We start from the raw sequence: 63,093 nt of genomic DNA, 5'->3' as shown, positions 1-63,093 counted from the left end.
TATAAGACACACCCCACCCCTAATTGGGGTGTGTGTCTTATAGTCCGAATGTAGCTTACCTGGCTCGCTGTGTGGGAGCGGGGAGCAGTGGTGGAGCAGGGTTTGTTTTCCCTATCTTCCTCCTCTAAAACCTAGGTGCGTCTTATGGTCCGGTGTGTCTTATGGTCCGAAAAATACGGTATTATCCCATTTTACAGATGAGAAAAGGTAGATTTGAGAGGTTAAGTAACTTGCCCAAGATCACACAGCCAGTGAATGGCACAGTAGGGATTCAAGCCAGTTCTCGCCACTGCCCTCTGCAGCCTCCTCCATTAACGCTGTCTGTCCCAGTCCCTTAAAAGCCAGGACATATTGCCCCACAGATGGCTTATTAGTTACAAGGAGAAAACGGTAGCTACGCAGCGAGTGGAGAAACCTGACCACACGTTGACCAGGTGATCAGAATGCACATAAGCGGATGGACGTCATCCAGTATCACAATGCCTTCTGGCCGGGGCTAAGTAACCTAAACCTCGTCATGAGCAAACCGAGGAGCCCGCACTGAGGAATGTTCTCTATGATAACTGGTTTCCGTCATAAAAAACCAAAGGCAAAAGAACTGTTCTGGGGTACAGAAAACAAGAATGACATCCACCCGTTGTGTGTGGTGCTGGATTTGATTCTGCACTGGAATCTGGGAAATGCTTTGAGGTTCTATAGGGCCAGCTGACCACCTCGGAAGATGGAGTGTAGAATAGAAAAATTACTGTAACAGCGTGAAACTGCTTGAATTTGGTAACTGCACTGTGGCGATATAAGAGAATACCCTGCTCTTCAGAAATAGGCACTGAGGTAGTAAGAGATAAGGGGGCGTGGATGTCTCAAGCTACTCTCAAGTGGTTCAGAAAAAATAAATATTGCTGCAATTTTCCGCACAGCACCCAGCAGAGAGCTCAGCTTATAGCAGAGAGTGGATTAAAAATTTTTTGTGCTGGCTGGTGTGGCTCAGTTGCTTGGTTGTCATCCTGCAAAGTGAAAGGTTTGTGCCGTAGGTTGTGGGTTCGGTCCCTGGTCGGGGTGCATTCGAGAAACAACTGATCGATATTTCTCTCCTTCTCTTTCTCCCTCCCATCCCTCTGTCTAAAACAAAAGCAATAAAGAAAGAAAGAAGGAAAGAGGTCTAATTTTTTTAAAAATGTTTTTTATTGGATTAAGTTATTCCAGTTTCTTGACAGCAAGGGAAATACTTTTCAAAGTGGCTTTCCTAGTGCTTCCTGATTTTGGAGAAGGCACAAATAAAATTCTTATCATTCAACCCACCCCCCACTCTAACCCCCAGGTCCTCTAAGAAAGGGGGGAAAAACCTACTGAGAATTCACCTTACTTCATTATCATCTATAAATTCTTCCATATTTCCTGGAAATTTATTTGGGATTTTATTACTCTTACCATATTTGTAGGGTAAAGAAAAAGAAAAACCTCAGCAGGAGATGGCTGAGCGCATTCTCTGCTCTTCTTCTGACCTTCTGCTCCTATTAAAATCTTAAGTCAGATTCTCGCTCCACCAGATGGAGGGGACTGAGTGGGCCTGTCACTTAAACGAGGAAGGTGTCTTTAATTTGGCAATATTGAGCCAGCCTCTGCTATGCGTGGCATACAGAGCTCCCATCCCAGACATTCGAGAGAACGAACACGTGCTATATTACTGAAATAAGTGTTTTCGAACTACCCCCAGTGTCCTTGCTAAGCACCAGTTCCATTAAGACAGAATTGCCCCCACACCTAGGGAGGTTCAATAAAAACAACTGCTTTTCCCAAAGGGAAAATAAAAAAGACAAAATTGCACTGTAGCCATTTTTGGTAGCATGTACCTATGTTAGTCAGGCACTTAATTGCAAACAATATAACCTGCCCTGGATGGTTTAAGCAGAAAAGAAATGACTAAGGGACACTTGGGAGCTCACAGAAGTGTGAGGAAGGCCAGAGTCCAGTTGAAGACCATCCAGGCAGGAACAAGGCCTTCAGTGGGGACTCCCACCACCATCCCTTCTGGCCATGGCCTCTGCTACCGACACCTCTGCATGGGCACTGGATACTAGGTGTCCTGCCCGGCTGTGCCCGAAAGCTCCAGGCCTGTGCTGCCCCCTGGCCAGGAAAGGCCTGGCTGCAAGAAAGGCTGGAGGGTGAGTCAGTGACTTCCGGCTCAAGGAGGAGGCAGCACTTTCAACGTAGAAAAGCCCCTTAATAAGGGACGAGAGTTCGAAAGATGCTTGGTGGCCACAAGCATCATGACCAATGTCCACGAATACAGCACCAACGGGAAGAGTCAACCCAAGAAAAAGCCCCAGTTCCTAGGTTTTCTCCGCATTAATTAATCTCCTGCGCTTGTTTTTCAGTCAGTCTTCTCTGTCCCCTTAGCTGTTGTCCTAAGGTGTACTCTGAATATAGAAAGAAAAAAAAAATCTGTAAAATCCTTAAATCTTGGTTCTAAATGAACCCCTTTGAGGAAGAGACTGAGCTAATCACTATTCCAAGCACCCTGAACCTGTTGTTTACAGATGAGAAAAGGGGGCTACAAATGTGGGACCTGTAAGGCATCTCGCTGGGACTCGGGTTTCACAGACTTCCCTCGGGGAATACCACATTACCGCACAAACTTGTTCTCACCTGGGATAGAACCCCGCAGAACGCTGCTTCAAATTCAAAATCTGGAGATTTCATGCAAATACAAGTGGTTTTAAATGTCACTGGTCTGAGACCAATTTTGAGGGCTACCCTAAAAAGGAAAGGAGGGAACACAATCTGCAGAGCTCAGTCCCTTTTGAGTTCTCCCGAAAGTCTTGGGAACTGGCTTAACATCCCCCTCCCCACCCTCACCATTTTATTTAGGAAGTGCAGCTTGAGATCTTTAAACAATGGGACCCCTGACCTTGCATACAAACTTCGTGAGCAAACGATGGGAATGAAGACAGGGTAACATGTTATCCAGGGAAGGAATAAAAGATTGGTTTCCTACAAAGTCTATTTAATACACACGAAATTTCAAATGCGCTTATTTTGCACAAAATGAAGCTAACTTTGGAGTTGATTTTTGTTTTGTCATTTCTTGTTTTGTTTTGGGTTTGTGGTTCACTGTCAAGTTCAATTTGACAGATCCCCTTCAAATTAACTTATATACATGTACAAAACTTGAGAACACTTTGGCTCCCACGCACACTGGCCCTCAAGCCCCTCACACAGCAGCTGCACCAGGCTGACAACTCCGACCGCAGCATGCCATTTGGCTTCGTAAGCCTTGGCCCGCTTCGTATCGAGACAATGTAGCGGCCCATTAAAATGCCCACCGCTCGTACTTTTTAGGGGTGTTTGTTTGGGTCTATCCAGAGGGCCATTAAGACGCTGACCAATATCCACGAATGCAGCCCCATCTCTTAGGTGTGGCACACAGTGTCAATCCCTATGAAATCTCTTCGATACTGTGAGTAGTGAGGGTGACCAGGGGCCAGCCCAGTCACTCTAAAACAGTGGTGCCAGAGACACCTTCATTTGGAATGGGTTTTGATGAATACTCAAGAGATCATTTCGTACGTTTTATCTGCATGTTCACTTCTTTTAAACCAGTTTTTCAAAAGTGATGAATTCTTTTGAACAAGATCATCAAACCTATTTAGTCCTGTCATGGAAATCGAAAGACGAATTGACCCGTGGTAACACTTGCTAGATGTATTTTTAAACAAGTTTATCCACAGCTCTTCATGTGTGTAAACATCAGAAACTAAGAGAAAACTGTTTCCGAGACCTCTCTAGAGCAAGCCAGGCCCTCCACCCTCCATGTCCCCTTTTTCTTGGTATCCTCATTTCACGTGAAGACATTTCACCCAGGTCCTGACCCTCAGCTGCCCCGTGAGCATGCGAATCCCAGATTCTCTCACATCTGAAGTACTTTCTGCGGCTTTTTTCCCCTTTGGTTTTGCTCTGTTTTGTTTATCCTACACAACTTCCTTCCTTCCTATCCTTTGCTCCCAGGGCTGACTGCTAATTGTGTCCTTCTGCAGCAGCACCCCGCCACGGGGACCCAGGCCCCTCCCTCTGCTCCCAGCGAAGAGGGATGTGAGCGGTAATGACCACCTTAAACAACACTGCAATTCACGGCCTGGAGATCTGGGAAACATCTTTGAATTCAGATCAAGAACTTAGCTGCTGCTTAAGTGCCACACAGGTGCTCTGCCTGGGAGCACTCACTGTCTCCCAGGAGGCAACGTCATCTCGTCATCTCGCACTTACTGGAATCTGCAGCCAGCCATTAGGCTGTCCCCATCGACGAGAGTCATCTGAGAGCTTGCTCTTTCACCCTCCGTGCACAGAGCACTCCACACAGGACAAGTTCTTGGCGGATTTAAGCAATTCAGATGTTTCCTCTCTTCAAGGGCCCTTTCCAAGGGCCGTGTGGGCTCCAGGGGCCACTGCAACCATAGCGAGACATTCTTTCCATTTCTCACCTTCCCATTGTGAGTGGAGATTTTGAAAACTCCATTGACTCACTTGTCAAGTTCTGATCTAAATTCAGAGCCTTGGAACCAGAATGAACACGTGCTAGGCAAACACTAACTCTACCCAAAAGTCCCAACTTGACAAATCCTTAAAGTGTGACAAGCTCCTCTGGATAGAAATGCCTGTGGCCGCCGGGCCGTTCACTGGCTCACGCCCAGAGCTTCCCCTTAATTTTCTTCATGGGGATGGTTTGCTATAAACAGAAAAGTAAGCTCTTGTGGGCACTTCATATCAAAGCGCTTCTCTGATGGCACTTGGGACGTCAGCCACTCCAGGCTGGGGGCACTCTACTCATCTGCCTGAGTTAAATTAGGACACACACAAGTGCTTTCCCCAAGGCCTCTGAGTGAGAGGTGGAGTCCAGATGAAGGCTTTGAGAGACAGACAGACAGATGACGTGACTTGGACGGCTGTCACACAGAGACGTGGTAGGGTGTTGACGCAAAGGCTGTAGAGTCAGGGAGATATTTGAGTTCGCCTCTGCCTCTACAACTTCCTGGCTCTGAGTCCTTGTTCTGGCCGCTTTACCTCTGCATTGTTTTCTCATCTGTCAATTGATGACGTACCTCCTGCTTGAATTAACATGAGAACGCTGGTAAAGTGCTTCAAGTGCAGCGCTGGTCCTTCAGTGGGTGCTCAGGGAATAATGACCATCATGGCTTTCTGTTGCTTCGTCATTATTGTTGTTTCCTATGTGAGTCCTTTAATTAATGTAGGGCCTGATGACCCTGCTGTCTCCGCTCACAGCCAGGGAAGTTTAAAGGTTTAATAAACACTCAAGATGCCTTCTTGTTCTCTGAAAGGCAGTAAGCCAATGCAGGAAAACACACTCCTTTTCCAAAAGGGATTTGAAACAAAAGCCCTTGGAAACAGATGAGACTGGTAACATTCTCCTTTATGAGTAAAATTAAGGCACAATAATAAAGGAAGCTGACTTTCTTAAGGCACACAACAGCAAGCAGAGAGATCAGACCAGGGGAACCTGGAGTCCAAGAGTCCCTGGTGGCTAGTTACAGGGGACAAGCCTTCACCTTCATTCTCATCGAAAACGCGAGTTAAGAGAAACTTTTGGAAAAATATACCCAGGTTTTTATTATTTAGGCTTCAGCTCAAGTCTCTACAAAATTCTCTGGTGTCTGATTCATTTTTCCAAGTGCAAAGGAGCCCTCAGAAGAGTGTCACCTCAATTTCTGGATATGGGGCCTGGCATCTGCATTCTAATTAGTTCCCTACGAGATTTCTCAGGCACCCTGATGTTTGACCACCCCTGGCCTGAGGCTGCTGGAAATGTTGGGGGAGAATGGGGGTGAGAGGGAACACCTCAGAGACTCAGAACTCTCTCACAGTTTAAGTGGAAATAGTTTACACCGACACTGTCACAAATCCAAGATATCTGGGGTAAATGGTTTCCTCATTTCTTCTCCATAAATCAGTGTGGATATTCTTGGCAAGCTCTGCTCCTTGCAGGGTGGGCAGCTGTGAGTCAAGCGAGGGGTTTATCTCCTCCTCTCTTTCTAACTCTCTCCCGCCCTTGCAGATGCAATTCTTTCCCTGTCTGCCTCACAGTTAATTATTTTAGCAGACAAGCCCGGAGCCTGAAGAAAACAGGATATATTCTTGAAAGTACTAACTGTATTGAAATCCAGCGGAAGAAGTCCCTCCTTCTGTTCCAGCTTCTGAATAACATCAGCTAGTGGACCAAGCTACCACTTGGTTTAGTTTGCCAGTTAGCAAATCTCACGTTCCAGGAGTGGAAGGTGCTCTTCAGTAATTCATTTTATACTGTCATTGTAGAGGACTTGGGAACAGCAAAGGCTTTTGTGATCTGGGTCATATTCAGAAGTTCTCCAGTCTCAATGATTCGATGGTGGGGTGGGGGTGGGGGCCGGCTCTATAAATCCAAATCTCCTTAGACTCTTAAAACATGGTAGTTTCATTACATAAATCTTTCCCTTCACATATTGTTCAAGAGACCCACGAATGCAACAAAACAAAGAAAACGTTCATTTAGAAAGCTCAAGGAAGCCTTTCTTATGGTTTTTAAAGCACTTGAGAGAGGATTTTTGTTGGCTCATGCCACAAATTCTAGCTTCTTTTAAATAGTATAATCCCCCCCCCCAAAAAAAAAAGTTGAAGACACGAGTGCCGCACATGTGCAATGGAAGCAGAAAGGTAATTTCCAGCCAGCTCTCTTCTGAGATTGGCAGAATTCACCAAACGACAGAGATGTGCAACCGTCACACCATTTGAAAAGAACGGTAGCTTAAAGCCAGCAGGTGGTGTGCCTGGCACCACCCCACCCGTGTCTGAGAAAGGCGAAGAGCAGACGCCGATACCCCAGGAATCTACCTTACAAAGAGCATTCTACTTTAAGGGACCTTGCAAGTTTTCGGTCAGTTTTTAAGTCATAAGAAATTTACTGATAGTAGTCATTAAAACAACTCTTGGTCGTTATGCGCAATTAAACACTTCCACTTTTGGACAAATTTCATGAAAAACAAGGCTTCTAAAAAAACCACCCCCCGATGCGCATTTTCAGCTAACTGTACGGTGAGACCTGGAGCCCAAGGCTGGAGACTATTTGTTGCATGCTCTAGGGTGACACGGAAAATTTAAGGGCAGCTTTCACGACGAAAAGGAATGGGATATGCAGGCAAACAAAGACCAAAAAACACATCCAGTGTCAACTGCACACTCATCACTTAGAGAGATGCCAAAGCTTCCTCACAAGGGTTATGGAATTAAGTTCAGAAGATAAAAGTTATTTCCTACTCACCCAGAGGATCCAGCCAGCTCCTTCTTAGAGAGAGTTCCCGCACTAGAAAGCTAACCACCTCCTCACCTGCAGCTAGTGACCTAATCACTAACTTTCAAATTTTGGAACCAACTGGGCTCATTCTTTAAAAAAGTCACAACCTGAAGAACTGTATATATATAGATAGGCGGTCTCCTAGTTGCATCCAAAAGTTCATTTGTGTGTCAGTTGCATGAAAATTGAAACACAGAGATCTCCTCTCCAGAAGTAAAACTACATCTGGTAGGTGGGTTCCTTGGCCAGACTACAAATCATTTAAATCCATCAAGCGCCTGAGCTGCAGCATGAGCTGAACTAACTCAAACTCAGGGAGCTGGGAACCATGCAAGTCAGCAGTGAGGAAACATCTCTAAGAATGACTTTGAAGTCAGCAGTTTGCTCTAGTTATTTCACCATTCCAGAACCCAACACCCATCCGCACGAGTCCCTACATAGTGACCTAGCCCCACTGAGTTCTCCGCTCTTTCCTCTGGAGTCTGCCCATCATCTCCAATGCACTCCTTAGGCCAAACTTGCAGACCGTCCCTTCACTTGAATCAGAGTTGCTAATCTTCACTACGTGTCTGGTTTGAGTCACTGAACTTCCTTGCAGTTGACACAAATGTGTAAATGACTAATGATGCTTTAACCTTCTCAGAGGCATAAGATTCGTTGGGAGGGGCAGTGCAGGTGAGCATGCCAGCTGACCAACACTGCTGAGTTGGTTTCCAGCACTGGTTCCCGATGCACTGCTGGGTCTATTTGCTAAAAGCTCCACGAGTTTTCAGCAGAGCAAGGCAAGGGCACGCAGATGTGAGCCTGGGGGGTAGTGGATCTTACTCTGGAGCCTTTTTGCCCTGTTAACATCCTACCACAGGGGAGTGAGAGGTTTGGCGGGGTCAAGCCCATCAGGGCAGCTGGAGAACAGGCAAACCTTCCGCCCCAGTCAAACGTAGTAGGTCTACAGTGGGACTCAGGAACCTGTACTTTTAACTACTCCATGTGATTTGGACTTCATGCTGAGAAAGGCACTGAGGGGCACATAATTTTACTAGTGTTAAAATTTAGGTAATTATACTGTAGCTACATCATTTCCTGTAGGCTACTTAACATATTAAATCCCACCTAAGTCACTAAATAAAAACAAAATAGTCCCCCTAACTGATCATCAAGCTCCTTTGTACTTAATCACAGCGTTATGTTTCAAACTTACATTCCTTTTCAACAGTTTTTAAATTTAATGCCAGAAGCCTTCATATGTAAATCTAAGAAAACACACACACATTTGTAGGTATATTGGTTTCAAATCAGAAGGTCAAATGTGTATTATCAATTTTTGACATTTGAGCCTCAGTTTAAGCCTAAATTTCTTACTCTTCAAACCCTAAGTTGGCATGAAATATGTAAATATGAGCTGTTAACAGAATTCTCACTCAGGAAACCCTTAGTTTCCTGAAGGAAGATGGGCCTTGCAATTACCTCACGCATATTTTTTGATAGATCTAAAAAAAATCCCCACCCCTGTACACCATCAAGGTTCTCCTTTAACAAAAAGACCAAATTAATATTGTGGCAGGTCGTAACTTCAGAATTTCCTGAACTAATTGCTTAAAATGTCAATATTTGATAGTGATATTTCAAATATTTGTAGTATTAATTATATATCAAAATGTAAAAATTCAAATATTTATCTTTTTTATGAACAGAATTATTATTCTTGGGCGTGAGGGTCCACTTTTTCAAGCCCTCATTCAAGGAGGGACAAAGCAGCTCACTAGTTTTCTTCTTACCAGTTTTGGGGGAAAAAACCCCAAAACCATTCACTAGACAAAAGCTCAGCTTGATGTTAACAGCAAAAGGCAGGGTTCTCAGGAGTCTACCCTGGACTTGAAAACTATACTGTATTATTAACCTTCTGATTGGTTTCTGCACTTCCCAAGTCCAACCTGTCAGCTGGTAACACAAACATACTTACAGTACTCCTTCTATTTCAAGGAAAATTATCTGTAGTGCTTTCCAGTCTTTTCTTCTCTTGTGAGTGAAAGAAACTGAGTGTAGAAATGAGGCAGGACAGGAATTGTTCTGCCAAAGAGAAGTAGGAAATCATTCGGCTTCCTCCTACCCAGTCAGCTTTCTCCCGTCTGGTCATGACACAAACTGGAGTATTTATGACACGAACATGCTTTCCCAGGTGCACCTCACTTCCCAAACTTACCTCTGGTGTATATAGCATTGTTAATCTTTTAATAGGTCCCAGAATTTGAGGTGACATTAAAAAATGAGCCTACAAATACTCCAGGTACTGTAGGCAGCTGGCCAATTAGTCTAAGGTTAGACAGCACGTTAAATACTGAACTAAAATCAACCCTTGAGTTTCCAGTTCACTTTAATTGGGTATCTTTGGTGGTTCTAAAATCAGTATAGTTAGTAACGCACTCAGTTATACAGCGGGTGAAGACAGACACCGAGACTTTCATGCTGTCCACAGGACACTGTGTGCAGTGCCCAGTATTCTAGTCCCCTGTCACAGGGAGAAAGCTGTCACACGCCACTCCCAGCAGCTAAGGAGAGACTGGGTAAGACACCGGAGGCAAACCTCAGGAGGTCCTGGGGGACTCTGGCCGTGAAGGGAGCAATGAGGTTCGAGCATGCAAGTTCTTGAAGGAAAAACACTAGAGTCTACTTCCCAGCCCCATCCTCAAAGGCAAGTATAAAAGCAAGGAAGGGTCAGTTTAATAAAATTTTCATCCTTCTTTGGTTATTTTATTAAAGTCTGCAGATGGGCGGAAATACCCTTGAAAAGAGGCATACGACACGTAGGCCTATCCGCCATTCCTACGACTGCAAAAGCCAGCGTGTCTTCCGGGAAACGAAAACAGTCTGTGCTTGAGGAAAAAATTCTGATAAAAGCTGTAGCTCTAATTTGTTCTTATTTATCCCCCCACCCCTTATGTGTTTAAAGTCATAACAGAAATAAGGAGGGTTTTTTTTTTTGGTCAAATAATAGAACACTGAACCGAACTCGGGCCTGACAACTAGCATACAGTTGTTGGTCTATTTGCACTTATAAAAATAAAAATAAGAAAATGAAACTAAAGAGAAAAACAAAGACAAAATTCAAATTTACGTTGAAAAATTTGATTTTATTTTCTGAATCAGAAAGTGTATTCATGTTAAATTCAGAATATTTAACTTGCCACTGAGCTCACAAACTACTTTCCTGTCGCTGTTAAACGGTGCTCGGAGCTGCGAAAGTTAGCATCCGACACCACACTTTAGAGAAAAAGACTTAAACACAGGGTCAAGGTATTGGCAATTCTAATTGTAAAAGAAAAGAATTTTAATCATTTTTAGAAATTTAAATGACAATGGTTTAAGAGCTAAAAATAGGACTCTTTTAAAGCAGAAAAAAATTTAATTCGAGAAACGCATACCAGACAACTCCAATTAAACACAGTATCTCTCCACCCCTAAAAGTACTAAATGCATTATTTAATCTTGGAATAGGAAAATTATAAAATAAAAATTTAAAATTATACTCTATATTAATACCACCATTTTAATGTCATGTTTGCTAGCTGATTATGAAATTAAACCCAAATTCTACATTCAAAGGACAGATATTAAATGCCCTTCCACTGTCTATTTAAGAGCCCATCCCATTCTTTGTTGTTTTCTGTCCCCGTATCACAAAATCAGGACCGAAGGCCAAGAGTCAACCCATTTAACCTGAAACGAAAGCTCAGTAGGTACTGGTCCTACATTTATGTCCTTTACAAAGTACTCAGAAGACTGGGGATTTATAAGAACATGATTTAGGAACACTTTAGAATTCCAAAGTACTCTGACATCCAGGTCCCTAAAATCTAGTAGATGTTTTTCACAGGCTATTCACATGTACTGAAGCATGTCCAGCATGCAAGGCAAACTTCTTTTATTTGTTCAAATTGAGGTAAAACAGAGAAAAAATACTTAGTATTAACAGAAGCTGCATAAGGAAAACTAAAATAAACCGACTTTTTAAGTTTTCTCACGAGACTTTCTAAAGCCAATAATTTCTCCAATTTCAGTTATCCAAAAAAGTAAAAAAAGCTCCTTTCAAAGAAAAGCTTTCTTTTTTAATAAAATTTTTTGAAATAAAAAAACAAAACAAAATATTTTTCCAGAATCGGAAATTTGTACTTAGTGTAATACAATTTATTACTTTATTTTTCAAATTTGAAAGAATTCATGCCTGAGTACCATTTGATATTTTTTTTAGATACCAAGGAATTCTGACAGGATTCATAAATAGGATTTTCTGAAATAGGCAGGACAGTCTGTGAACATTTAAAAATTACTAACAACTCATATTCAAGCATAAGAGAGATGGCTGAGATTTAGCTGTTATGATTAATTTTTCAATACAGACACAAATTTAAATCTTGATTTTTTTTTTCTGGCCAACATTTTAAATATTCAAATTCTACTCCACTTCCAGATTTCAAATCAAAACAAATAGAAAACTAATGAAAATTACCCAACTGGCAACAAGTCCCATATTTCAATGTTATTTTTAATCCCACAATTATAACCTACTGCCAGTAATTATTTATATGTATCTACTTTTTTCTAATTAAATAAGCACTGGTCAGTTATCTACTAAAAGAATAATTTATTTCTAAGAATGGTACTTGGCGCTGGGTTACCTTAATGCTTCTGGTATAAGCAGAAGCACTTAGAAAACACCAGCTCTTAAGCGCTTTTTAAATCTATAATTTAAATGTCCAAGTGTTTTTTACATGTTACTTTTTCATTGATATTTTAGGGAGTCTAGTTCCAGATAACATGGTTGATACTAAACAACCAAATCCCTTAAGCCACAAGGGAATGGGATGCTATCCTTGTTTTTTAAATCATACGGAAACAGTTCAAGCAGACCAAAACAGGGTAAAACCTGCCAAATCAAAGTACTGTAAATAAAGCTCGTCATCTGAGCAACAAAGCTCAAAAATAAAAAAAATCAAAATCAAAAGACAACCTTCCCTCACCCCTACACAAAAACCCATACAAAACACTTGAGTTCTGAGCCTATTATTTCCCTAAAATGTTAATACTAGAGCTTTAAGGTACTTAAATCTGTACCAGTAACTGTTGAAAGAGCCACACTACAGAGGAAATGCCATAGAGGGTTCAGCAGCTGCCCACCCATCCCTCACCACCCCCACCCCAATAACATGTAAAAGGTTTTTTCTTATGCTAATAAAGGCATACCACCTAGTGTGCTAAAACTAGCAGCATTAGAGCAGTGAAGTGAAAATAGGAAGCCTACAGGAACGATCTAAATGCCTACAGGAAGAAACCAAGCAGCAGACGTGACCCTTTGCCCTCTCCTTGTGTTTGTAAGGAAGTGGTTGAATCAAACGGTCAGATTTACCCACTGAACAAAAATTTAACAGATTCCCCAAGACACCAGAATAAAATCTGACCTTTCCAGTCAAAGGGCAAAGAGCGGCCTCTTCCATGTCCTGGAGTTTAGTGAGTTCAAAGATTGGCAATAAAGGGAAAAAGAAAGCATTAGGGGTGTGATGGGGACAAGCTTTGGAGTTTATCGAACAGTCACACCAAGTTTCTCCAGCACACGGACACCCTTTTCTTGGTACTCCTGCCGGGTCATCCAGAAGTTGTCTTTGTCTTTCATGATATCTGCTAGCACGGCGCCGCCCAGGAACACCATGTGCTTTCTGCGGGGCGGGTCTTCGATGCGGATCTTAAATTTCTAAAGAAGAAGGAGATGATAAAAGGTTACGTGTACACAGTGCTTTCTAAAAATGACTTTTCCATGTATTCTCTTGTTGAATTCTCACAAAGTCCTGTGATGTAAAGTAGGACAGCAGGATTTGGTATCTGAGACATTCTGTAATTTGCCCAAAACTCACAGCCAGTGTGCTTAGAAACAGTCCTGATTTACACCTGTTACCCCATCATTATTAACAGCACCTATCAGAGTGTCCTACTGTGAGCTCAAATCCCAGAGCTCTGACTGCAGCGGCTTTCCCATCAAACGGTGGTGAACAGACGCGTCCATCACTGAGCCAGCTAGCTAGCTGTTAAATGAAGAGCTCGGGGAAGAGGACGTCTCTGGTCTCTTCAAGGTCTGACGCTGCTATGAATGTAGTCCCAGGCAACAGAGAAAGACTGAAGCTCTTTATGAGCAAAACTCAATTTCTACTCAAATCCAAACAAAATATTCTCAAAGTAAAAAAAGACCAAATACAGGCAAAGTAAATCCTGGGAACATTGGAAGAAATGTACACAGTATCCAGAATGAAAGACAAGTTGGAAAAGTTTTATACTTATGGCCAGTATTAACGGTCTAACAAGGACACACCTCAATCTGTACGGTCAGTTAACACTTAAAAGAGAAACCTTAAAAAGATGTAGCAGTTTTGCTAACAGTGTCTCAAAATAAATATGCCATTCTAGACTGTCTCTATGTCACATAAATGAGCTGTAGGATCTGGTAACACATGACAGAAAAACAGCATTATCATCTCTGAGGCTCACCTACTGTTTTAATTGTTCGAGTTACTACTATTCCGTCCTAGGCAGCGGTCAGCAAACTTTCTCTGCAAAGGGCCAGACAGTAAGTACTCGAAGCTCTGCGGGTCTCTCTGGCAGCTATGGACGATACGTGACGAGAGCTAATACCATACAAAAGAATGGTCCTGCTGTGTTCCCCAAAAAACTACTACAAGGCAGCCGGTGTGGCACAGGCTGTGCTTTGGCCACTCCTGCTCTAAGGGACGCTCGGGCTACCCTGGGGATACTGTCGCCCTTGACGCCTTCTCAGCTGGCTGCTGTTTCTCTCCCCATACCTTCCGGACCCCTGACCATGGAGATTTGGTAACAGGAGTTCTTACTCTTCATTGCTGCTTCTCTCTCCCGCTCCCCACAACTCCACAGCCCCTGACTCCTCTCGGGCTACTCCATCCACCGCTCCCGGCCCGAGTCATGCAGGGGGTTTCTCCTCATGCCTGCTCTCACTGCTTGAGTGCGTGTGCCCTCTCCACCATCATCCTCGCTGACTTCACCCGCTCCCTCTCACACGCACTTGACGAAACTGCAATTCGGGTGATCAGCTCTCTACTTGCACCTGCCCTAAAGCAACTGAACACTACAGGAGAGAGACTCATCATCTTCATTTAAATGTATCGCCTCAGTCGAGCCCCTTATTAGTCTGCTCAGCAATCCCATTATACAGGGTCTGGCACAAATAACACCCCCCCCCCTTTACTACAAAATCATAAGCATGTAATTCTGTAACATAATAATATCACACTCAAGAACATCACGACATTTTACATGAAATGTTCAAATTAAACCTATAAATTATTACACCCATATATTACCCTACCAACCATACTCAAGCAGGCCTTACTTCCGCAGGACCCTGTATTTCTCCTCTCTTCCACTCTCCAAGACATTTCATTTCACTCCTTCTCCTCTATTCTACCACTTCCTCCCCCTCTCAGAGCCTCGTAACCATCTCCCCCTCCTCAACAGCCTATTCAAACCAGTCTTAACAACCCTTTAAAAACAAATCCCATCCTATCATTTCTTTGCTCAAAATTCAAGACTTTCTATTTCAGTAAAGCCAAAGCCTACTGTGGCTGAAAGAAATCTGCATCCCAACTGCCTTTCTGACCCCACATCCTGGCCCTCTCATTGCTCAGTGGGCTCCAGCCCCACTCGCCCACTCCCACCAACTTCGGGCTTTTGCACCAGCTGTTCCTGCCTAGAAGGTTCTTCCTCGATAGTCACGTGGCTCACTCCCTCACCCCATTCAGGTCTCTGCTCAGAAGTTTTCTCATTGGAGAGGACTCCCGATTAGTCCAGATAAAGGAACACACCATCTCCCCAACTCCCACCACTTTCTAAACCCAGCCTTACTTTACTTCTCTTCTCAGTGCTCATCACTACTGATACATTATTCTTCAAAAGCAGGGATTTAATTTTTGTTTGCCACTGTTTTGTTTATCTCAGCATCTAGGCCAGTGTTTGGCTCCCAGGCCTTCAACAAATACAGGGTGAGGCTAAAGGGCAAAAGTAGGATTGTTTAGTCGTTCAATTAACAATAATGTGAGAATAAACTATGTTTTACATACTCACACCTGCAAACCTACATTTTCCCTACCCTTCATATGCTTAATAAATACATGATCACCTGAAACTGATTTTAAATTATATTTATATTTATAATTAAAATTAAACGAGTGAAGTACTTAGACAATATGGCTCCTTTTCAGTCTTTTAATCTGTTCGATGTGCGCATGCTCATATTCAATTTCACTTGTCAATTCTGAGTTGCACGTGAGAAATGCAACATCAGTGTCTCCAATGTGTAGCCCTCTACTGTGCGATCTCGTTATCTAACACCACTGACCAAAGTCAGTGAGACAAACCCCGGAGGTCAGTTTAGAACTAAATGATTGGTGGTTGAGAGCACAGTCTAGAGTGTACTGCATAGTCCAGTTTATAGGAAAAAAATGTCAAACAATGACCATTGATGATTATATACTAGTTTAAAATTTTCTTTCTACTCTACACGTCAACAACTACCAATTAAAATTTGTTTCAGGAGCAGTGATAGTTAATGTGGATGCAAAAGAACTGGAGACATAACATTTATAACCTGGGTAGTAAGACATAGCCAGTAATAGCTAGAAAATAACTGAGAATTCAAAAACAAAAAAAGAAACCCCCACCAAGTGGGGCATTTATGCCTCCACAGCACAGGAAGTTCTTCCCACGGGTTTAGAGACACCTCAATTCTAGGCTACTGGTCAAACAATCGGGACCTAGTCGTTTCCATCCACTGAATACACAGGTGACCAGAGTATGACCATTCTGGGACACAGCTTATGACCCTGAACCATTCAGTTCTTCCACTCTCTTCAAGGCTGTACGCCACTGCATTCGAAATTTGTTTACAAAGACTTTCTGCGCCCTCTGGTGGCTATTAAGATGCAAAAGCTACTTTACAGGCTTTTAAAGTGTGTTAACAGTTGGATTATTGACCGATACTTACAGAAAGCTTTTCCACATCGCCCTTTAAAACTCGTTCTAAGTAAAGCTGTTTTAGTTCTCGTTCCAACCGTGATGGCAGCCCAGGGTACATAGTAGACCCTCCAGAGAGCACAATGTGCTTATAGAACTCAGATCTAGAAAGACACAATAGGTATTCACTTGGGCATTCGGATTAGGAGAAGAGTATCTCAGAGTTCTTGTTATTTATGGCGGCCTCAGGGGGCTGCTGGGAGAATTAAATAAAATTCAGCATGTAAATCACAGAGCTTAATGTTTGCAATTACTATCGTTATTTGATAACAAGTCCTCTTTTCACATAAAATACAGGTTATAATTTTGATGAAAATACTTCTAAAGCATGACACATTTTCCTGCAAATGTAACTGAGTCTTTTAATGATGACACAGTTTATACTAAAAGGTTTTAGCATTGGGACGGTGTTGTCACAGTGCTTCCCTGGAGCCTCTGAGATGTGGCTGTTCATTAACCGTATTCTACTGTTTCCGGTTCTTGCTTTTCAATTTTTCCACCTGCCTTTTGTAGTTTCCCCCTTTGTCCCTTTGCCCTGAGGCTGTTGCTGTTATTTTTGGTTAGATTGATGTTAGGGTCCTACAGCAAATCCTCTCTTCTTTCCTTAAATACGCTGTTGGCTGTAATATCAAATAATCAAACCTAGAACAACTGCATATGTAGTAGAAGTAGCAGCATCTGAGTGAGGATCTGAGGCACTCTTCTCACAGTAAAGTTCAGGAGCTGAGTCACATCTACTTTGGCTTCGTTCACATTGGCTTCTGTGTTTTAACTTACTCCCAGGTTCTCAGTGGCTCAGGCTGCTGTAATTCTAGCTTCTAGAAGAACAGTGTTTTTGTTTTTAATTGCAGGAGTAGGCATTTGAGTGTAGCACAAGGCAAGCAGGTGAAATATGGCCACATGTGGTATGTGCCCACTAGCATTTGCGTGTACACTCTCAATATGGAGAACACACAGACACACACAATTCTGAGCTGTGTTCCCTGCCAATGCTGGGTCTATGGAGAGGGTACTGAATTCGACTCCAGGGTTTTAGGAATGCCTAATTCCTAAACAGGAATCCACTTTTAAATACAACTTTGCTGTTAATGATCATTAAATCAAAGGACAAAAGCATCTATCTAATTCCTATTATGAAAATGTATAATTATGATGTCTAGATTAGATTTTCTATCTTCCATTAGATTTACAGATTCATCTGGGCCAATTGCTATTTTTATTAATTTCCATTGTTATCCAGCTCCCCAGCCATCCCACAAAATTTAGGTGGGTATTTAATTCAGGGTTAAACAAACAAGCAAGGAAACACTTGCTTTACAAAATGCTTCTGAGTGAATTCCTCAATAATCTGTGTGTAGAAGAGGGCTTTCTAACTATGACTCAAACGCTAGACGCGATCAAAGAAAGTATATATATCTTTTTATACAACTGAATAAAAACAAGTTTCTGTATGGCTAAAAGCACCATAAGCAAGAGACAAATAGTAAATTAGGAGAATATATCTGTGACAGTTAACACAGAGCTAATATAAAAATAACTTTTAAAAACTGAGGGAAAATAACTACAAAAATTCTATAGAAGAACAGGCAAAAACCACGAACAGGTAATTTACTAAAAAAAGATATAAAAATGGCCCTAATCATAGAAAAATTATGTTCCACTTCACTCTTAAGAGAGATGCAAATAAAAAGGATGCCGAGCTGTCATTTGTCACTCACCAGACCGGCATGCAAGAGGCTGACACACCGAACAAACTGTGGGGACACAGGCACCCGCGTATGTGACTGGTGGGAATGATGAGCAATAACGAAACCACCTGCACTTAGCCCTCGACCCCAAAACTCCCCGTCTAGAAATACCTGCAGACTACACATGCCCAACACTACAAAAATACAGTGGGCACAAGGTTATTATTTGCAGCATTATTTGTCAACACAAATACTGGAAACTACCTGCACAACTAAGATTCGTTGACTAAACGTGGTATGTATACACTGGAAAAGGAAAAGAATGAATACAGCTGGAAAAAAGAATGAGGACAATCTCTAGGAAATGGTATAGGCCTCTTTAGGATATAGTAAAGCAAAAACAAACAAACAAACAACAAAGGAAAGTGCTAGAGTATTTATAGTATACTATACCTCTCATGTAAGAGAAAATAAGAACCACAGAAAGGATAAATCTGAAACTATTGAGACCATTCACTTATGTGAGGGAGGAGAGGACTAGGGTGGGAGACAGGGGGTGCGGAGAGTGCTACTTCCACATAGACTTTTTAACGTAGTTTTGACTATACTGTTAATGTCTACCTATTCAAAAAACAAAGTTAAACACGAGCCAGGAATATCCTGTGCCCCACAACAGAATGTGCTCAACAAAAGATGGAGGCACACACATCAAAGGACACAAAGCCTCCCTGAAGGGGCTCTAACTGGCGAAATAAGGAACAATTTGAGCAGCAAAATAAAGACAGTATAATAAATTATAATCCACTGTAAAAAATCATGAATCCATACTGATGATAAACAAAACAAGGGAGAAGGGAAAGCAGTTCCTTTTGCTTGAATGGCCAACTAATAAATATGGAAGGAATGATGGAATTAGAAAATCACCTTCTTGCACAAATCACAATAAAAACAGAATTAGGCAAGAATCACCAATAAATGCTAAAAGAAGTGGAGGGCAGAGTCTGGAGTGGAACAGGAGATTTACAAATCTGTCTTTTCCCACAAATTACTTACAAATCAGGAAAGGACAAAGAGACGACTATACAGTGGAGCAAAGAGGAAACCTCATTAAGAGCTTAACACTAACATCTCCAATAAGGAACAGACACCGCGTCTGGATGTGATACCCTGAGAGGGACACATCACATAAGCACTATTTTTGCCCAAAATGCACAACCTGAATCTAATCATGAGAAATTATTTAAACCCAAATTGAGAAAAATTCTCTAAAATAATTGGTGTGCACTCTGCAAAGACATCAGTGTTATGACACCTGAGGCCTGGTAGCAGGTAAAAGTGACGAAGAGCCGTGCCGACTACTACAATGTGCGGTGCTCGACTTGACCCTTTACTGGAGAAAAGAGAACAACTGCATAAAGGACGTTGCTAGGACAGTGGACAAAACTGAAACGTGGAAGGTAGATGAAAGTGTTACCAGCAATCAATCTCCTGTACTGGATAACTACACTGTGGCTACGTAAGGGAGCATTTTCATTCTTACAAACCACAAGGAGAATTAAGGAGTAAGGAGGATTTATACATTCATCCTACTCTCAAACAGCCCAAGAAAAAAGAGAGGAGTTAATAAAACAAACATGTAGAAGATCAGTAAAATAGGAAAATGGATAAAGAGTATGTGTGAGTTCTCTTTATTATTCTAGCAACTTTTAAGTTTTAAATGATCTCGAATAAAAAGTTTAAAATGGTTTCTGAGGCACAATGACATCACGTGGTAAACGCTGACGGCCATCCAAACAAAAAATTATTTGCCTTATCTACTCAAAAACACCAACGAGGTAACAGACAACTTGGTCATTCCAACTATTTATATTCCGCCTATTTCTGATAAATAACTCGGAAACCACCATTTCTAACATACCTGGTGTCAATGTCAGCCGCCTGGATTGTGTTAAAAAGCAATTCAGCAACACCCACTCCCTCAACATTGATCAAGTGAGGCTGAAACAGAGCTTCCGGTGCTTCAAATCTCTCTCCCCCAACTTTGATAATGCGGCCATCCGGGAGCTAGAAACCAAGATTAACCAGGTATTAGTCAGCAAAAGATTAAAAAATTTTCCAGTGTTTTCCAGGGCACCAGTACTTTTAAACACACATCAGCAACATACTTCTCCCAAAATATATTTTTGAAAAAAAGGTAAAATAAAATACATTTAGATCATTGTTTTTATTATCATACTCTGTTCTGCTTTTTAAAATGGTATGTCTTGCCCCAAGGCATCAGGAATTCCCTGGGGAAATCACCAATGCCTGCGTGCACAATGTTCCTTCCACTGGTGTGCCGCTGAGCACAAACAGGCAGCATTAATCAGCCACTGCGTTTTGATCATACCTGGTGTTGACGCTGCTTCTGCTTCTCTTATTATTTTAACACATTTGTAATTTCATAAATATTTTTACCATGTAGCCTAAACATATTCAGTTAAAAATTTTTAATAACTTTTACTGGATAATTACTACGTGAAACTTTATTTTGCTAGCAAAACACTTACTTTTACCACATGTGAAACTTCTGTCAAGTCATTTAATCTGAAAAATGCTTTATGATCAAAAAAGTTTTAAGAAACTGATGTAGACCATTTTTTATTGGGTAATTCTTTGTGTCCTTCTTACTAGGTCCTATTACATTTTAAATAATAACAGATAGATATAACTTTAAGCAAATAAGATTGAAACAAGGTCAGAAATCGTTATATGACCTTGTGCAAAAAACTCCTAAGTTACATTTTGTTTATATTTAATTAAAGGAAAAATGTTAAAAACTCCCTCTCTTAAACTACCTCACAATTCACTGGACTGACCTAAGTAACAAGCATGGTTGCAGATGCTGCATCTGACACATTTCTTTCTGAGATAGTAGAATTAGTTTTACACTAATATTTCAAACAGTGTATTCATTTAGATTCCAAAACTGACTTTCCAATACAACAAACTCACACAAAGCAAGTTCTTTAAAACATTTACTCCATGTTTGCTATAATTGTTTACAGATATGTGCAAAGTAATCATTTTTTAAAAACTCCAGAATTATCTTTTTATGAATTCTATCAAATTTCTAAAAACAAAAAAAGATACTGGTCCAAACATTCACCCTTAAAAAAATAAAACTATCAGATGAGATTAAAAATCACATGAAATTACACAAGATAGCTGGGAAAATTGCACATGGAAGACTGTTTTTAGCAAAATCTCTTTACCTTGTATTTCCAGCCTTTCCTATGGTGTGACTTCCCTGGACATTCTGGCTACTGGCCCCACTGGGGTCACCTGCCCTAGGAACTACCTACCCCCAGGAACCGTTAGGACTGTATGATTCCTGTTCCTTTGCATCAAGTCCTACCCTATCCTTTATTTGTGCACCCATTCCCCTCTTCACTTACCAGTTTACTGCTTCTTTTCTGTTGCATACATACTTATAACCTACCTCAAATTCTTTAAGAAAGGAGGAAATTAAATTAAAACATGCCTTACAGTTTTAGTTCCCTCATCCTTTGCCTCATGCCACTTTCTTCCAAAAAAGTCAAGTAGATAAAAATCTGTAAATCTAGAGGTACTGTCAAGAAAGCTTCAGGAAAAAACCTCCCAGAGCAAATCTGGAGACCATTAAGTTTTCAAGTATTGGATTACTGACTACTTGGATCAGTATCTTTTAAAAATAAAACAATATAACTTATATAAGTTTATACGTATTTTTAAATGACTATTTCATACATATTTGTGATACACAGAGCTAACATGAATTAAATGGTTTAAGAATATTTGCTTTTACTGCCTATTCCTCAATTTCATCTTAGTAATAACTAGGTCAAAGATGAGATCTGGAAGTACTTGATACCCAGATGAATATCACAGACTTAAGATAGGAATACATTGTTCAGGTAGGATCAACTCCCCTGGTACAAGCTATAACAAGGTTCTAAGTCTCATTAGTTACAATTTCAAGTTCACATTTGTTTTCATCAAGCTCTGATTAAGAAAATACTAAGTCAGGAAAAGACTGCCACCTACTGAATAATTAAAGCAATACTGCTCTAGAATGACCACTTCCCAAAGAGTATTTGTAGCCCCATGAAACGCTAGAGTTCTGCAGTCTAAGACTGAGAAACAGGTAAAGTACATTCCCACAGTCACACACATTAACGGATTAAAAGCTCCGAGAAGCTCTGCAGTAAAGCAAAACTGACTCTCTCCCAAACTTATTTGACAATGTAACCCCCACTTCAATTTTTTGTAAAATGCCTATTTACATTTCAGTAACATAACATTCTGTAAAACACATGTTGAAAATGCTATTCTACATAATGGAATCTCAAAATAACATCTCCTAATTGTATCCTAAGGTAGAAAAGCAATTTATGTTTCTTGCTTTATTTCACATTGTATGATGTCCTAGATTAAATCATAGAATCTTAATGTAAAAAGGCATCAAAGGTCACACACATACATACTAGAACAGCCCAAAGCAAAAATACTGGACTCCAAGAAAACCTCCTTTAGCAAACACCAACAATCATGGTTGTTCGTTTTAAAAACCACACATATGGAAATACTTACTGTGTAAGATTCAACTAATACTGTGGTTTCTAAGGCCAGTTTCTGCTCTTGCTCAATATTATACCCCACATAACACAATTTTTCTTTAATCATGCGAACCGTTTCAAAATCTGCAGAATGGTTGAAGGCGTATCCTCTCAACAGAAGCAGCTGACACAAGAAAATAGTAAATTCACAATTAATCTGAATGAGTTCAACTCTGCAAAAGCTATTATTACTCACTAAATATGTCACATCAATAACGAATGCAATAGGTAGTGGATCTTTTGTTCTTACTGAATATTTCAGAAGCAGGGATATCACTGCCTCAGAACTTATATTTCAGTTTTGCAGAGAAGTTTCAGAGTAACAAAATCAAAAGGTCACAAATAATAAACGGGTAAAACAAGCTAGAAAAACAAGCTAGTTTTCAAAAAGGGTACTGTTTGAGTACTTATGTTAGACAGTTTTGATAAACATTCAAGTCTATTAATAAATATTATTTTAGTACTAAATTCTTATTATCTGCAATTTGCCCAATCCATACCATACACATGATATTCCTAGGTCTTAGAAAGTGTTATCCCTAGCTTCCACTGAAATAGTTTAATGTCTGACACATGCTAGATCAGGGATAGCATGTTAAACAAATGAGTAAGAAAATCCAACCTGCTGACAGGAAAGAAAGACAGCCTCAGGGAGCACTGAGATTCTGTTTCCTGGCAGATCCTCAGGTTTGGCTCAAATAAACATAAGAATTCAAAAGAAAACCCATAATATGCACATATAGACAACTGAACTTTTCATGTAAAAACTCTTAAATTGCAAATCCTCTATTCTCTGTTTATGTTCAGAAGAACACGCTTAGAAATCCCTTTGGTGGTGACTCTAAGACAGAGCTTTGGCCCAGAACGAGTGTATTGTAACTCTCATTAACTTCTCATCTCTTCTCTGTGTGCTCTAACTGGAGACTACAGGAACCGGTATCAGTGTGGCCCAAAGTGTTGCACACACACCACCACCACACACCGGTTTCACCACAGCAGCCCCAGCGACACTGTGCACACTGTAGTTCTTTGCTGTGGGGCTGCTGGCTGCACGGTGCCTTGTTCGCTACAGGATGTTAACAGCATTCCTGCAGTGGTCACATCCAAAACACGTCTCCAGACGTTGCAAAACGTCCCTGAAAGGGGGCATCGTCGCTGGTTGAGAGCCACTGACCCAGAGAACATTCAGTAACTACAGAAATCTGGTACAGACAATAACTCCAACCTTTTTTTAACATTAAAAAAACACACACAGGCCTCTAAACAGCAGCCTCATGTACTTTCTCCAGCAATGTTTTAAAGAAAAGTGTAATTACTACCAGAAGTAAACTTTAAAATAGTAAACACTGAAAATGGAATATATTCCATGAAAACTGCTCAATATTAAAGTCAGGCACATCTGGGCCCTATTTTTTTGTCAAATATCATTAATTTGCTATCGGTATACTTTGTGGGGCAGGACAAGAACACTCCACCCAACCAAGAGTACAGCTTTAACGTGGATCTGTTCAAAGAAAGGTTTTATGGCAGAAAAGGCTACCTAAGTTGTTCAAGGCATTTTCAGTGTCTCTTCCAACTTTGAAATACCTCTCCACCTCTTCCTTAGGAATAGCAATATAATCATGTAATGAAATAATATATTCTCATTAGTATACCAAAGATCATGTGTATAAATCTCATATGGATTTTTATATGAATAATGGAGTAGTTGGGCCATTTCTCTAGTGATGGAGATTTGCTAGAATCCTGAGATACATTCAACTTTGTTTTAAGTCAGTAAACACAAACTACAAAATCTAATCTCCTTTAAAAATTTATTTATTTATTTTTTAGAGAGAGGGGAAGGGAGGAAGAAAGAAAGGGAGAGAAGCATTGATGTGTGAGAGAAACATCCATTGGTTGCTTCTTGCACACTCCCAACTGGGGACCTGGCCCACAACCCAGGCATGTGCCCTGACCGGAAATCAAACCAGTGACCTTTTGGTTCGCAGGCCAGTGCTCAATCCACTGAGCCACCCCAGGTAGGGCCAAAAATCTAGTTTCTACAACATTTTCTTTTCCTTACCTTGATAAGGTATCTGGTAATATCCCTCCCAGCAATATCCAGTCTTCTGGTAAGGTGAGGGAGAGAAAAGCCTTCATAAACTGGGCAAATGTGAGTCACACCATCTCCAGAGTCCACTACTACTCCAGTCAATAAACCTGTGGAAGAATTGTGACATTTTAAATAAAGTCAAGTCAGAAAAATCAAAGCCAGCAAATTTCGAGTACTAGTATAGAAGCCAAGCTAGAAACTTCACCAATTGTAATGGTCTAGAAGCCAGCATTCCTTTATTTGTTATTTTGAAGTGTGTTACTAATATTACAGACACGAAAATCAGTATTCTCTCACATGTCTCTTGCGACACTTTTAGTCTAATCATGTGTTACCCGAGGAAACGGCAAGAAACAGACCCTGAGACCTGGGACTGGAAAACCCCAGTCCTTAACGCTCAGTGCAATACTTTATCTTCCTTTCCATCTTAATCTTGGTCCCCACGTCTAGCTTCCCCGTTGCCTGATCCTCTACACTCAACAGTGTAAGGCACACGCCACACTTAGTTCCCCTAAGTATTTTCTAAGTAGCGATATGTAGTACTAAAGACAACTTTTAAAACCCCACTATGTACGTATTTTTACAAGGTGATTTTTACTAATCCATGTATATGATCAGATTTAACATTAAAGTGTGTTTTCTAAGTACGTCATACACACTGCTGAAGTACTACGGCTTGAGACATAGGTGTCACCTCCTTCAGAAACCTTCTCTTAAATTTGCTGAATCAAAATGATTTGTTTCTTTTTCTTTTCCCCAGAGAGACTAGAGGTTATCTTTACATTTCAAGTGCCTCACGGACTCGCAGCACCTATCCGACAGCCGGCCCCACAGTTCTCAGTAAGACCATCACAAGAGCTCTCCCCCACAAGGCCAATATTTTAATCCTCCTAAGGACAGACAGATTTTTAAAAATTGATTTGAGGGGGCTGGGGAGGAGAAAGGGAGAAAGAGGGGGAGGGAGGAGAGGGTGGGAAAAGAGACAGACAGACAGAGACAGACATTGATCAGTTGCCTCCTGTATGTGCCCTGACCTGGAATCAAACCCACAACCTTTCTGGTGTACAGGACGATGCTCCAATCAACTGAGCCACCCAGCCAGGGCGGCCAACGTTTTATTTCTGATAGACAGGGAGTCAGTTACTAATAGCAGTCCCAGGAAAACACAGTACCCCCCTCTACTAAATCTACACCTCAGAAGTTAGGCAGGCACTCCCAAATGTCTGCCTTCTTCTTTGTATTTATTGTGTGTCTCCCAAGCATGCTTTTATATGAACTTTTTAGATTTTTTTTTTTAACTGCCAATTCTGAGGGCAAATTCCACGTTCATTCTCCACTGCATACAAAATGTTTACTTCAAAATGACCTAAAGGAGGGAACCTGCTACTTTTTTAAATATTGAGAAATCCTTTTATACTTAGGAAATTAAAATATATGTATTTTATTTGACAAATTTTAGAAATTGTAAAAATATCTGAATATTTGAAAATATCTAAATAAAAATATAATTACTGTGCTTTTTTCTGATTTACAACACTGACAAACCAAAGTTCTTTGATATAAAACATAACAAATGCCCGCTGAATTGATTATTCTAAAAGTGAAGCTTCACCTACCTTGAGCATATAAAGTCAGAACGGCTTGGATGGCTACATACACACCAGAAAACTGGTACGTTTCAAACATTACCTAAAAATACAAAAGGAAAAAAAGTTGGTATTTACAAGTTACATCTTCTAGTTATTTATGTTTTTGGCCAAAATATAGGAGACCTAAGAGAGTCCTCCATTCTCTTTAGCTGTCTTTGCATCTATTAACTTCTACCGTCACAGAGCTTCAATTTTAGGGCAGATTTTTAGATATATCCTGGGTCCCCAAGCATTTCGTAAGTGCTACAAAACCAAAGATTCCTGAGTGTTTTAGTTAGTGGCTAATTAGAGTGAAAGAAAGCTTTCTGCATTTGATGTCCCTTAAGGGAATTATCCTTTAATTCAAAGATCAACTACCTCTAGCAGTTAAAAAAAAAGTAGTAAAATAGCAGGGCAGAAAGACAAAAATAAATGCACAAGTCCCTGAATGCAGGCAGATTCCGAACTGCCTAGCTACTGAGCCCGCCCTCCCCACCGGAGCCCAGGCTGTAGGTCCACTCTCGGCTGAACTACACTGGAGGGAGGAGGAGTGTGCGAGCGTCCTCTCTAGTCGTCCTCTCTAGTCGGAATCATGCCTCACTCACTACCTGTAGTACAGGCTGGCTGGGGACACCGTAAGGATGTTTTCTGTCGTCTATACTGAGCATTCCTTGACTAGCAGGGCTGACTACCGTTCTGAATATCTACATATTTAGAAATTTTACAACTGACCAATTACAATTATACAGAATTTAAATTTTATAACTCTGAAACACACACTCATCAGTTAGCAACTGATATTCTAACTGTATTCTATTCCATCTTCCTTTATTCCCTCTCCACAGGGATGAAAATGGCTTCTTGCATTTATGGACTTGAAAGTCTGTTAGAATTTGTTTTTACTTGTAAGATCATTAAAAAGTATTTGCAGTACCAAAACAACATTCTGGAAGAGATTAAAGTATATAATCTAAGAGATTAAAGCATTACTGGCCACAGCCAAATTTGCACTCTCAAGGAAAAACGAGGGGGCATTAAAAGAAGGTGAGACCTTAGAGCACAGTGAGACCGATTCTTGTCACTTTTGCACATGCGTATCTTAGTCAAGTAGTAAAAGGGACCCAGGTACAGTGTCATCTCCCTAACTTTTTATCTGAAAGACATTTTGGTTTTCATTTAGATATCACGTTGCTTTCCAAAAGAGCTTTCTGTGTCTACACTCTGATTTTGTAATGTGTTGCTAAAAATAAATAGCAATTATAAATGACCACTTATCCATCACAAAGTATTAGTGGTTTTCAATAATTCAGAAAGTGTAAAATAAATTAAGATATAAACTAATACAGTAAAGCCATCTTTCACATTTTTAGGGGTATCTCTAGAAGGGAAAAAAAATAAAACATGAACCATAAGGAATGATATGGAATCTGTACCTAAAACCATGATCTCACATTTTTAAAACACTTAATACAAAAATTGAGTTTTAATCCAGACTTTAAAAATATTGTCTAAAAACAATCTCTCCTGAATCCCTTCCAAAATTTCCATCAACATTTAAACACAAAGAATGATATAAAATATTTATGTTAAGTAGTAACTGAAAGCTACTGAAATACAAAGTTATTAAGTTTCTGCCTTATACGACAAAATGAAAGACAACCTTGAAAAGTTACTTACACAAACTACTGAGAATGTGGACTTCTTACTCTCTCGAATTGCTTATCTAAGGAACCTTTTCAACCATTCCTCCTGCCCCCGGCCCTCAGCCCTCTCACCCCCATCCACCGTCACTTCCTTGGTGAGCCCTGTTATCTGTATCCTGATGACTCCTCAGTTTGCATCCTCAGTCTCGTACTGTTCTCCTGAACTTAATCATATATTCATTCATTCATTCATACATACACACACACACCTGACATTTTTGCTTAGATGTCTAATGAGGACCTAACATGTTCAAAACTGAACTCCTGATCCATCTCTGCCCCCACCCCCCATCCTGTTCTACCTTTCTCAGTCTTTTCCAACCAACTTATGATGGTGACCTGTCCTCCAGCTGCTCAAGTCACAATCTCCGGCGCCACCCCCCTCTTACACCTATCTAATACACCAGAAAATTCTCAGCCCTACCCTCAAAACAGATCCATATTTGGCCACTTCTCATTACTTCCACTGCCATTACCCCTAATCCTAACAACAATTATCTTTTGCCTAGATAGTTGAAAAAGTCTCCAAACTGGTCTCTCTCCCAACCCTTGCCTTCCTATGACCTACTCTCAACACAGCAGCCACAAAACCCTAAATCTGAACATGCCCCTTCCCTTAAGAGCCCTTCGTTTTACTTGAAGTAAAAGTCTAATTCCCGGTAAGAACCTAGATGACCTGGGTCTGTTACTTCTTTGACTTCACCTCTTGCTTGTCTCCCACACTGGCGTCCTTGCTGACTCTTCTACATGCCAGGCTTGCGCTTATTTTCAGACCTTTACTCTGACTCCTTCCTCTGCCCGAAATGCTCGCCCCCATATATCCTGGCCAACTCCCTCCACGTCTCTGTTTAAACATCACCTTCTCACGCAGGGCTCCTACCATACCCCGTGTACAAACACAACCTTCCCCGACTCCCCATCTCCTTTAACCTCCCCCCCCCCCTTTTAGCATCTATCATCTTCTAACAAACCACTCAGTTAAGTCACTTTTTGGGGTCTGTTTTCCCTGCTAGAACGCAAGCTCCACGGCAGCAGGACTCTGTCTTATTTACCAACAGAGCCTACTCAGAAATAATGGTCCGCACAAGTAGGTGCTCAGTAAACAAGATCTGGGAGAAAATAACAGTTCTTTGTATTCCCTTTATCTTTTACAGCAACAGTAAGATAAAAGAAAGAACACTTTCAGGAAAAAGATAAGAAACACATGCAATATCCTATCTAAAAACTTACCTCTACAATCTTCTCTCTGTTTTTGGTTGGGTTCATGGGGGGTTCTGTGAGTAAGATTTTACAGTTTCTGGTATCTATGTTAAGTTTCTCTGGTCCAAACGTATAGTCCCACAGGTGTTTCATGTCATCCCAATTCCGTACTATGCCATTCTCCATAGGGTAGTTAACTTCTAACATTGAGCGTAATTCACTCGCCTCATCACCAACCATAAGATCCTAGAAAATTATAATATCAAAGCTTTAGACCGGTCTAATTTTGCATAAAATACCTTCAGAAAATTATATTCCCATATTCCAAAAACTTGGGAATAATTTTAATCTTTCTAGCACTTCTAGACCAAGTATTTCTTTCCACAAGTTAAAATCTTTCCTTTCAAGAGCAATGCCTTCCAAAGTTTAATACATTTTTATGTATAATGTGGTTTAAATCAATAAACTGACCTTACCTTTAATACATATGTTTCCCAAAGAAGAGCAATAACACAAATAAACCCCACATTTTCATATTTTGGAGGGTTTTGTATGAGGTTTCATCTGTTTCTTTTGCTCAAATGTTCAAAAAATAAGGCCTGTGATATGTGAAATAGCACATCAGCAAAAACAACTTGTAGAAAGATGCTCAATGCATGCAGCACAGTCCTTTGCACTCAACATCAAAATGATAAGTGAATGTACTGTAGAGCATGATGAAAGAAGCAAAAGAAGGGATGAGTCTTTAGTGCACTACAATAATGCGTATATATGTACTGTGTAAAACTTGTAACTTTCACAGACTTCTACCTACATGTCTGAATGAGAATTGAAATTAAGTTTGTTTAACATGCCTCACCAAAAGGAATGAAAACTTGTAGAGATGCCAAAAAAAAAAAAAAAAAGAACACAGGGAAACAATTCTTTAAAATTATAACTTACAAGCAACATTTTTTATCTTGAACTGTAAGACTAGAAAACTATGCCGTTACACGCAAAGCGGAATACTCACAAGTCTTGTCTGCAATGAGCATACCTAAGACGGCCCACATGAAAAGCCAAATTCTGTACGTATAATAAGGCTAACGATGTCTTGGAACTTAAACTTCTTTTAGAAATCAGCTAATAAAGATATTAAATAACCCTAACTTCTACGTGTACTGATGGATTTTAAAAACTAGCATCAGACATAGCAACTACTTGCTATAATACTTAAAATTTAAAACATGGGGAAATGACAAGAGCAAAATTAATGCGTTAAAACTGAGGTTTAAATATATATGAGTTTAAAACTTTTAAAAGTAACCATTTCTTTAAAGATCAGAGGTAAAACCGCAGTGAACTCTATTTTTTAAAACAGAGTTCTGCGACGCCCACTGAAGCAACAACAAAAAGGGGAAACAAAGTTAAAACATGTTAGAGATGTTCTCTAAAGCTTCTGTGCTGCAACTAGTTTTTTTAAAGTTAATTTACCACAACTTAATACTGAAATTTTTTCTTTAAATTTTTTTTAAAAATTTTTATTTATTTATCTTTAGAGAGAAGGGAAGAAAGGGAGAAAGTGAGAGAGAGAAACATCAATACGCGGGAGTTATCAATTGGCTGCCACTTGTACACCCCCGACCAGGGACCTGGTCCGCAACCCAGGCGTGCGTCCTGATGGGGTGTCAAACCAGCAACCTTTCAGTTTCTTGGCTGGGGTTCAATCACGGAGCCACACCAGCAAGGGCTGCTCAAATTTCTTAAATATTAACTATTTGGAATTATCTCATAGAAAATGCAAAACTAAAAATCTACAGTTGTGAACTTTACTTAATGACGTGTATATTGAATTACTTAGGGAGAAGTAATACTGATACTTTGAAATACATCAAAAAACATGACAGACTGATGGGTAGAAAGATGGATAAATATGTGATATATCAGTATAGCAAATATTAATATCAGAATCTAAGTGATGAATATAGGGTTGTATTCTTTCAACCTTGCTCTATATTCTAAACACTTCTTAAAAAAATGTTAAGGGAGATATCTAAACCTGCAAGTATATACTCTATTTTGTCATGTATAATGCATACTCCGCCCCCCCCAATTTTTGAGGGAAAAATAAAGGTATGCATTACGCATGGGTAGTACATGAAATACCTTGTATCTGTAGTTGTGTTTTGTAATTATTGTTACATAAAATCTCTTGTACCATCGTATGTTAAAAAATACATGCTAAAATTCCTTTATAATACAAAAAACAAGTATCTAAATATAAATGAATGAATGAATGAATGAAAAAATAAAAACGATAGGTTTTTTTCCCTGAAAGTTTGGGTTAAAAACACGGGTACACATTATACACAGCAAAATACAGTGTATTACTTTTGTCCATTAACAAATATAATTTAATACAAAATTTTGTTACTTTCCTTTAGACTATATCTTTGTGATAAACAAAGTAACACACTAGATAATTAGATGGTTTACATAAATCAATATACATTCGCAACTACATTTCAACAGGTTTCATCAGAATATTTACTTTTAATCCATGCAAGAATAGGGGCTTACATATGTCTGGCCCAATGACAACTAAAACCAAAAGCTTAATGTATCTACTCCTGGGATGTACATACTCTAAAGCAGAGGTCCCCAGTCCCTGGGCCACGGACTGGTAAAAACTGTCTTTCACAAATGCGGTCCGTGGCACCAAAAGGTTGGGGACCGCTGCTCTAAAGGCCTGGCTGAAAGGAATGTCTGGCATTGAGTATTTTATCGTCCCTCTGAACATGACATTTAAAATAGAAGAAAACAATTTTTAACTTACTAGGTTAGTGCAAAATTTGACTAGCGCAAGCTACCTAAATTTATCTGTATCTAAAAATTATAATTAAAAAACCTCTAAAACATATAACCTTCCTTAGAACATTTCAAGAGCTTTATGAAGCCTGCCCTCATACCTCAGAACCAAGTCATAAGCGATCAGATCAGGCCTTAGATTTTTACCACCCACCTCATCAACGGACCTCAAGCCTAAACCATCACCTATTACCTGAAAGAATGAAAAATTACAGTAACTGTTCTGAGATGCTGTTTCAAAATCACTTATATTACAAAAAGCAAGCAATATAGATTATATTTGCCAAGAATCATTTGAACAATATCACTTCAAGTTAAAAAATTGAGCAAACACACTTTAAAACCACAATTAAATTCCTAGAAGAAATTCCTTAAAAAACATTTGTGCAATTAAATCTATACTGTTCTCTACAGGCAGACTCTTAAATCTCCTTAGGATTTTAAGAGAAAGGCATGATGTTTTATTTAGGATAAATATAGGAATTTCCACTTTTAAATGTTTTTGCTTATTCGAAAGAAAACTCCTCAAAGTTAGTTACTAGTTAAAATATATATCACTAGAAATGCCTGATATTCATCTTTTTCAAAGCTGCTTACAAATATAGCACTTAGACTAACACAGAAAAATATAATGAAAGAGTAAACTGGCTGGGATATACCCAGTAAGCTTCTAGTTCAAAAGAAAACAGCACGACATTTATTTAGGGGGGAAAGCTGTTGTTTATGATAAAGCCTTATAAAACTTTCATTTTTCTTATTTATCCTCAGATATTGTAAAATCTGCTCATCAAAATGGACAGTATAGGAAACCCCCACCCCTCATTTTACTATCTATAGTTCGTTTGCATATTAAAATTTTACTCAATTTATTAAAAATACATGATACTGTACTAAAATATATTCAATGTTCAATTTAACATTAGTAAACACAATGAATTTATCCAAATGTAACATCACCCAATTTTCTGGATCAGACATATCCTATACAAAGTCACTTGGTTTCTAATGTTATGCACACACCCCATTCCGTTTCAATTATAACATTTATCTATAAGAAACACAAGGAAAACAGTTCAAAACTATGTTAGTAATCAGTTCTGGTTTGGTCCACTGCAGCAATCAGGAAAGTATAGGATGATTCAAATTAAAATATGGAAACGCCCCCCTCCCCAATACTAAGGGACACAGAACAACTACTGTCCCACCAAGCAAAAGTGGAAAACAAACAGAGCACGTGTGTGACCTCACTTACCATCTTTTTGTTATTCTACTTCAACAGGTCAAGAAAGGTGAAGAGAGAGAAGGTAGAAGTAAGAGTCAGAAAAGGCCTAAATAAAATCCTCACTGAAATTTTTAAACATACAAGCAACAGAGAAAAATTAGGTCGAGGTCAGATGCAGTACCACTCTATTTTACGGAGGTAATAATTAGGGCCATATTAACATGGACAGTTATTACTCCTGAATGAAAACAATTAACTTATTAAACAATTTAAATTTCCATTTTTTTTTAAGTTTACCACCACATTTTAGCTAAAAAGATACAAAATGTGTAAGTCAATCCAGTAGACAGAGAAATTCCAAAAAGTGCCTTTAAATTCATTACTGAATTTAAGAACCTTAATTAAGGAAAATAAATGATAACAGGAAAGATCTAGCTGAGTAAGCAGAGGGTAAGTTTAGGGTTGTCTTTCTAAGCTCTAGCAATCACGTTAAATTTGACACGGGTCTCTGTGTTTTCTATTGGAAGAACAATGTAACTTGAAAGAGGTAAAAGACTAAGCAGACTGAACAGAACCGGGCCAACAGAACACAGAATGACAAACCATTCAAGGAATGCTATCGGGAATTCCTTAGTGGAAAATGTCTCCTTAGTATATTGACTACTTCATTTCTATCACTTGACCTTGAAAAGTAAGAGAGTGGGAATTAAAAGATATGTAATTATTCATGCCTATGTTGAAGAATAAAAATAGCTATATGTGATATATCTTAATATCTCAAAAATGTTATCAATAAAGTACCTTACAAAAACAGTTCTTTAAAAGTATGATTCTGAACTAAAAAACTTTCAACTCCATTTAAAAAGTTAATCCATATCACTATAATTAACTAAATTTTAAGTCAAAGTTCTTTCAAGACTGAATTCAATCAGAATGAGAGGAGTTCACAACAACAGAATAAGGAATCCCATAAATTCCACCACCTCCAAAAACAGACTCTAAAATAAAAACACTCATATCGAGTATCCCATTTGATTACCGGTAACATAACAAAGAGTCCAGAATGATTCACTATTTTAAGTCTTTAAAAAATTAACACAGAACCTAAGTTTCAATTTGTATTTGTATTCATTGTGTAATTTAACTCTCTAATCCCAAGAGCAGAGAGCTAATCAAGTAGCAAATCTCTACCATCTATTACCACCTTCTTAGAGAGTTCAAACAATGTCCCAAAGAGGCTCACCTTAACTCCTATTTCAAATGACTCAATCTAACAGTTCACCGAAGTCTTGCCATGGCAAGACTGTCCAGAGAGGACCGACAGTGCTAGCTTGCTTACAAATACTTCAGCAGCCTGCCCCAAAATTCGACTGCATTTTGTAAAACCTGACCCCTAGGCCATCTAAAGAATTTAAATCAATTGGTCACCACAGTCCTTTTGATTGATCTGTTTCTTTTTTCTTCTACAGTATAACTCCCACTTGATTTCCAATCCTTTTAATATGGAAGAAAAATCCCTCATCCTTAATGTTGAGCATCCTGTGTCAAGTACAGGAAGTGGGCAATGATAACCTTCCTTCCTCTCTTTCTGGTTAAGGCAAATAATGCAAGGCCAAATAAAGACTTGCGCAGCTTCTTCCTGCACATTATGGAAATCAGTTATTACATTAGTGAAAAGAGGAAACAGTAAGATTTATGTCCTGTGTTTTCCCAACTAGCTACATTTAAAAGTACGGGAATCAGGCCATGAGAACATGGAAAGGAAAAGTCTAAGGTCCCAAAGGAACATTAACATATATAATGATAAATATATGGAATTGAAAAACATAAAAATGCCAGGCTGGTTTCTTTTAAAAATTATATTATAATTCACATTCATATAAAAATCTTAAGTATTTTACTCCATTCAGAGAGTAATGGCATCAAGCCACACTTAAAATCAGATGAAATTAACTTCAGTTTTTGTGCCTTTTTTTTCAAGTGTTAATTAAAAAGTTAAGAAATTCTGCCCCCCTCCACCTTTGCTTTTCATGGCATCACATTTTTAAACTACTTAATTCAAGAACATCTCATAGGTTTTGATCCTAATTTATCAGTAAATAAAATTTACCTTGATTTCAATGTTTCCCACTTTGGTGGTTGATCTGATAATAGGTCTTCCAACCAAAGCTGGGAAGATGTGTTCTGGGAAGTTAGAGCCTGCATATCCACACTTCACAAACTGGAAGAGAAGAGTAAGAGTGAATTAGTCAAAGCATTTACTATATCCATCGAAAAACGCTGTCTGAAAAACACCACTTTGCATTTATACAGTATTTTAAACTTTGGGTGGTTTCAAATCACCCAAACTAGTCCTCCAATCTACCACATCTCATTTTACGCCCTTCAAGCACTGACTGCTACCAGGGCTCATGTTTATTTACCCGTGGGCTGCGCATTTGGTGCCTGAGTGCCCCCACCACAGAGAAAGCCTCATGAAAGCAGGGGCTCAGCAGAGCAGTTCATGCTGGCACCCGATGCTTCAGAGAGGTCCTGGCACACAGTGGTCACACAAGAAGTATCTGGGGAGTGGACAAATTCACTCAACAAATGCTAAGGATTTTTAAGAGAGAAATGTTAAAGTTTTCATTCTAAAGCACACGTTCATTCATCTCTGGTAATTCACTTAAGCAACCTCACTTTCCAAAACGGGAGAAATCCAATGGCATCTGGACTAACATCTTGTTAACATTTATTAGTTATTTTGAGCTATTTGCAGTTTTATATTTAGATAAGTGTTATTCAGTAATACCACGTAGCATAATTTATGTTCAGACAGTGTACTTCTCCAACGAGGGCATATCAGTGATTCCAATGATACTTCCATTTTATGCATAAAAAACTGATATAAATACTAGGAGATTGAACAACTAGTAAAACTGAAAATAGAAGCAAGGGTTTTAAAATTCTTATACCAATAATATGGTCTATTTAGTCTTATTTTTATGAGCAGACAATGCAAGAAAAGTGCAATTAAAAACTTAAGGGTGGGAGGAAGGGTTGGCAGGGAGGCTGCTGAGAAATGTTCCAGCTTCAGCTGCTGCTTTTGGCAGCACAGAAATGCTAGTTATGGCCTCTCAGCCACCAGGGCTCCATCTTTTGACCCACGGTCACCATTGCTTTTCGGTGCTATGCAGTCCTGGTGGCAAGAGAGGGTCCTGGAAACCTGGTACCCACCAGTGAAGTGGTTCTCTTCCCTGCAGGGGCCTAAATTTTGGAGCTTTTGGTTTACCTCTCCTGTGTACCGCCCCTCCCCACTCCTGAATGTAGGCCTCCGGTGTGTGTGGAGGAGCTCTGCGACAGCGCTCAGGCCAGCTGCGGTACAGGTTGGGAGCAGGCTTTTGGAGATGAGGAGAGCGAGAGGTCTGCATCTGTGGCACTCGGCATTGCTGCCTTCTGTTTCTGGTGGGGAGCACGGCCCCTCTGTCTTCCCTGCCTCCTGACGGAGAAGGTGAAGGACTCCATGTCCCTGCGAGGGCCATGCTGGGCTCTGCCTGACTGGGACTGGCTCCTAAGCTCCATGACCTGCTCTGAAAACCAAGTACCAGAGGCCCCATCTCCTTTTAATTTTATTTTATTATGATTATAATTACTAATATCCTTGTAATAGAAATAAAGTTTGTACATAGGAAAAAAAATCCTTTGGGTCGGGAGGAAAAAGCCATATAAGGCAAGTAATCAGAGTCTATACCCTCCCCTTAATAAGTCTTTATTCAATGTAAGCTATTGTGCAAGGTTTTTTTTTGTTTTGTTTTGTTTTGTTTTGCTGATGAATCCCAAGTGACTAGAACAGTGTCTGGTACATAGTAAATGCATATTAAATAAATTAATCCATAAATATTAAAAACTGATTTCAGGGTACGATACCATGACTATTTTAATATAGAGAATATGCTTAATACCGAAAAAGACTAGTTCCACAGCACCAGGCACCATACTCTCTCTCAAGAGCTGAGAAAAACAGTGTCTGAACGTGGCCCAGGATAGTAGGAACACAAAGGCGGGCAGAGACTATCACCTACCCTTTGACCGAAACCGCCTCTGTACGAGGAACTGCCTTGTTTGAGGGTGTTAAAACTCAGCAACAATATCACTCAGGGACCTTGACTAACCCTCTAAAATACAAAATTCTTATTTTGTTTGTGAACCACAGTTAATTATAAATAACCTAGAACATTCTGCTATCCAGAACGTCGAGTAAATTGCGAGTTTTTAATAAACAGGGCCTTTAAAATATATAGTCATGACTTAAGCAGTTTAAAGCTACTATTATGAAGAAAATCTGTCTGAAATTAGTAAACTTCATATTCCCAATACCACCTGAATTCCTATCTTCTCAGTTCACATTAACTAGAACCTACATAAAGCATACTATTCAGATACGTTTTCTTTCCAATCCACCAAACCTAGTCCCGGTCAGTTTACCATTGAGCCTCCAGCGCCAGGTCATTTTTCAAGTACAGCCACCCATTTCTAAAACTCTACTCCAAGTCTTACTGAACTACCTTTCAAGGCAGACGTTAATGTGATATGATGGCACATGCAATAAGAACCTGCTTGCTCACACCTACCTCTTCATTTGAACAGTTGATAGTAAAGCACCCCCAAAGTGTTAAAATAACAGAATTCAGAAGCTCTAACCAATGTTTCAACAATGTCTTCTCAAAAAACTTATCAATGTGGTCCAGAAAAAGTGGAAGAGACAATTATCAGAGGAAAAGAATAATACCTAGTATTTTCTAGTATATTCAAACAAAAAGAAAAAGAAACCTCCCACACTCTTCTTTTCTAAATCATAAACTCTCTTTTGTTCTTAAGTCAAAATCCAGCTCACTTGGTATGCAATGAAATGAAATGGAAGGTAGAGAATCTCATTATCCCGCCACACTAAATTTCTACATAAAACCTGTCATGATCACCGGCCTAATATAAGCATTAGTCATAATTTACACATATATTCGAAATATAGAAAGTAAATATTATATGGATATTAAGTTACATGTTTACCTCAAAGTAATGAACAGATATGGACACCGGGTGGGTTGAAAGTGTCCATATTCCAGGCTAAAAATGCCCACCTACATGAATCTAGATATCATTAAAGAAGACTGTAAAATGAATGACTGAAAAAAGAATCAGTAAGTTTGTAAAGGCCACTTTTGGTATATTAAATGTAAACAAAGGACTTAAAAAAGGAACCATAATAGAAGTTGAAGGTGGAAGGAGGAGCTTGGGAAGGGGCACAAGTCAGGTCCTGGTGCAGGGAGGAGGCTGGGAAGGCTGACAGCCTCTCGTCTTATTCTGAGCCACATTAGAAATTATGCAACACGGCAAATCTGGAAATCACCACGTTGTTCAATGTTTTCGGATTATAATTGCTCACATAGGTAGTTCGCATCTTTAATTCTTGTTTGAGCACATCTTAAGGAACAAAATATTTGCCAAGTGCCTGAGGCAGACAAAAATTGAGACCCCCCCCCCCAAACAAAAACCTACCATTCCTGTGCTTTACAAAAAAGGGAAATTTGGCCTTGAATTCAAATTAAAGATATCACTTACTTGTTAATGAAATTATTCTGCTTAAGTAGTAGTTTATAGGAAGCATTTGCTGCCATAGTACCGTATTTTTTGGACTATAAGATGCACCTAGGTTTTAGAGGAGGAAAATAGGGAGGAAAAAACAAAACAAAACAAAACAAAACAAAACACCCCGCTCTCCCCCTCCCCCCAGTGAGCCAGGTAAGCTACTTTTAGACTATAAGACGACCCCCCCCACCCCTGGGGAAAAAGTGTATCTTATAGTCCAAAAAATAGGGTACTCTAATGCTGGCATTCCTACAGGGTATTAGATGTTCATTCGGTCAAAATGGGAATAAGCACACTATTTCACATTATTTTAAATATTAAAGCACTGACAGCTATAACAGAAGTATAATTAAAATGACCTATTTCTCAGTATCATAAACTGATAAGACGATCTGGCATTTCCTTTCTTGCAAAAAAAAAAAAATCTGTTATTTAAAAGCCTAAATCTAAACCATTATGTGATAAAATGTAAAGAAAATATTCTTTTCTGAACTACTCATTTGGGATCATTTTAATCTTTGAAATTCTTCCCCCACTCATCATTTTAAGACTTGGAGACTTAGTTCTCTCGTTGTGTGCAGTAAGGCTGCGTTTAAGAAATAGATTTTTACCATATATAGTTTCCTCTTCATAGCACTGTGGTTTAAACTGGCTCTCTTACTTCCTACTGAGTCATCAAATGGTAAGAACACTAACAGTACAATGTTCTTTCAAGCAAAAATGAAAAAAGTCATCTATATTTACTTTAAAAGTACCTTCCTTCTCTCAAAAAAAAACCAAACAGATTTATAAAGCTTTACTTGGGCTTACTGTATTTGTATCTGATGGTACTGTTGCATTAATTTAATTGCAGAGTGATTATTCTGATTATTCTACAGCATTTTGCAGGGTAAGACCAAATTTGTTTTTGATTTATTTCTATCGCAAACATTTCTGAATTCGACATATAAATTAGCACAAGCCGAATAAAGCAAGCCATACACAACTACAAATGTGAATACAATTGAAAATAATTATCCTAGCATTACAAGCTACTTTGTATCACTAGACCCTAAAAACTACCAGTCACACAGTAGGCAGTTTTCTTCACTGTTGTTGGTGAAAACACCCAAGTTTGGTAACAGCATACACACCACCAGACGCCTGGGCAGAAGAACCCTTGAAAGACACCTAAACCTTAGCAGATACCAAGATTTGCACCTATCTGGCCACTTTCAGTGGCTCAATTTTAGGCGGTAGGTTTGAACAGTTATGAGAATGAAGCAAATAAATTTTTGGAATTAGATGAGGTTTCCTCCTCTAGGCTGCCCTACTGAGAGAAACTGGTTGGGGGCTAGTAAGAAAGACGAGCAAGGACCAACATCTGGCCTGTGATCATATGAACCAACCTACCCTCACAGCATCTGACATAGGGCCTGCCAGGGGAGTTTAAAAAAATATCAACTTCTCAAATTGCCTATAATTAAAATTTTAAAACCTAAAATGTGTAAAAGGCAAGTTGCTTTAGGGTAACAACTATTTCCACAAATTTTTAGAAATTAAATTTGAATATCTTGTTTAATATTTAATTGTAAAGGAATCATTATGCCTTCGGGTAACTAAATAAAATCAAGACGACTATGAAACAGAATATAGCATCTAACTGGTCCCTAATCCTCTAAATTTTCAGAAATATCACAGCATTCCTGACTACATATTATAACTGTTTCTTCATTTGAAGTCGATCATGTCTATAGAAAATCTGAATAAAATTTAAAAATTAGAACTGTAACACCAAATACATACATTTTTGTTTGAATTATATATTTTTCCTACATGTCATAGTAACAGTATCTAGCATATTAAAATAAAATGTTTTAGCCCTGAATGGTGTAGTTCAGTAGTACTGCAAACCAAAAGGTCGCTGGTTCAATTCCCAGTCAGGGTACATGCCAGGGTTGCGGGCCAGGTCCCCGGCTGGGGGCTTGCAAAAGGCAACTGATTGATGTTTCTCTCCCTCTCTCTAAAAAGAATAAAATCTTTAAAAAAAAATGTTTTAAATTCAGTGTTTAAAGCTTTAAATTTAATTAGGTCAATTTGAGACTAATCTTTTAAAAAAGCACCTTTAACTGGGTACTAACTGTAAAAGTAATAAATGCTTTTAGTTTCTTTATTTTAAAGATAATATAATACATGTCTTGTTAAAAAACAAAGAACATTTCCCCAAGAACATAGAAGAGTCATGAAGTCCTCATCTACTCCATCACTCCACGATTTCTAGTTCACGCGTATCCACTATGAACATTTCATGTACCCCTCAAAACTTTCACATATACGTACTAGTCTGTGAACACATAAATATCTTTAATAAAGAACACACACATAAATGGGATTATTTTTTAACTTAACAGTAAATCTTAGATATCTTTCCATAGCATTGGTCTGCCTCTTTTTTCTAAGTATCCCATTTTGTATGGATGTCCCATTATATGATAGCATTTATTACTCAAGCTCATTTTTAGCTAAGTTCAGATAAAGCTAGTATAATTACTGCTTGTTAAAGTCTAACATTCCATCAAGGGAAGTATTATGGCAGTGAGTATTAGGTCTTTTCCCCCCACAACAATCCAGTCTGTAAAGTGTTTTGAAGTTCAAGTAAAATCTTTGAAAATTCCCGTCACATTTATGGAAGGAGGGGGAGAAAGGTCACAAAATATGCAACTCCAAAGTGGTCAGACATCACTGTAATGTAGGAGAAAATTATCACAATGGAACTCATCCAAAATAAGTAACATTTCTGTCTTCTAATTTGCTGACTTGGCTATCCAAAATACATTTTTTTTAAAGGGGGAGGGCGTTTGAAAAAAATAACTTTCAAAAATCAATGTTTTACTCGGATTTTTACAATTACTTGCGTTCTAGAATCTTAAAGACTAACATTATCTGTAATCTGTACCCAAGGGGGAAAAACGGGGGAGGGGGAAGACGGCGAAACTGATTACCTCCCCCGAGGTCAGTAAAACTAACACTTGGACCCCTTGAGGGGTGCACGTAGTCCAAGACCATTCAATGGAACAGGCTGGTCCCTGCGGGGCTGCCCGTGAGCCAAATCCCCGGCATGCAGAACAAAAAGTAAATTATGCACAGCCGATTGGGCCTCCACTTCCCTCAAAGAAAAAAAAAAAACCCTCAAAACTGTGTAAGGGCTGAAGCTTGCATTGACAACACTTCCCTTTTTTTCTTTACACCCGTTTCCTGCCTCCCGTTCGGTATCTACACAGGAAGAGGAAGGCCTCTAAGTCTTCCCTTTTTAAACACCGGCGACCCTGGCGAGAGAAGCCCTTCTCAAACACACAAACCCAGTCTTTTACGCCTCCGACCCTTTAGCCGAACTGCCGCGGCGGGAGCGAGGAACCAGTCTGTGTCGGGCAGCAGGAGAGATCGCCAAGCAATGCCGGCCTCGCTTGCAGCCTCGTCCCGGAGGGCTGAGTGGCAGGCTCGGCGAGACCAGAGCCCTTGCTCTCCTAGCCCACGGAGGCGGAAAGGGCTGCCGGTGCGCCTTGGCTCCGACGGCCCCAGGGCCCCGGGTGCATCCCCGGGAGCGGAGACCCCGCGCGCCCCCCGCACCTTCCCGCCTGCACCCGTCGCCACAGCGGCCTCCCCATGAGGATCATACCCCGGTGCCGTTGTCGCACACCACCACCTTCCGGCCCTGGCTATCCATCGTCCGCCGGGAAAAGAATAGCCGATGCCACCGAACAACCTACAGCCGCCGCCTACAGCAGCCGCCACCCGGCTCTTTCCTCTTCCTCCTCCTCCCTTTACGTAGAGCCTCCTAGGGTTCAACTTTGTTCCCCCTCCCGGAAGTCGCTACTCGGCCCCGCCCCGCCCCGCCCGTCATTTAACAGACAGCACGCGCGGTAAAGGTGGGCACGGAAAGAGGAGGCCGAGACTGACAGCGATCAGTTCCAATAAGAAACGGCGGAGTGCCGGGGCCCCGCCCTCAACTGCAGCTCCAGTTTCGCCTTCACTGTCACAGCTCATCTGGGTGACGCCCTCTGCCTCTAGTTTCCGGCGCTTCGCTGGGCGTTGCTGCGAGCAGATCTGTGGATGCTGCCGCCTTATCCCTAAAGCGTCAACGGGGTGTAGAGGGCTGCATACCCCGCTGCAAGGCTCAGGCAGGACACTGGGCTTGTCGCGAGATAGCAGTGGAACGTGGCAAAGACAGCCGGGATGGGGAGCAAAGTTGGAGGACCTTGTGGATCACACTATTGAGCATGGCTTCATGTGCTCTTGCTTCTAGGCCTTTTCAGTGAACAGAGCTGGAATGGATACACTCATATATTTGAAATCATGCGTTTATACAGACACCTCCAGTTCCAACCCGATCCTTCTTTGCCTAAATTGCACTTAGTCAAGTGAGAGTGGGTGCCTCCATTTCCAGCCTCATCGCACACCACTTTTTCCAGCAGGAACACTTTTTATCACACATCTTCAGTGTATGCACCCATTTCAACCCAGAGCCTCAGCTTTGAAATCACACGACCTAGGTTTCAAATCTGGCCCTGCCACTCAAGAGTTCTCCAATTTGGGCATACCCTTCTGTGTGTATGGGGATAATCTATTTCTGTGTTTTAAGAAGAAAGCTACCTGCATAGAAAAAGCATCCATTCAGTGGTAGCAATTGTCAACCAAATTCACAAAGAATCAGGAGGTTGTGGCTAGAAATAAAGGACAAAGATTTACTCAAGGGGCTTAGGGTTTGCAAACTGAAAAAATAGCTAGTTAATATCCAGGGTGTTTCAAAGGAGAAAGAAAAGCTGAGACTTCTTAAAGTAAAAAAGGACATTTTTGAGAAGAATCAGTCCTGCCTTCTTAGTTGCTGGGTTAGTCCAAGGTGATAATCTTCCAAGTGTCTAGTGGTCTGAATAATGGGACATTCTTTCCTAAATTGTTGAGATGGTTATCTATGGAATTAATACACATCCAGACATTGAAACACAACTGAAAAGTTTAAAAGTTTAAGTCCCCAGGCTAGTTAAGGCAAGAATAGAATCATTTCCTCATGCCTCAGCCTACTTTTTAGTAATTTAGCAGCTTGACCATAGTGACTCCATTTTATTTCTGTACGCTATTCCTCACTATTTTTTAGTTCCCTGCTTTTAAATGTGCTCTCTACCCCTAATGCCCCTACCTTTATTCTTTTGAAGTACTAATTTTGACTTTTTAAATAAAGATTTCATTTCTTTTTAGAGAGAGGGGAAGGAAGGGAGAAAGAGAGGGAGAGAAACATCAATGTGTGGGAGAGAAGCATTGGCCAGTTGCCTATCACATGTCCTGGACTGGGGACCTGGCCTGTCCTGGCCCACAACCCATGAATGTGCCCAAACCGGGGATCAAACAGGTGACCTTTCGGTTTGTGGAATGATGCTCAACCCACTGTGCCCCACCAGCCAGGGTTTAATTTTTAATTTTTAAGAAATAACACCTGTTGTGTTTTTCTGCTTATAAGAACAATACATACAGATGGTAGACAATATCAACAATCATCTATTCACTACACTAATGAAAAGGCAGCAAAATCCCTTGGTTATGCAAACTCAGAGATAATCTATTGGTGACTGTTCCTGCCTCTATACCAGGTGCATTGTAGTCATTTCACTTTTCTCTAAATACTGTGGCCCCACATTTTAGGTGGTTGTATTTGGCGGGGGGGTGGGGTGTGGGGGGGTGCAGGGCTTCATTTCCAGACTTCAGATGAGATTTATGTATATTATTCCACACAAAACCTTACCAGTTGGGTATCTCCATTTTACACATGAGGAAATGGGGGTTTTAAAAGATTAAGTCTAGCAACATTATAAGATATGAGATCTACATACAGAAATTAATATATTTATATATGTCATTAGTGAACAATCTGAAAATGAAATTGGGAAAACAATTTCATTCACAAGAGCATCAGGAAATCTGAATAGCCCTGACTGGTGTGGCTCAGTGGATTGGGCATCATCCCACTAACTGAGGGGTCACTGGTTGAATTCTTGGTCAGGTCACATGCCTGCGTTACAGACCAGGTACCCAGCTGGGGGTGGGCGACAGGCAATGAATCAATGTTTCTCACATTGATGTTTCTATTTTTTAAAATTTATTGATTGATTTGAGAGAGAGAGAGGAAGTGGGAGAGAGAGAGAGAGAGAGAAACATCGATTTTTTGTTCCACTTATTGATGCATTCATAGGTTGACTCCTATATGTGCCCTGACCAGGGATTGAACCTGCAACTTTGGCTTATTGAGATGACACGCTAACCAGCTAAGCTACCTGGCAAGGCTCAGATCGAAGTTTCTCTCCCCTTCTTTCTCTCTTTCTCCTTCCATCCCCCTCTCTCTATAAATGGATGAATAAAATCTTTTTTAAAAAAGAAAGAAAACAAAAGGACAAGTCACAGAGTAGGAGAAAAATATTTGCAAATCACATATCCAACAAAGGACTTATATCCAGAATACACTAAGAACACATAATAATAAGACAAATTGTCTAATTTAAAAGTGGGCAAAATATTTGAATGTAGCCCTGGCTGGTGGCTTAGTGGGTTGAGCGCCGGCCTATGGACAAAAAGGGCCCCAGTTCGATTCCCAGTTAAGGCACATGTCTGGATTGCAGGCCAGGTCCCCATTTGGGGGTGTGCAAGAGGCAACTGGTGGTTGTTTCTCTTGTCCATCCTGTTTCTTTCCCTTTCTTTCTCCCTCCTTTCCCTCTCTCTAAAAAATAAATAAATAAAATCTTTAAAAAAAAGAAAAAATATTTGAATGTATATTTTACCAAAGAAGATTTATGAATGGCTAATATGCACAAGAAAAAGTGCTCAACATCATTAATCATTAGGAAAATTCAAATTAAAATCGTAACGAGATACTGCTTGATACTCATTAGAATGGATATAATTAAAAAGACAGAAAATAACACAGTGGTGGAGATGTGGAGAAACTGCAACCCTCATACATTGCTGGTCGAAATGTGGAGTGAGACAGCCACTTTAGAAAATAGTGTGGTCATCTTTCAAAAAGTTAAACATAAAATGATCATATTCAGCATTCCAATTCGGAGTATATACCCAAGAGAAAGGAAAAGACATATCCACAGACTGTTATACAAATATTCATAGCAGTTTTACTTGTAATAGGCAAAAAGTGGAAACAACCCAAATGTCCAGTAATCTGTGAATGAGTAAACTGTGTAGTATATCCATGTAATGAAATAGTACTTGGCAATACAATGAAACAGTACTTGATATAACATGGATGAAGCTAAAAAACACTATACTAGACACAAAACACTACATATCGTACAATTTCATTTATATGAAATTTCTATAAAAGGCAAATTTAGATAGAGAAAGCAGACCAGTGATTGCTGGGGCTGGGAGCCAGGTTTGGCTGCAAACAGGCATGAGAGAACTTTATGGGGTGACTAGATTTTGGTAATGGTTGCACAGCTATATAAATTTACTAAAAATCCTCAAACTGTACATTTGAGATACTTATATTACACCTTGCAACTTCTCTAAGTTGTTTTAAAAATTAAGTTATTTGTCCAAATTTACCTATCATGTGTCAGAACTAGGATTAGGCATACGCGAACCTATCTCCAAAGCCCAAGCTCTGTTTACGTAGAATTTTTGAAAACTTCAGGAAAACTGAAGTCCCAGTTGGTATCCAGTTGAGATGTCTCCTGGAGGAATAATAGCATTTCATTTGGACCTGATTTAGCTTCTGTGCTTGGATGGAAAGGGGTGGAAAATCGTTATGGAGTAATAATACAATGGCTTTTAAAATACACCCCTGTTCATAACTATGCATCATACTTGAGCCGAGAGGGAAAACAGTGTCTACTAGTAATTGAAATAAAATAATAAAAATAATGAACTCTTTTCTGTCCAGAATTTACACTTAAGAATAATTTCCTTGAATTCCCTTAAAATGCAGTTATTTGTATCTGCAGTCTCTAAGTTAATGAGCACAATGGCACCTTGGGAATATTTTGAGTAGAACTTTAATTTACTTCAAAGGTCACTCATTCTAAAAACTGGTAGTGTTACCACGTATATTATACTTCATCCTGTACTTGAAGAACTCAGGAAGAGGACAGCCAGATCGTTTATTTAATTACTTGCTTTAACCCGTCACTAAGTCAAAAGATTTGTACTTATGCCAGAAAAGTATTTCTCTATCTTGTCAATTATCTAAAATTTTCCAAGTCATTCTCATTCTGTTGTTAAGAGAAAGTTCATGTTAGCAGTGTTAAGTTAGTTGGAAGCAGGTTAATCTATTTGAAAGTGTCTTGCTCCTAAATTCTTCAGCATGGTCACCCTAAGATTAAGTGCAATTATTTACAAAACCATAACATCATTATCATATATAAGAAAATTAGCAATAATTCCATATCACCTAATATCCAGTCCCTATTTATACTTCCCCAGTTGTTTCTAAAGTATTTATAGCTGTTTTTCCTCCTGAACTGAGATTTGGTCAGGGTTCATGTATTGTTTTTGTTGTTATGGCTGTTTAGTCTCTTAATCTAAAATAGACTTCTCATCTTTTAAAAAAAATAATTTTATTTATTTATTTATTTTATTGTTGTTCAATCACAGTTGTCTGCATTTTCTCCCCTCCCCAACTGCATTCAAATCCACCTCCCTCCCTTGCTTCCACGCTCCCCCTTGGTTTTGGCCTTCTGTCCTTTATAGTAGTTCCTGATCATCTTTTTTATTTTTTTAATGACTGACTTTTTTGAAGAGTTCAGGTCATTTGGCTATAGAAATATTCCATGTTCTGGATTTGTCTGATTGCTTCCTCATGGCAATTAACATTTTATAAATCAGGTTATGGCATTTGATGGTACTATAAACAGGCTGTGTTACATGGATATTCTCTGCTTTTGGTAATACAAAATTAACATTGTATTAACATCAGAACCAAGTAAGATTTGCTATACTGTAAATTTTGCTATTGTCCTGATTTAAATCTAGCCTCGGAAGAGTACAATTATAATGCAAAAACAAAAACAAAAAACAAAAACCCAAAAAGGTAGGGACCTGTATTGTGTGATTTGGTGTCTTTGCTTGGGAAAGGGAATAAATATTGTAAAAGTTAATAAATTAAATGAGATGTTTTTCTATCCAATGTCCTGACTTCATCTAGCCTCTTGCTTGCTTTTAGATTCCTTGTATATAGAGAGCATCTCAACACTGGAGAAAAATAATTCTGAAGACTTTATGTATGTCTTATACTTTAATAGCTTTAAATCACTTTTTAATGTAATAATCAATTACTATTTTTGACTTTTATTGTGGAAATTTTCAAACATCCATAAAAGTATAGCCCAGGAGCTCCTCACCTAACTTCAGCGACCATCAGCTTTCTGCCATTTTTCTTTCATCCATTTCCCTCCCCACAGTTCTGTTGTTCTTGTGTGCAGTACTGCTGTAAAGCAAACTCCGGCAGCGTGCCCTTCCTCCTTTAAATACTTCTGTATGTGTTTCTACCGGACTTTAAAAACGTAATCTCAATACCATTATTATAGCCAACAAAATTAATAAACTCTTATTTTTTCTAATACTCAATCCACGTTCAGTTTTCCTCAATTGTCTAAAAAATATCCTCTTACAGTGTTTCCTTATTCAAGATCTGAGCAAGGTCTGCGCATTGCATTTGGTTAATATGTCTCTTAAGACTATTTTAGTCTATAACACTTCCCTCTGCCTTTTCTTATACCGCTGTTATTGTTGTCAAAGAGACTGGATCACCGACCAGTGTGGCTCCGTTGGTTGGGCATCATCCCACAAAGCAGAAGGTCAGGGCACAGGCCAGGGTTGTGGGCCAGGTCCCCAGTAGGGGGCAGGTGAGAGGCAACCACACATTGATGTTTCTCTCCCTCTCTTTCTCCCTCCCTTCCCCTCTCTCTAAAAATAAATCATAAAATCTTTTTTAAAAATTTTAAAAAAGAAAAAGAAAAGAATCATTCAAATTATCCAAACAAAATGCCTAAAATTTGATTAAATTAAGAATTTATATATCTTTTTTTAAGGTTTTATTTTATTTATTTTTAGAGCGAGGAGAAGGGAGGGAGAAAGAGAGGGAGAGAAACATCAGTGTGTGGTTACCTTTCATGTGGCCTTCACTGGGGATCTTGCCTGCAACCCAGGCATGTGCCCTGACTGGGAATAGAACCAGCGACCCTTTGGTTCACAGCCCATCCTCAATCCACTGAGCTACACCAAGCAGGGCAGAATTTATATATCTTTAACCTAACTAAGATATTATGTTACCTCAATATTGTAATTAAATCTCATGTTAATAATTTGCTATTGAAAAGAAAAGAGGCCTGGCTGGTGTGGTTCTGTGGATTGAGCACCGGCCTGTAAACCAAAGGGTCTCTGGTTTGATTCCCAGTCAGGGCACGAGCCTGGGTTGTGGGCCAGGACCCCAATTTGGGGTGAGCAAGAAGTAACTGATTGATATTTCTCTCCCTCTCTCCCTCCGTTCCCCTCTCTGTGAAAGTAAATAAACGAAAATCTTTTTAAAAAAGAAAAAGAAAAAAGAAAAGAAACACAAGGCTTGTGGGGGAAGTGATAAATTTACATCTTTAAGGAAAAATTAAAAAGGGATATATTCATGGCCAAATCCCCCAACAGCAAAGTGTGGAACAGCATGAGCTTTTGTCTCAATCTGTGTCAGGCCTCGAAGCCTAAGAAACAAGTCTGAATCAAAAATATGTGAGTTTATGGAAAAAGAAATAAAACCTAATAAAACTAAGCACAGGCTTTTAGTCTTTTGGCCTGGAGGCCTAAGAGTCTGTTTCTTCTGCCTTCCAGAGGACTTGTCATCTGTATTATGATCTTTATGAGTCCAGCTATCTTCACCTACAATTCCCGGATGAAGCTGTGAACCCTTTTCAAACTCTGACTCATCTCCTAGGTCTGGTTTTTCAGATAAGGTGTAGACAGCAGGAGAAGTGAACACAGAGTTCACTCTGCCACTGCTAAAGCAACATAACCCCCTAGTCCAGTCTTTTGAAAAGGTTTCCAACCTTTTCAGCACAAGGATCCCATTGAGTACACTTTGCTGCTCTGAACTGTTGCCAGGCAGAGTACACACTCTATGTGTCTCACAGGTGCTGCAATAACATTTGGGGCACACCCTGTAATAACCAGTATCACTATTATGAAATAACAGTATCACTGTTCTTTTGTGGAATATTAAAAATAGCCCTCAGATGCTCATGACCACCTCCCAATTTGTTATGACAATCTATTTTAAAGATGAGTAGAGTAGGTACAGAGAAGTTAAATGATAAATCATATGCTTATTTCATGGACTAATAAATCTAATGGAAAGCATACTGAACCATTAATTAGAGGACCTGGGTTCAGGTTTCACTTTAAGAAGAATTAGCTTTGTGATCTTGGCCACTTTTTAAAACTTTTCTCACTTTACACAATTCTGTTTGTTACACCAATAAATGTTGTGACACCAATAAATGCATTATTCTTTTGATTTATAAAAGATATTATTTTATTATTATAATTACTATTTTACAGCTACTCCTCAGACTTCTGGTCAAGATGGTGGCATAGGTAAACTCGGCTTGCCTTCTTGCACAACCACATCAAAATTACAACTGAAATATAAAACAATCATCACTCAGAACCATCAGAAATCAAACTGAATAGAAGTCTGACATCTATGGAATTAAAGAAACCACACCCATCCAGACTGGTAGGAGGGGCAGAGAAACAGAATGGACTGGTCCCACATACAAGTGTGGTGGATAAAATCACAGGAGGGATATCTCAGGAGTGAGGAGTCCCAGGCCCACACCAGGCCCCCCAGTCCAGGGTGCCAGTGCCAGGAAGATAAGTGCCAAAACTTCTAGCTGCAAAAACCAGGGGAGACTCTGTCGGTGGAAGAAACTTCTGGAGTCCCAAGAGGTTCCTGTTAAAAAATCCACACAGGGACCCAACTACTTAGACTCACTTGAAAGGCACCACTGACAAGCAGGGAGAAACTGAAGTGTCTGGCATCAAGGTGAGATCTGGGAGACAACTTTTTCCCAGAAAGAAAGGTGGGAAGAGGCCATTGTCCTTTTCCTGAACCCTCTCTCCACAGAGCCACAGAGCCAGCAGCCTGGTGCTACATCTGAGAATCCGTCAACCTGGCTAACACTGTTGGCCCTACCCTGGAGATCCCCAGAAAACTCATCCCCCGCAACTTACTGGCCCACCCAAGCTGCATTCCATATGAATGGCTGATCTTGGCTCATGCTTTACAACTTCCTGAATCCTCTCACAAGCAACAGCTACCTCAGAGAGCTCCCAGCCTCTATACGTCTTGCTAAGGGGTCCCAGGCCTGGCACTAGTAGCACCCAGCCTACATTCACAGCTTGGCTTTGTCTGGGAATCTCCAAGCTCTGTACAATTAGCAGCCACTTCAGATTGCTTTATAACTCAGGTAGCATGGCCCCAGAAAAAACATAAGTGGGGGCTGACCATGGCCTGCACCACCTGAGAAACCCCAGAGCCTACCCACCCAGTGGGCAGCTACAGACTATGTCAGAGCACCACCACCCTACCCCTGCACAGTTGATCCTCCATGGAGGGCAGAGGTTGGAGGTAAGTGGTCACAGCCAGTCCTTGCAGCTGACTGACTTGGGTAAATGCCCTCCATTGACCTGCCAACAGCAATCAAGGCTCAACTACAAGAGGACAGTGTACTCAGCCCACACGAGGGGCACACCTCAAGTACCCAGGCTTGGTGATAGGGGAGGCTGTGCCACTGGACCCTACAGGACACCTACTACATTAGGCCACACTAACAGGACAGGGGATCATAGCATTCTACCTTATACATAGAAAAAAACACAGGGAGCCTGCCAAAACCAGGAGACAAAAAAATATGGCCCAAGTGGAAGAACAGGTGAAAACTCCTGAAAAAGAGCTAAACAAAATGAGATAAGCTATCTATCAGATGCAGAGTTCAAACACTGGTTATAAGGATGCTCAAGGAACTTAGTGAGGACCTCAAGATCATAAAAAAGATCCAGTCAGAAATGAAACATACACAATTAAAACAAAAAAATATTACAGGGAAACAGCAGTAGAGTGGATGAAGCTGAAAATCAAATCAATGATATGGAACAGAAGGAAGCAAAAAACAACCAATCAGAACAACAAGAAGAAAAAAAGAATCCAAAAAAACGAGGAAGTGTAAGCAGTGGGATGATTTCAAGTGATCCAACATTTGCATCATAGGGGTGCCAGAAAGAGAAGAGAAAGAGCAAGAAATTGGAAATCTATTTGGAAAAAAAAATGAAAGATCTATTCTGGAAAAAAATAGCTATGCAAGTCCAGGAAGCAAAGAGTCCCAAACAAGAAGGATGCAAAGAGGCCCACTACAAGACACACCATAATTAAAATGCTAAATGTTAAAGATAAAGAGAGAATCTTAAAAGCAGCAAGAGAAAATAAGTTAGTTATCTACAAGGGAATTCCCATAAGACTGTCAGCTGATTTCTCAAAAGAATCTTTGCAGGCTAGAAGGGATTGGCAAGAAATATTCAAAGTCACGAAGAGCAGGGACCTACAGCCAAGATTGCTCTACCCAGCAAAGCTACCATTTAGAATCAAAGGGCAGATAGAGAGCTTCCCAGACAAGAAAAATCTAAAGGAGTTCATCATCACCAAACCATTATTGTATGAAATGTTAAAGGGACTTATTTAAGAAAAAGAAAAAGAGCAAAACTATGAACAATAAAATGGCATATTCATATCTATCAACAGTTGAATCTAAAAAAACAAACTAAGCAAACAAGAGGAGCAGAGACAGAAGCATGGATACAGGGAGTGCTTTGATGGTTGTCAGATTGGGGGGGTTGTGGGGGAATGGGTGAGGAGGTGAGGGGATTAAGAAGTAGAAATAGGTAATTACAGAACAGTCATGGGATGTAAAGTACAGTATAGGAGATGGAGTAGCCAAAGAACCTATGCATGACCCATGGACCTGAACAATGGTGTGGGGGTTGCCTGAGGGAGTACGGGGTGCTGGGTGGAGGGGAACAAAGGGGAAAAATTGTGACAACTGTAACAGCATAATCAATAAAATAAAAAGAGAATTAAAATTATTATTTTACATATCACAGTTACAACATTGAAATTCATGTTCCCTTTTGTTGTTTCATTGGTGATGTCCTAACTAGGGTGAGCATGAAGATGATCCAATAGTCTTACCTCTTATTTCTCTTATTTGCCTTCCCTTGTTTCCTCTTTTCTCCTTAATTATCTGAACAAGATTCCCCAAGTTCATCCTCATGATCTGCACTAACATTTCTAGAAATGTGATCACTTATATTTGTTCAGGTAAACATAGATAATTGATACATTACAGTTTAATTAAATTCCCTCCATGAATTGGAAATGTAAGGTGTTGGCACATAAAAAAATGCTGTTGATGTCACTCTGGTTCATCTCCAGTAGCAAAGAATCCTAGATACGCTAGAGTGGACTAACTCATGTTGGAGACCTAGCTCATAGGGAGACGAACTTTCGGTGACGTGATATCTTCATTTATCACATAGTGCATAGAACGCACATTTCCTTTTGAACATCTGAATGAGATTTTATCTTGGAATGTGAAGTTGCTTCAGAGAAGCAGACAGTCCTGCTCAAACCTGTTTGGTCATTCTTCAGGTTAAATGATTGCTCTTTACTCTTTGGTGAAGATTACAGGCCGTTGGTGATTTGACCCAGCAGTGACAGTGACATAGAAACAAGCTTTGTCAAGCATTATAGTTATTTTCACGCATTTCTGGGACCTCAAAGAACAAGAGTTTTCTAGGGACCTGCTGGTGTTGACTTTGTACAACCTGAGAGTGTAATAATCTATTACTCATGTAGGAAGCACGGAATAAGATCACTAAGCATGTTATAGCATGAAGCATTTCCTATAACATGAACCCTAGTCCATTTACTAGAGGTGAACAGGAGTCAAAGGTCTAAATAAACTAAGCAGTAAAGAAAATAACGAGGCCTCATTTTTAGGAGGAACAATAGCTTACTATTTATTAAGTAACTCTCTTCTGCCACTTGCCTAAGCCCTTTTAATATATCATCTAATTTAATTAAATCCTCACAACAATCATGTGAGGTGATTGTTATTATCACCATTTTACAGGTAAAAAAAAAGTGAGACTAAGAGAAGTTAAAATCAACCACCTAAAGTAATTTAAACGCAAGTCTATCTGATTGGAAGTCTGAGTTCTTTCCATGTACAAACTGTTCATCACTGTGTGTGTGTGTTTTGTTAACAGTTAATTACACAAATAATTTTTCTAAAATGTCACATATTACAGATACATTTTAAGTCCAATTTTACATTCATCATTAATATTAGCTCCTTCTCACCTTCCCCAGAAGTAATATTGTTTTAAGTTTTGGTGGATTTTTAGAGATCATTTAAAAAATATCTGTAAGATTCACAGAGAAAGCTATTCAACATCATTAACCATTATGAAAATGTAAATTAACCTGGCTGGTGTAGCTCAGTGGATGAGTGTGGGCTGTGAACCAAAGGGTCGCCGGTTCAATTCCCAGTCAGGGCATATGCCTGGGTTGCAGGGCCAGGTTGTCAGTGGGGGGCATGCAAGAGGCAACCACACATCGATGTTTCTCTCACTCTCCTTCTCCTTCCCTTCCCCTCTCTCTAAAAATAAATAAAGTCCATATTTAAAAAAAGAAAATGTAAGTTAAAACCACAATAAGGTACCATGACACACCTATTAGAATATTAAATAAATAAAATAAAAAATAATGATCACATCAAATGCTGATAAGGGTGTAGAAACTGAATCTCTAATACGTACATTGCCGGTAAGAATGTAAAATGATACACTCAGTCTGGAAAATTGTCAGTTTCTTATAAAACTGACAATTACCATTACTAAACATCACTTACCATACAACCCAGACATTGTATGCTTATGCATTTGCCCCAGAGGTGAAGACACACATTCACAAAGAAACTACACAGGAACGTTCATAGCAATTTTATTTGTAATAGCCCCAAACTGGAAACAACCCAGTGGTCTGAGGGCTGAGAGGGATGGGAGGGGTGAGCAGGGCCCAGACTTTTATTAAGGTTTTTGAAGGAAGAAATGGGCAAAGCAGGGGAAATATGCCCCCTAAGTTTAGGATTGGATAGTTAGATTAATTTCAGTAGGCTGTAGGCTACAGAGAGGTCTCCAGTTGTCTGGTACTTGGCCCTGGGGTAATTTAGGGGAATACCGTCTTGGTGTGTAAGAGTTTGATAAAGGAGATGATTAGGGATGTGGTCGCTGAATTTGATGATTTGTATTCAATATATCAAAGGCATGTTGGGGGCGGGAGGCGGAGGGAGTCATTGCAATCTCTAGCACTTAGCTGCTAGCCCTGGGAGGGGCAGTCTCTCCAGGATCAAAGCCCCAAATGCCAGAGCATCAAAAATACTAGACAATAAGAAGGTGTAATCAACACAGCTCTCATAACCGAAAGTCGAGGGGAATACATTTTCTGGTGTAACTTGGTGTGTCACACACAATGTTACCTCTCCCACTTTCGGCTCCTGGCAGTTCCAGATTCCACTGCTCCCCCCTCCCCCCCAACCCCACCCTGGGTGCCTAAATGGCCACAGGTCTCTTTTCTACATCCATTCAGTTTCAAATTCAGAAGGAAAGAGCCTTTCCCTCCCACAGCCAAACAAATATCTTGATTCTCACTCTTATTGGCCAGATTTGGACCAATCACTGCAGCCAAGGGGGTGGGAATTGCTTGGTAACTTAGGAAGCACCCCCAGCCCTACAACCACATTGGTTGAGAACAGAGGAGAAGTGACTCTCTGGGGGCGTTCTGGCGTGCTGTTTTCCCCAGAAGAATGAAGAATAGAGGCTGGGAACCCAAAGCAAGAGATGTCCACTATACAGTGACTGTCATACATGTTTATCCTGGGGTAGCTACTAGCTTGTAATTATTTCTGACATGTTTAATGTAACTTTGAGTCTTTCAATCCAGTCACATATGCCGTGAAGAACTATAGTATTTAAAAGTGTCTTCTTACCTTGGCCTGGTAAATTCAGGTAGTTAGAGCAAGGTCCAGATAAGCCAGGGGCCAAGGTTGCAGGTTCAATCTCTGGTCAGGGCACACACAAGAATTAGTGAATGAAGAAATAATTGGAACAACAAATTTCTCTCTCTCTCCCTCCCTCCCTCTCTCTCTCTCCCTCTCCCTTTTTCCCTCTCTCCTTCTCATCAATAGATAAAAATCTCACTACTCATAGATACCAGAGAAGGGAGGGGGTTAGGGGCTGGCTGAGAAATGTGAAGAGATCAAGTAGCGCAGACTGGTAGTTACAGAATAGTCACAGAGATGTAGGTTACAGCCTAGGAAATATAGTCAATAATATCATAATAAGAATGTATAGGACCAGATGGGTGCTTGAAGCATGAGGAGGACCACTCTGTTAATGATATTATTCTCTAACTACTTTGCTGTACATCTGAAACGAATACAGAATAATATTGAATGTAGACTGTAATTGAAAAATTAAAAATAAATTAAAGATGTCTCCCTAATACTCAAAAGTTGAAGACCACTGTCCTGTAGTTAATGTATTCATTGACAGAGTTCATCTACTCACCCCTCACCACCCCCCCATCTTATAGTGCTGTCTACACGTGTCTTGTCTTTTGATATTTCATCTGTTCTTCAAGATTTTCAAACCATTGTCAGCAGTTCTGGGATCATATCTGCAAAGATTTTTTAACTACAGTACAATACAGTTTCTCTTGATGTTTAAATTCTGCTCTCATAGGCTTCAATTTCATTTTTAAGATATTCATTCTACCAACATCTGTCCACTCCTTGAAAATAATGTAGTGGTTACAAGACTCGAGGGGCACACTGATGGAGCCCCATCCTCAGCAGCCAGGGCTCTGCTGGGTTTAATTCAGTCGGGGTGATTCCAGACCCCTCACAGCAGTCATTAGTTTAGGTAACCTGCGTACAAGCCAGCAGCGAGGGATTCACTGACCACTGGAATTGGGTCAGGAAGGGCCCAATGAGGGAAAATATTTCTGTTGGAAGAGTGTAAAAATCCTATTTCTTTTATTTGGGTGGTGTTATGACTCTACTTTCATTGAATTTACAGTGTAGTTTAAAGATATAGATGTGAAAAATTAAGTAATTGCCCCTAACATTCCCTCTGAAGGTTTCTTACTCTCCTTCAATTGAGCTATCAACCCTGTTCCCATGTCAATTTAGATGATGATCATGGAGGAAGCCTCCAGTATCTATGGGACACTATAATTTCTTCTGAATTCTAATACCAATATATTTGAGCTTTGCACTGATGTTCCTGTCTTCAGGAGTTGATATAGCATTGTGTGTGTATGTATAGCTATACCTCTGCTAGTCATTTTAGTATTGAGGATCTAAGAAAGATCATAATGCTTTATTTTTATTAGCAAGGTTGGAGATTTTTACTCTACAGATAGAACTTTAGGAAATAATGAACATTGTGTGCAAAGATTTAGCTGCTAAAATGCTCTTCAAAGTGTTTTGGAAACATTTTTGCAGTAAGCATGTTTAGTAGTTAAATCTTTGTATACATAATTATTTCCTTAGCATATGAATTTTCAGAAGCAGAATTGCCTTACATGCCCATCTCTAATGTCTTTGTTCTAAACCACAAGCACCTTAGCTTTCTAACTACACTTCTTACCTCTGATTTCCCTTTCCCTCCTTTCCATCTTTTGTTTGGTAAATTTTTCTCCCTAAAGCACCATGCTCATCATTTTACTTCCCGGCTGAAAACTCTTCCTTTCCCCTTGCTGGGGCCCAGTTCCTTACCCTGACAGCTGAGGACTTTCACAGTCTGATTCTGCCCCAGATGTCTAGTCTTTTCTGCACTGGTCCCCTGTATGAATCTTCCATTTTAACCAAATTCATCTATGCCCTATTTCCTATTATGCCTTGTAATTTCTTGTCTTCAAACAAGATGGGAATTGCATAATAAAGAAAATGGTAGAAAGAAGAATAAGCAGTTTAGTTTGTCACAACCCTCTATAAACCTTTCCCCCACCTACTTTTCTCCACTGCACCCCGACTGTGAAGTTGTCCCGCCGTGGTGCCAGAACTGTCTGAGTGTATGCGCTGATCTTCTCTCCCTTTCCATCCATCCTCTCAGCCTCCCCAGAGCTGGGGGCTGGTCCATCTGCTGCCTGAGGTTCCTGCCTTCTGTCCTCTCTCCAGTCAGTGGCTGGGCTCACCAAAGCTGCCGCCTCACTCGTTCATTTCTGTCTCCACGGTGTTCATCGCTCCTCTGTTCTCCGTCTGTAGCCTCCTGGGTTCTACTTTTTTTGCTGGCTGTTTCTGGCCTGTTTCTGCTGTCTACCATTCTGCCCATCCCCCACACCCTTTTTTGGGTCTGCTTTTCTTCCTTTTTTTATATTTCCTGTCTCTCAGGTCATTGTCTCACAGTTCTTGTGTGAAAAGCAGGACTTCACAGTGCTGAGAGCCTGCCTATCTGACGTTTTCAAGCATTGTCTTCTCAGAGCCCATCAAGCAAAACATGCTTTTCCAGCCTTCTAGGCTCTTTTCATCATTGCTTTCCTTCCTTTTCATTCTTTCCTTATAGATTCTACCGTTGTTCCTGACTCTCCAGTGCCCTGGCCTCAAAATAACGAAGACCTCTATCTATCTCACAGAAAGAGTTATGCAGTGGGGTGAACTGAGAAGATAATATAGAATAAAAACATAAGGTTTAAAGAGAGAAAAACATCATTTGTTTCATAAGGTTTTTTTCAGTATTGGTTTTGGTTTCTAAAACACATGAGAAAAGAAAGCATACCCAAATTATTTTTAGGTCCATGGGGAACTGATATAAATAAGGTTAAAATGAAAAGGCTTCTATAAGGCACAGCCAAATTGTTACCAAGCCTGGAATTGTGACAATTGCTAATGTTAAAGGGAGAATTTAGAAATAAAAAGATATAATTTGATTAGAGACTTCAGGTCTAATCAAAGGAGACAAAAACAGAATTCTCAGGCACAGCAGACAAATGGGCTTTCGAAAATTGTTTGAAATTCAATTCACTATATTGGGTTCTTATTTCCATTAAGAAACCAATTTAAAGATGAAGCAAATGAGAAGAATTAGACTTTTTTAATATGCGATAAGTTTTTCTGAGGATAAATTCATATGATGAAAATCTATTATATTTCTTTTAACTAGAACCAGTTTTTGTAGTATGTCAATTTTAATAACTTAAATTTCTATACATAGTAAAATAATTCTTTTTTCATTTGTTTCTATGTTCTTTGTTCATGGAGTTCTATTTGAAGTATTATAAAAGGATTTTGAAACCAATGTAAAATAATAAAAGTATTGAATATAAGAAAGATGAAAACATGATTCGGTGAGAGAAAGAAAAAGGGAAGAGAGAAAAATAATCCAGTAGAAAAATATCATAACCAACATATATTTTTAAAGATTTTATTTATTTATTTATTGTTAGAGAGAGAGGAAGGGAGGGAGAGAAACATCCATCCATTGTCTCTTGCGCACACCCCCAACCAGAGCCCTGGCCCCCAACCCAGGCATGTGCCGCAGCTGGGAATCAAACCGGTGACCCTTCACTCTGCAGGATGATGCCCAACCCGCTGAGCCACACCAGTCAGGGCAATATTGCCTGACACCAATAATCAATATTTTTAACATTCTCATTTAATCTTAAAGGACTAAATTATTTTTCAAATCTCAGAGTCTGTTAGGTAAGTTTAGCTGTAATCACTATATTCTTTGTTATTTTTCATTATAATTTCATCAATATGTTTTTTTCTTTTTTTATAAATTATATTATTGTTGTTCAGTTACAGTTGTCTGCATTTCCACTTCCCTACTCACCGCACCCCACCCAGCCAAACCCACCTCCCTCCCTTGCTTTACCCTCCCCCTTGGTTTTCTCCATGTGTTCTTTATAGTAGTTCCTTCCTCTCATTGTCTCCTCCCCCCATCCCCGGTTATTGTTAGATTGATCAATATGTTTTTAGAAATTTGCAACTCAATTATTTTTAGAAACTTTATTGATATACAATTTGCATACTGTACAATTTACTCATATAAAATGTACTATTCTTTTGTACATTTTATTGATCAGTTGCCTCTTGCACGCCCCCAACTGGGGACCTGGCCCGCAACCTAGGCATGTGCCCTGACTGGGAATCAAACTGGACAGCTCTCGGTTAGCAGGCTGGGCTCAGTCCACTGAGCCACACCAGCCAGGGCTCAAATGTACAGTTCTGTCCCCCAGTTGGAGGACTACGAGAGTCAGCCTATCAGTGTTTCTTTCACACATCAATGTTCCTCTCCCTCCCTTCCCCTCTCTCTAAAAATAAATAAATAAAATATTGAATAAACTGTACAATTCAATGGCTTTTCAGTATATTCACAGAGTTGTGCAACCACCATCACAATTAAGGTTAGGATATTTTATTGCCCCCTCCCAAAGAAATGATCTACCCCTTAGCTATCATCCCCGACCCCCACTCCCCCTGACCTAGGTGATCACTAGTGTACTTTCTATTCTACGGTTTGCCTTCTCTGGACATGTCATATGAATGGAATCTCAGGCCCTGGCAGGTGTGGCTCAGTTGGTTGGAGCATCGTCCCATACACCAAAAGGTTGCAGGTTTGACTCCCAATCAGGACATGTACCTAGATTGTGGGTTTAATACCCGGTTGGGGAGGCAACCAATCAATGTTTCTCACATCAATGTTTCTGTCTCTGAGTCTTCCCTTCCTCTCTCTCTAAAATCAATAAACATATCCTCAGGTGAGGGTTTTTTAAAATATGAATCGGTAGTAAACATATTCATTTCACCTTAATGAATTATTCGTTCTTTTCTTAGGTTTTTGTCTTTATTTGGACAAAGCATAAGAAGAAGGGACAGAGCATTTCATTGTAAACTTAGAAAATCTACAAAGTGTACTAATTCTTATTTTCTTGAAAGTTTCCCAACACTAATTCAGGACATTAAACACAGAAACGCCAAAACACACTTGACCCCGCCCCCCCGCCCCCCCCCCCCCCCCCCATTAAGAACACAGAGCACACTGGAGCAGAGATGGCAGGCTTCGCTGACAGGTAGGATGGGGTGTGAGAGAAGACAGAAGGGTGACTTGGCGACCTGGGGTCTGAGCAGCTGAGGGTGGGCGCCACGAAGCAGGCAGATCTGCAGGGGAAGCAAGTTTTCGGGGAGGGAAGGCTTCCCAGAATTATGCTAGTAATTAAAATGTTCAGGCTAGTGTTTTAATCATCTCTCTGCACGCTTACCTAATTTGAACCTTCTCCCCTTTTCGCAGCTCTGGCCTTCTTCAGGCTGGGAAGGCAGCAGTGTGGGAAAGGGCCGGGTCAGCTTCTGGATCCCTTTTCCCGCTTTGGTTCTACTCTTCTCCGCCCTTCTTCCAGGACAGGAAGGTGACAGAAAGATCTCACTGACAGCCACCTCCCAGAGGTACCCTCTGGTGGGGCACAAGTCTTCCCTGTCAGGGGCCCTTCTTGAGTTCCTCAGAGATCCTTGCGCTGAGCTCTTCGATGACAGCTCCCTGGACCCTGGAAATGCCACTCCTCTGGCTGCCACTTTAACTGCGCCCTTTCATCTTGCTGGCCCCCTCTCTGTGGGGAGGACCAGAACTTGGTAAAGAAGAACCAGCATACTTCGCCCTGAGCTCAGAACAGGTATAGTCCACATTCAGCGCAGCCTGCTCCACTCTGCTACCACCTGCCACTTTGGTCTGCAGAATTTTTTCAGGGCGGGGCTTGGCACTCACCTCTGTGCCACACAAACTCCAAGGGGCACAGGTCAAACTCTCCAAGGGGTTCTGTTGGGGTCCCCTCTGTTTGACTAACATGAGAAGACATATACATCAGGACAAAAAACAAAAACCTAACAATACTACGTGTTAGCAAAAAATCTAGAACAACTGAAATTACCATGTATCGCTGGTGGGAGTGCCTCTTGGGAAAACCTCTGGCAGTATCTCCTTAAAGTAACCTGGTAATGCCGTATCTAGTTAGATACCCTCTTCATACATACATACACACATACACACACACAATAGAGGACGTACAGAGGGTGGCCGTAACAGCGTAAAACTCGTAAACCGAAAACAACCCTGCTAAGTGCCCATCAGCAGGAGAATAGGTAAAGAATGGTTATATATTTTTAAATGGAATTTTAAAAAGGGGATGAACTATTGCCACATGCGGTAAGGGTAAATTTCACAGACATACGTTAAGTCAAAGAAGCAAAATACAAAAGAGTAGGTATTGCTTGACTCCATTTATATGGTGTTCAAGGACAGACAACACTGATCTGAGGTTAGAAGTCAGAATAATGGTTCGAAGGCAGAAGAGTAGAGTGAGTAGTGACTAGGAAGTGGGCGAGAGGCAGATTTCTGGGGTATGGACTATTGTATATATTAATCTAGGTGATTGTTAAATTTTGTAAGGTAATGGGTTTATACATTTCTAAAATTTCATCTAGATGTCCAGTTAAGATTTATGCAGCTTTTAACACATACGGGGTGGATAAAAGTAGGTTAAATTACCAGCCATCATTACCTAAAAGATAAATCACAAGTAAAGTTACAGAATAATACCAATAAGAAGACAACCAATACAAATAAATTATATAATAATTAATAAATAATAATACAAGAATAAACTCTGTGTTTCATGTACTCACAACTGTAAACCTGCCTTTGCCCACCGGTGTATGTTATACTTCACTAAAAAAGTGAAAACAAAATTTATGGAGAAATCAGTGTTCTCCCAACTATTCATTCATTGCATTTTCATCATTTAATAACGTGGGTCCAGGATTATTTATAAAGGGTGCTCTAGTTATGAGGATATTCTAAGCCAAGGAATATGAGGACATTCTTTGGCTTAGAG

General features: G+C 39.9%; 1 protein-coding gene across 1 annotated transcript; it reads right to left on the bottom strand.

Moving 5' to 3' along the window:
• Positions 1-10,446: 10,446 nt before the first annotated feature.
• Positions 10,447-42,918, bottom strand: ACTR2 (actin related protein 2). The gene is made up of 9 exons (XM_024552711.3): positions 42,724-42,918; positions 35,554-35,664; positions 29,405-29,620; positions 26,460-26,532; positions 24,814-24,950; positions 22,723-22,872; positions 20,030-20,175; positions 16,395-16,527; positions 10,447-13,082 (listed from the first exon to the last, which is right to left on the bottom strand). Exons 1-9 carry the CDS (start codon positions 42,769-42,771, stop codon positions 12,912-12,914), a joined length of 1,185 nt encoding a protein of 394 aa, XP_024408479.1. The 5' UTR covers positions 42,772-42,918; the 3' UTR covers positions 10,447-12,911.
• Positions 42,919-63,093: the final 20,175 nt, after the last annotated feature.

Source organism: Desmodus rotundus, chromosome 5 (assembly GCF_022682495.2).
Source record: "Desmodus rotundus isolate HL8 chromosome 5, HLdesRot8A.1, whole genome shotgun sequence".
NCBI classification, from domain to species: domain Eukaryota; kingdom Metazoa; phylum Chordata; class Mammalia; order Chiroptera; family Phyllostomidae; genus Desmodus; species Desmodus rotundus.
The sequence above is the reverse complement of the archived record's forward strand: the minus strand, read 5'-3'. Positions and strand labels throughout refer to the sequence as shown.

Excerpts from the sequence above, each read along its gene's own strand:
- ACTR2 (XM_024552711.3), bottom strand. The coding sequence starts at position 42,771 with ATGGATAGCCAGGGCCGGAAGGTGGTGGTGTGCGACAACGGCACCGGG. Across the intron at positions 29,621-35,553 it reads TGGGAAACATTGAAATCAAG|GATCTTATGGTTGGTGATGA; the intron begins GTAAATTTTATT and ends ATAATTTTCTAG. Across the intron at positions 24,951-26,459 it reads TCTGACTTTATATGCTCAAG|GTTTATTGACTGGAGTAGTA; the intron begins GTAGGTGAAGCT and ends ATTCTTCCACAG.